Source organism: Megascapheus bottae, chromosome 32 (assembly GCF_031878675.1).
Source record: "Megascapheus bottae isolate mThoBot1 chromosome 32, mThoBot2.hap1, whole genome shotgun sequence".
In the NCBI taxonomy this organism is placed as follows: Eukaryota; Metazoa; Chordata; class Mammalia; order Rodentia; family Geomyidae; genus Megascapheus; species Megascapheus bottae.
Window position 1 is genome coordinate 369,847 of NC_143540.1, and position 65,154 is coordinate 435,000.

The 65,154-nt window shown below is 50.8% G+C and overlaps 5 protein-coding genes across 12 annotated transcripts in view; 3 read left to right on the forward strand and 2 right to left on the reverse strand.

Moving 5' to 3' along the window:
• Window positions 1-869, forward strand: part of Siah2 (siah E3 ubiquitin protein ligase 2) — a 7,928-nt gene extending 7,059 nt beyond the window's left edge. Inside the window, exon 2 of the mRNA XM_090323586.1 lies at window positions 1-869. This exon is cut by the window's left edge and continues 656 nt beyond it. The gene's annotated coding sequence lies outside the window, so the exon portion shown is untranslated.
• Window positions 870-3,578: 2,709 nt separating this feature from the next.
• Erich6 (glutamate rich 6) lies at window positions 3,579-17,754 on the forward strand. Of its 4 annotated transcripts, none has more exons than XM_090323582.1 (14): window positions 3,579-3,883; window positions 4,418-4,475; window positions 6,830-6,921; window positions 8,582-8,728; window positions 8,956-9,011; window positions 9,104-9,220; window positions 9,583-9,705; window positions 10,931-11,088; window positions 11,701-11,771; window positions 13,442-13,587; window positions 15,516-15,601; window positions 16,386-16,541; window positions 16,807-17,053; window positions 17,403-17,754. In XM_090323582.1, the coding sequence occupies exons 1-14, from the start codon at window positions 3,640-3,642 to the stop codon at window positions 17,664-17,666; spliced, it is 1,965 nt and encodes a 654-aa protein (XP_090179708.1). In that variant the 5' UTR covers window positions 3,579-3,639; the 3' UTR covers window positions 17,667-17,754. The 4 variants fall into 4 exon arrangements, with proteins under 4 accessions (XP_090179708.1, XP_090179710.1, XP_090179709.1 ...); XM_090323584.1 differs by having other exon boundaries at window positions 10,955-11,088; XM_090323583.1 differs by having other exon boundaries at window positions 9,607-9,705.
• Window positions 17,755-21,325: 3,571 nt separating this feature from the next.
• Selenot (selenoprotein T) lies at window positions 21,326-32,691 on the reverse strand. 2 transcript variants are annotated; one of them, XM_090323234.1, is made up of 6 exons: window positions 32,493-32,691; window positions 27,621-27,731; window positions 26,962-27,088; window positions 24,677-24,764; window positions 22,908-23,061; window positions 21,326-21,867 (listed from the first exon to the last, which is right to left on the reverse strand). In XM_090323234.1, the coding sequence occupies exons 1-5, from the start codon at window positions 32,627-32,629 to the stop codon at window positions 22,937-22,939; spliced, it is 588 nt and encodes a 195-aa protein (XP_090179360.1). In that variant the 5' UTR covers window positions 32,630-32,691; the 3' UTR covers window positions 21,326-21,867; window positions 22,908-22,936. The 2 variants fall into 2 exon arrangements, with proteins under 2 accessions (XP_090179360.1, XP_090179359.1); XM_090323233.1 differs by having other exon boundaries at window positions 21,326-21,871.
• A 3,115-nt stretch (window positions 32,692-35,806) lies between these two features.
• On the reverse strand, window positions 35,807-53,135 carry Eif2a (eukaryotic translation initiation factor 2A). 4 transcript variants are annotated; one of them, XM_090323634.1, is made up of 14 exons: window positions 53,031-53,135; window positions 50,075-50,144; window positions 49,531-49,605; window positions 47,701-47,819; window positions 44,988-45,087; window positions 44,569-44,651; window positions 43,794-43,867; window positions 43,566-43,710; window positions 43,086-43,202; window positions 40,401-40,972; window positions 39,400-39,513; window positions 37,661-37,789; window positions 37,150-37,215; window positions 35,807-36,086 (listed from the first exon to the last, which is right to left on the reverse strand). In XM_090323634.1, the coding sequence occupies exons 1-14, from the start codon at window positions 53,080-53,082 to the stop codon at window positions 36,021-36,023; spliced, it is 1,782 nt and encodes a 593-aa protein (XP_090179760.1). In that variant the 5' UTR covers window positions 53,083-53,135; the 3' UTR covers window positions 35,807-36,020. The 4 variants fall into 4 exon arrangements, with proteins under 4 accessions (XP_090179760.1, XP_090179762.1, XP_090179763.1 ...); XM_090323636.1 differs by lacking the exon at window positions 53,031-53,135 and adding an exon at window positions 52,707-52,833; XM_090323637.1 differs by lacking the exon at window positions 47,701-47,819 and having other exon boundaries at window positions 53,031-53,117.
• Window positions 53,136-53,312: 177 nt separating this feature from the next.
• Window positions 53,313-54,832, forward strand: Serp1 (stress associated endoplasmic reticulum protein 1). The gene is made up of 3 exons (XM_090323173.1): window positions 53,313-53,586; window positions 53,918-53,993; window positions 54,552-54,832. The coding sequence occupies exons 1-3, from the start codon at window positions 53,503-53,505 to the stop codon at window positions 54,590-54,592; spliced, it is 201 nt and encodes a 66-aa protein (XP_090179299.1). The 5' UTR covers window positions 53,313-53,502; the 3' UTR covers window positions 54,593-54,832.
• Window positions 54,833-65,154: the final 10,322 nt, after the last annotated feature.

Here is a 65,154-nt window from a genome sequence, read left to right on the forward strand (position 1 = left end):
CTGTGGGGCCGGCGTACCCCCCCCCCCGCGGTTCCTGAGAGGGGGTGGGATGGCCGCCCTGTGACCCCAGCGCCCCCCCCTGCCTCCCCCGGGAGGAGGCTCAGGGGCTGAGATCGGCCTGTCCTGGAGCCGAGCCGGGGCTCTCGACCAGGGTGGCCCCACGCAGAACCTTCTAGAGCACTCCCTTGAAAACGCAGTTTGGGCCAACGCCCGTCATCCTAGCTACCCAGGAGGCTGCCCTCTGAGGACCACGGTTTGAAGGCAGCCCCGCAGGAAGGTCTGTGAAAGTGAGCCCAAAATGCCAGACGTGGAGGTGGTGGCTCAGGGCTGAGTGCCAGCCTTGGGTGACACAATGATGACCAGAGAGAGGAGAAAAATGGAGACGTGGAGAGGCTGTGGATTCCTGCAGGGTCTTCAAGGGAGTCGTCGGTGGGGTGTGGGGATGACCGGCCTGGGCTCTGAGTGCAGGCTCACGGCGCCCTCGGGCGCCTGCTTCAGCCTCTGCCCTGCTTGACTGCTGCCCGCCCTCACCACCGAGGTGCACCGGCTCCCGGGACCTGGCTGCCCCTGGAGTTCGGGGTGGACTGTCCGGGCAGGTGAGTTGCACGGCCTGGACATTCGCTCACCGTTTGTCCTCCATCGACTGTAGCGTAGCTAGGTGACCTGTTACCCCTGCCCTGCCCCCAGCCTTCCTTGACGAGCGAGCGGGTGAGAGACTGGTCTGTAGTGAGACGAGCTTTATCACAGGTGTCCTCACGCACTTATGGTTCAAAGGTATGTGTTGGTGGTGGGATTTTTATTTTTTTATTTTTGCCACATTCACTTTAGTTTTTTAATAAATATTTTCCAGAAATAAACAGTGTGCCTTGTTTCTCTACTTAGAATTGAGATTGTTCTTAATTTTCTACCCAGTGCTTGTAACCTTTGACAGAGGTCACGGCACCTCTGAACCCCGGAGTGTGTTTGGGGTGTAGCTTTGTCCCCAGAACTGTGCTCTTTACCCTGCGAGAAGAGCAAACCCACTCCTCTACTGCAGAGCCAGCACCATTTCCGGTCTGGAGAGCAGGTGAGGGCTACAACAAAGAGGAGGGGAGGGAGCCAGGCTGCCCCTTGCTGGAGGTTCTCCTCCCAAAGCAACTGTAAACATAAGGGTAATGCACGTTCAAACCTATCGAGTGGGCCTTAAAAAATAAAGCAGAAGAAGACGCCAGGCGCCATGGCTCACGCCTGGAATCCTGCCTGCTCAGGAGGCTGAGATCTACAGATCAAAGCCAGCCAGGCAGGAGTGTGTCCATGACACACTCATCTTCAGTAAGCTGTCAAAAAGCCAGAAGCGGAGCTGTGGCTCAAGTGGCAGAGCACTAGCTAGCTTTGAGCAAAGAAGTTCAGTTCAGGAACCACACCCGGGTCTTAAATCTGAGCCCCAGGACCAGCACATTTGCATTACCATACACGCACGCACACACACACACACACACACACACACACACACACACAAAAGAAACCTGCCTGGGCTAGCTCACTGGATGGCGCTGACCCTTGGGACTTGTGAGACGCCATCAACGAGAGCCTCTGTGGGTCAGCTGATGCCTGATCCGAAGTGACTTGCCGTTGAACAGGGCCTACTGTGCCCAGCACACCCTCTCCATGGCAGGGAGAGGGACTCATCCCGCTGGCAGACGCAACACGCAGGACTGGCAGCTCTGGCTGTGTGAGGCCTGCGCTGGCGCCGTCGGCAGCTGCTCTCTGGTTCTGAGGACAGGCATGTAGACGGCTCTGTGTGCCCTGGGCCCAGCCGGGCTCCTGCGGTGAGCTGGGCTCCCCTCAGAGGCAGGGCAGCAAGCTGGTGGCAGCAGCACCCGGGCCATCGGGCCATCGTCCCGCTGTGCTGGGGGACCCCGGCCTGAGCCACTGCCAAGGCCTGGAGAGGTGGGCCAGGTCTCCAGCCAGTCTCGAGTGCCAAGCCTCCATCTCCTGAGCCACAGCTTAACGCGACTCTAGTGAACGGGGCCCTGCCTTGGCGTTTCCGGCCAGCAGGGCAGGAAAGCGCTTTGTCCCGCTGACCTGGTGACCGGGTGACCGCTGGGTGCCCGTCGACGACTGCCGTCTTAGAGCCACTGCAGATTGGAACGGGATTGTGGCCTCCATACCCAGAGCCCTGAGGTGACAGCTGTGCTGCAGTAATGGGCAGGGGGACAAAGCTACCCCACAACCTCACGTGCACGGTGGACGTGAGGGATTCGCTCCCTCCCTGCCCACCTCTTGGCCCTCCTCTGCCGTCCCTACAGGGTGTGTCCTGTGATCTGTCACCACACCGGCAGCCACCTGACAAGATGAGGAAGCCAAGTTGCAGCGCGTCAGCGTGTGCCAGGGTTCCAGCCGTGTGCTGGCGGCCCAGCAGGGCTGAGGGCTAGGGTGGGGCCGGTGGGCGGCAAGGCCAGCCTTGGCTTGGCGCCCAGTGGTGAGCACCAGCCAGGCTGAGAAAGCGGCCACCTCCCCCAGGCCCCACCAAACCAGACCTTCCTGGTGCCCAGCCCCTCACTGCTCTGTCCTGGCCACTTCTTGGGACTGCTAGGATACCACGGCTGCGAGAGAGGCTGGACCACAGCCTGGAGAGTGAGGGGCTGGACTAGGGTGCCTGGACTGGACTGGACTGGGGGCTGGGGACACTGGACTGGGGGACTGGGACTGGACTGGATGCTGGACTGGACTCTGGACTGCACTGGACTCTTGACTCTGCTGTGGACTCTGCTCTGGAGTGGACTCTGGACTGGACTCTGGACTCTGCTGTGGACTCTGCTGTGGACTCTGCTGTGGACTCTGGACTCTGCTGTGGACTCTGGACTGGACTCTGGACTCTGCTGTGGACTCTGGGCTGGACTCTGGACTCTGCTGTGGACTCTGGACTGGACTCTGGACTCTGCTGTGGACTCTGCTGTGGACTCTGGACTCTGCTGTGGACTCTGCTGTGGACTCTGCTGTGGACTCTGGACTCTGCTGTGGACTCTGCTGTGGACTCTGCTGTGGACTCTGGACTCTGCTGTGGACTCTGGGCTGCACTGGATCTCAGGCCCTGGCCTGGACCGCAGCTCTAGGCCAACAGCAGCGCTGCGCTCCCTGGACACTGGGCCCCCAGCCGCCGGGGTCCTGGGTGGGAGTCGAGGCAGAGCCGCCCCGCCCCCTCCCCCTCCCCCCTCCGCCCCAGCCGCCGGGGTCCTGGGTGGGAGTCGAGGCAGAGCCGCCCCGCCCCGCCCCCTCCTCCGCCCCTCCCCCTCCCCCCTCCCGTCGCCCGGGAGACCAGGACGCCGCCCGCCCTGGAAGCCCCGCCGGTTGCCGGGACGCGTGGCGAGGCCGGCCGGGCTCGGGAGGGCGGAGGGCGGCATGGACGGCCTGCGCTCGGACCCCAGCTCGGGGGCGTCGGAGGAGGAGCTGGAGGAGGAGGAGCTGGAGGAGGAGGAGGAGCTGGAGGAGGAGTGGGGCGAGGAGGAGGAGGAGGAGGAGCAGAAGCAGCGGGCGGCCCGCGCGCGCGCCCCGGCGGGGAGGCCGCGGCCGGCGGGCGGGGCGGCGGCGGCGGCGCTGGCGGCGGCGCTGGCGGCGGCGCTGGCGGGGAGGCCGCGGCCGGCGGGCGTGGCGGCGGCGATGGCGGGCAGGGCGGCCGGCCCGCTGGTCTACGAGGAGTACGAGCAGGTGCTGATGTCCGGCGTGGCCGTGGCGCGCCGGCCCGGCGACGAGGACGAGGACGACGACGAGGCAGAGGACGGGGAGGACGCGGCGCAGGGCCGGGCGCGCCTGGTCAGCGTGGTCAGCCCGAGCGTCAGCTCCCCGGGCTCGAGCGCCGCCTGGAGCTCCTCGTCCAGCGCCAGCGGGGCCTCGACGGGCTCGGGTACGGGGCGGGGCGGAGAGCAGGGGGCGGGGCCGTGGAGGGCGGGGGCGGGGGCCGTGGAGGGAGGGGCGGGGCAGAGAGCAGGGGGCGGGGCCTCGACGGGCTCGGGTACGGGGCGGGGCGGAGAGCAGGGGGCGGGGCCGAGGAGGGGCGGGGCAGAGAGCAGGGGGCGGGGCGGAGAGCAGGGGGAGGGGCCGAGGAGGGAGGGGGTGGGGCCTCGTCGGGCTCCAGAACAGCTCTGGGGCGGGGCTGAGGAGGGGTGGGGCAGCGAGCAGGGGACGGGGAGGAGGGGGCGGGGCCGTGGAGGGAGGGGGCGGGGCCTCGTCGGGCTCCAGAACACGCTGGGGCGGGGCTGAGGAAGGGCGGGGCAGAGAGCAGGGGCGGGGCCGAGGAGGGAGGGGGCGGGGCCTCGTCGGGCTCCAGTACAGCGCAGGGGAGGGAACAGGGGGCGGGGCGGAGGAGGGAGGGGCGGGGCAGGGGCGGGGTCGCCGGCCCTCTCACGCGCACGCGCACACCTCCTCACCCCCCCTCCAGGTCTCCCTAAGATATTCCAGACGTTCAGGAAGGACATGTCGGAGACGGACCTGGACAGGTAGGAGCCGTCGGTGACCCCCGTGACCCCGGCTGACCCCTGGGTCACCTGTGAGCAGATACAGTGAAAACACAAAACACAAAACCCCAGTTTGTCATCCGCCCTGCCGGGGAGAATCAGAAAGTGAGGACCATGTTACCAGGCCACCAGGTGACCAGACCGTGTCACCACCCCACCAGGTGACCAGACCATGTCACCACCCCACCAGACCATGTCACCACCCCACCAGATGACCAGACCATGTCACCACCCCACCAGGTGACCAGACCATGTCACCACCCCACCAGACCATGTCACCACCCCACCAGACCATGTCACCACCCCACCAGGTGACAAGACCATGTCACCACCCCACCAGGTGACCAGACCATGTCACCACCCCACCAGACCATGTCACCACCCACCAGGTGACCAGACTATGCCACCAAGCCACCCAGTGTGAGGCGGGACAGGACGCAGGCCCCGGAGAGCAGGGGCCTGAGCCCAAGCTCCAACCCAGCCCCTGAGTCCCGAGAGTCCCGCAGGGTGGAGGCCATGGAGAGGGCAGAGCCGGGGACACAGGTGGAAGCCCGGCATGGGCCGCCATCAGTATCATTAGCCTGAAAGTACTTCAACACGCAGACTCTTTGCAGGTCTCCGTGACCTTGGAGTATGGAGACAGCTCTCAAAGCTGCTTCATGGCTGTGTTCTGTCCCCCCAGGACAGGGCTCCTGTCCACCACACACCCATGTCCAGGGCAGTGTGTCTGCTTAAAGAGCATGCCTTTTTGCTAAGATTTCGGAAAGGAAAAGAACGGTGTGTTCAGCTGCCATCTTTTTCTCTCTTTCTTCTTAGGGCTTGGGTGCTGTCACTGAGCATTTTTGCTCAGTCTGTCACTTTGAGTCACAGCTTCACTTCTGGCTTCTGAGTGGTTAATTGGAGACAAGAGTCTCGTGGGGATTTTTCTGCCTGCACTGGCTTCAGACCTCCATGCTTAGACCTCGGCCTCCTGAGTAGCTAGGGTGAGGGGCGTGAGCCACCTGCATCAGCTCCCAACTTGAAGTAGAATTCCTACTATGAGTTTACGTCCATTGAGATCCCCTCGTTCTTGGATTCAATTCTTAACTTCTTATAAATCTTTTGAAAAAAATATGCTTTGGGTCTGGGAGTCTGGCCTAGTGGTAGAGTGCTTGCCTAGCATGCACAAAGACCCGGGGTCAAGTCCTTGGTACCGCATACATAGAAAAAGCCAGAAGTGGTGCTGAGGTGGTAGAGCTCTAGAAAAAGAACCCAAGGACAGTGCTCAGGCCCTGAGCTCAAGCCCAGGACTGGGAAAACAAAACAAAAGAATCCCAGAAACCATCCTGAGTGTTAGTTTGGGAGGGCAAAGGTCAGTCAACAGTGTGTTCCCTATTGTGAGCCGCTTCCCTGGGTGAGGAGCCGCACGGAGTGTCCCCAGGGATTGTTCTAGAATACTGCTGCACTCAGTCCAGTTGCCCGGCGCCCTGATAAACAGCACGCACTCCCAGAGGCTTGCTCAGGTCTCCACAGGGCTGTCCCTGGCCTACTACAGTCTCCTCAGACTGTAGTAAGACCTCCCAGGGCAGCACCCCAAGCCCCAGGCATCCCAGGAGTGTGGACTGAAGCCGGGGCAGGGGCCCGGCTCCCAGCTGCTCCCACGGCCCTGTGGTTGTAGAAGAGCACGGGCAATGCAGAGATGAAACAACTTGAAAAGCAGTAAAAGCAGTATTGTTTGTAACAATTACCTAGTAAAACTCCCTCATTCCTGCCTCATGTCTGGAATGCAAATGAATGCTTAAATTAACTGAAGATCTTTCTTCAGGTAGCTCAATACAGTACATTTAACTTAACACCAGCCTTTAAAAAAATAGTTTGGGTTATTTTTAAGCATGAGTAATTAGTGCTCATTTAAATTCAAAGTGTTTGCATGTACACCCCACTTCTGCCAGCAGCCACCCTCACCCCTACTGTGGTCGAGTAAGTCCTGGAGGGGAAAATGTGGTATCGTTTAGAGAAGAATTTTCAAAAACAAATGTCAGAGCTCCTGCCTGGTGAGCACTAGGCATTGGATTTAAATCCCAGTGTCACATACATACGTGACACACATGCGTGAGATTGTCCGCACATGCACACGTGCACACACACACACACACACACACACACACATACAGAAGAAGTTACATGCTCAACAAATCGGCTCTGCGGGCTGGGCCCCACCTAACAGATGGGCATAGGCAGAGAACAGGACCAGCCTTGCCGGTGTGCGCTTGCTGTGTGATTAGCACACCAACTGTATTTAGTAGATTTGCTAGGGGCCAAATAAGTATACGTCAAACGTTGTATCTCAATTCCAGGAATATCTCCCAGAGCTTATGTCCAGGCATTTCAACGTCAACACAGACAGAGGAAAGTTGGCTTCAAGAGCTTTACAGGAAACTCTTTCCAAGTAAGTAGTGTGGGGCTTTGCTGGGAGAGAGACCAGGATCCCGGGCCTGGAGTGGAGGAAGGGGAGCTGGCTTCCGAGTTCCTCAGAAGCACAAACGCCACTGTGATGGGGGGCAAGGCATGTGGTCTCACGGAGTCGTGTGTGTGTGTGTGCATGCACGGGCGTGCACACCCATGCCAGCTGTCCAGCTGTGGCCCTGACTGGCCTGTGTGTGTGGTAAGGGCTGTTTCTTGCCTGTCTGTGTGGCACCACCTCTCCTGGCTTGTGGATACGCAGCCTGAAAAGCGGCTGGGGCCACGTCCACCCAGCTTGTAGAGAGTAGAGCCACCAGAGCCTTGGCCGAGTGACCCTCATGTAGTGGCAAGGTCACCCATCAAGGCGAGGGCCCAGCCTAGAGTCTGAAGGTCGGAAAGGGACCATCCCCAGTTCCAGAAGGTTGATGTGGAGCCTGACATGTGGCATTACCACTCGGACATATTTGGTCCCCTGGTCTCTGTGGTCTGGGGTGGGGCTGAGTGCCATGGGGGAACACAGAGGGAGAGCAGGGCTGGAAGGCCCGGGCACCGGCGGAGGCAGGAGGGGCTCCACTGCACCGCAGAGCGGCTGCCTTCAGCCTCCAGGGCTGTGAATTTCTGCCTCCCGCTTTGTTGTAGCAGCCCACGCGGGCAGGGCTGGGGGCCACGTGGGAGCCGCTTCCCCTTTGTAATGTCCATGCGTCCTGCAGAGGCAGGCGGGTGGGCAGGCAGGCAGGCAGGGAGGGAGGGAGGGAGGCGGGCGCCATCCGGCCCAGGGGGCGCTGGCCAAGCAGTTCTTCCCCCACAACAAACTGCATCAGTGAAAGTCTTTGTGCGGCCATTTTTTTCTGTGTTTGTGGTACCAAGGAATTGAACTCAGGGCTTCGTGCATGCTAGGCAAGCACTCTACCACTAGACCACACTCCCAGCCCTTGTGTGGTCATTTTTCTTTCTTTTTTCCAGTCCTGGGCTTGAGCTCAGGGCCTGGGCACTGTCCTTGGACTTTCTCAAGGCTAGAGCTCCTCTACCTCTTGAGCCACAGCCCCACTTCTGGCTTTTCTATGTATGTGGTACTGAGGAATCGAACCCGGGTCTTCGTGCATGCTAGGCGAGCTCTCCAGTGTGGTCATTTTTTTATACTGTGTTAGCATTTCTGTGGGGCACAATGTCTTTTCTCAGAGACTCCGGTGGGTCATACTGGGTCATACTGCAGGCAGATCCCACGGGAAGCCTGGCAGTCCGTCCACTCGGCCTCCACGCGCAGCTGGACACCTGGCCTCTCCCCGTTTTGACCCTCACGCTCTGTGAGAAGTCGCTCTGTGGTCGTGGCCCCCGTGTGCCCCTGGCTCTGTTCACTGTCCCTGGGCAGAAGCGTCCCCTCTGTCAGAGGACGGACGTGAAGTGGACATGAGGGTGTGCAGGGGGGGCTGTCGCCAGAGCGTCCCAGGGCCCAGAGGCACTGAGCAGGGCCCAGGGCAGCGCACGGGCTGAGCACCTCCACCCTGTATTGTGATTGGGAGAAAGGCAAAACTTGAATGATGAAATAAACACAGTAAGGGCACTTATTTTTCCAAGAGACACGTTTTCTTGTATATGTAACTTATTTCTGATTATTGATGATAAACATACATGCTTATTTTTTGAAGACGAAGAAGAAAAAAAGGAGGAGGAGCGGGAGGAAGAGGTGGAGGAAGAGGAAGAAGAGGAAGTAGAAAAAATAGAAGGGGAGGAGGAAGAAGAGCAAGACTTCTCCAAGGAAATGGAATATGAAAGTCTTGTCCCCAGCGTGCCTGGTGAGTGGCCGCTGGGCCTTTCCTGTTGGCTGTCACACAGTGCCCGCCTCTCTTGGGAAGCTCTAAGAGTGTAAGAGGAAAGGGCGGTAGGGGTGAACCTGGGTGTGCGTGTGCACAGGTGTGCATTTCTGTGCACAGCAGCATGAGGACCGGGAGGAACGGGTAGGGGAGCTGGAATGGTTCCCACCCCGTTTCCAGCCTCCCTTTCCGCTCCTTCTCGCCCTCAGGAAAGTGGGTGATCCACCCCGAGGAGCTGAGGCTGAGCGTCCTGTGTGAGCTGGAGGTAAGCGCTCTGGACTCGGCCCCCGCCCCGCGGCCCCAGGCCCAGCGCCAGGTCCCAGCCGTCCAGGCCTTGCCCTCTCTTTTTGAACTCAGTTTAAGGAAGACTTTATCACACTGTTTGAGTCTCCACTAAGAACACTACCCGGCATCGGGCTGCCGTCCCTTCTGTCCTACAGACGTGAGAAGGCCGGGCTGCTCACGAACCTCCAGGTGATTTGTTCAAGTTGGTGGGGCTTTGGGGGGTTGTTTTGGCTTGGGGTTTTTGTTTGTTTTTTTGGTTGTTTCCTTTTTGGAGAGTGATCCAGGATGCTGGCACTCACTCGACCAGCAGTTTACCCCTGAGCCCCAGCCCAGCCCTTAAGCTGCACTTCCTGTTGCCTAAACATGGCACCAAAGGCTGCGTGATGACTTGAAAAGCTAAAGGCGGGGGGCTGGCTCACTGGCACGTCGTGTGGTGACCGACCACCCCTGTGGGATTCCAGGACCCAGCTGGCGGGGCACCGAGCCAGGGCACGCAAGCTTGCCTGGCGTCACACTGAGCTCTCACTGCTGGCCTCCCTTCCCCGGCACAGCTCCTCCTTGTCTCCTCCCCAAAGGGTGAAGAGGAGGCGCACTCGCTCACATGTGAATTTTGTGGAGCTGACCTCCAGACATTTTTTTCCTCTTCGGATATTTGCTCCAAACCAAAAGAACAAGTAAGTTCTAAAAACAGGCGCGCGTGATTTTAACACTATTTCTTCACACCTAGCGTCCTGCCTCTTTCCTGCCATTCTCAAAGAAACTATACCTGGGCTGTCAGGGAAACGCAGGTGACTGCTAAGAAGGAAAATCACTGGACAACAGCACGATGGCTGTGGTTTAAGAGATGCAGAGCGCCAGGTCCCAGTGTTCACGCCCGCAGTCCTGGGTCCTTGGGAAACTGAGATCTGAGGATCGCAGTGGTTCAAGGTCAGCACAGCAGACCGGAGGGATTCTTTCATTTATTTATTTTTTGCCAGTCCTGGGGCTTGAACTCTGGGCCTGGGCACTGTCCCTGAGCATTTCAGCTCGAGGCCAGCCCTCTACCACATTGAGCCACCGCTCCACTTCTGGTTTTCGGGGGGTTTAACTGGAGATAAGATAAGAGTCTCATTGTTCCCGGGCTGCCTTTGAGCCGTGATCCTCGGAGCTCAACCTTCTGAATAGCGAGGATTACAGGCATGAGCCACCTCGCCTGGTTCTGAGAGGCTCTTACCTCGATAACCAGCAGAAGCTGGACGTGGGGGTGTGCTCAAGTCCTGGAGCACTAGACTGGAGCAGAAAATGCTACTAAGCAAGAGTGCAAGGTCCTGAGTTCAAACCCCACTACTGGCACTAAATGAGTGGAGACGATAGTAAATGTTAGGGTTATCCCAGGCAACCATGTGAGACCCACACGCATCCCAGCCAGTGGAGGCTGGCTCCATGGCAGCAGCCGTCATGGAAAGTGCACAGGAAGGGCCGGGGCCTGGCATGCGCGAAGCCCTGGGCTTCATTCCTTGGTACCACATACACCGAAAAAAGCCAGAAGTGGTGCCCTGGCTCAAGTGGTAGAGCTCCAGCCTTGAGAAAGTCCAAGCTCAGGCCCTGAGTTCAAGCCCAGGACTGACAAAAGAGGAAGAAAATAACAATAGCAACCGGTGATCTGGAGAAACAAAGTAGATGGGTTTCCAGTGTGAGGGGAAGGGGCATCGAGGAGGTGATGGTTAACAGAACAGATTTCCCGTCCTGACAGCTATGCGACATCAAACACTGGGAATGCGGACTGTTGGTCTTACATTGCCTAGCCGTCTGGGATGCAAGCCTCACCACCATAACCCTGAGAATGGTTATGGACGCTGCCCCAACCCTACCAGCTGCCCTTGCCGGGCTGCGGGCTGCAATGACCCCTCTGATTTTCAGGACTTCTGCTGTCACCATTTCCAGAATCTGGTCAACTACGTCTACGAGGAGAGTCAAAAGATGAAGAGCTCTGGGATTGAGTTGATCAGTATCAAGCCTCACTCCTCCCACGGCAGCGAGGTGGACAGGATAAAGGCCAAGGAGAAGGCCTTGCGGAGGTCGGCGGGGTCACCATGAACAAACCAATGAATCCCGAGTAGATACAAATTGGCCAAAGCAAGCCCACCATTCCCAGAGGAAGTCAAGAAGTCCAGATTCCAGGGCTCCTGGGGGGACGGGGACCGATGGGGCTCAGTCTCCAGCCAGGGGGGTGGAGGGACAGTTCCGGAAACTCCCTGACTCAGTGGCACTTAGCTATAAATCATCAAGGCAATTCGGAATCCCTGTGTGCAGGAAATTTGCCCAGAGTGCGAGGTGGAGAACCACTAAGTAAATTGGTTGAAAGCAGCAATGGAGGCCGGCACTGAGGCTCGTGCCTGTCCTCCTAATTACTCAGGAAGCCGAGATCTGAGGATCAGGTAGGCAGGTCTGTGCGACTCTCACCTCCAGTGAACCACCAGAACCCAGAAATGGTGCCGTGACTTAAGTGGTAGGTAGAGCATTAGCCTGGAGCTGAAAAAGCCGAGTTCAAGCCCCTGATGAACAAAAAAAAAAAAAGAGAGAGAGAAAGAAATAAGAGCAGTGAATAGCAACTAGGCAGGGATTCATAATATACTGCTTGAAATTTCAACCTCTTTTCAGATTTGCATGTGGCATCTTTGATTTTACAGGAAACAGGAGCGACAGATGGCCAGACACTTTGCAATAATAACAAGCGAGCCCAGCAACTACTCTGAGGAAGGTGGGTGGCAGTGGGTGCTCTGCACAAACTGACCAGCCAAGGCGGTCAGAGCCGCTCTGGAAGGTGACGGGGGTGGTGGTGACCCAGAGCCGCTCTGGAAGGTGACGGGGGTGGTGGTGACCCAGAGCCGCTCTGGAAGGTGACGGGGGGGGGGGGGTGACCCAGAGCCGCTCTGGAAGGTGACGGGGGGTGGTGGTGACCCAGAGCCGCTCTGGAAGGTGACGGGGGGTGGTGGTGACCCAGAGCCGCTCTGGAAGGTGACGGGGGGTGGTGGTGACCCAGAGCCGCTCTGGAAGGTGACGGGGGGTGGTGGTGACCCAGAGCCGCGCTGGAAGGTGACAGGGGGTGGTGGTGACCCAGAGCCGCGCTGGAAGGTGACAGGGGGTGGTGGTGACCCAGAGCCGCTCTGGAAGGTGACGGGGGTGGTGGTGACCCAGAGCCGCTCTGGAAGGTGACGGGGGTGGTGGTGACCCAGAGCCGCTCTGGAAGGTGACGGGGGGGGGGGTGACCCAGAGCCGCTCTGGAAGGTGACGGGGGGTGGTGGTGACCCAGAGCCGCTCTGGAAGGTGACGGGGGGTGGTGGTGACCCAGAGCCGCTCTGGAAGGTGACGGGGGGTGGTGGTGACCCAGAGCCGCTCTGGAAGGTGACGGGGGGTGGTGGTGACCCAGAGCCGCTCTGGAAGGTGACGGGGGGTGGTGGTGACCCAGAGCCGCTCTGGAAGGTGACGGGGGTGGTGGTGACCCAGAGCCGCTCTGGAAGGTGACGGGGGGTGGTGGTGACCCAGAGCCGCTCTGGAAGGTGACGGGGGGTGGTGGTGACCCAGAGCCGCTCTGGAAGGTGACGGGGGGTGGTGGTGACCCAGAGCCGCTCTGGAAGGTGACGGGGGTGGGGGGGTGACCCAGAGCCACTCTGGAAGGTTACGGGGGGGGGGTGACCCAGAGCCACTCTGGAAGGGAACTTTGAAGACCTTCATCCCTAAGTGCCATGGAAATGACACCGAGTGGTTCAGAATGTCTCACCTTATCGTCATCTTTGCTCACCGAAATGCACTAGCCACCCCCCACCCGCACCCCGCAGCCATGGCTGCTGCAAGCTCAGGTCCCCGCTGCCCGTTTGAAGCGGCACAGCCCACCTTGCTCTGCAGGCCGGTGCGGGGGTGTGTGAAGGCAGCCGCTGAGCTGGCTCCCCCCAGCCGAGCTGGCTCGGCCGCCCTCAGCGGCCCTGGCTCTGCCACCAAGCTCTTGAAAAGATGCCTGGAGAGCATGTGCTTCGCTTAACTCTCACTGTGTAACTATCTCTAATAATGCATCAAGCTTCTTGGTAGTCAAGTGCTTCTCACTGAAACTCTGGCCTGGAAAATTCCACCCAATAAAAATGGTTTTTCAAGCCAGGCGCAGTGGCTCATGCCTGTCATCCTAGCAACTCAGGAGGCTGAGATCTGAGGACCAAGGTTCAAAGCCAGCCCAGGCTCAAAAGGACCTGAGACTCTTATCTCCAATTAACCTCTAGAAAAGGGAAGTGGGGCCTGGCTCAATGGTGGGGCGGTGGCCTTGAGCTGAAGAGCTCAGGGACAGTGCCCAGGCCCAGAGTCAAGACTGTGACCAACTGAAAAAAAAAGGGGGGGAAAGAAAAAAAAAACTCATATACACCAATGCAATTCTTTTCTCAGTGGATTCAAAGCACTTAAAAACAATTTCTTATCAACTTTCTATGGATTTACCTGAAAAAAAGCTGGCAGAAGATATGTATGACTTTTATGTAAAAAACTCCATGATGTCCATCGTTTGCTGTGATTCCAGGAGCGCGTGTGGAAAGGTAACTAGCTGGGATTCCAGGAGCTCGTGAGGAGAGGTAACTAGCTGGGATTCCAGGAGCTCGTGAGGAGAGGTAACTAGCTGGGATTCCAGGAGCACGTGTGGAGAGGTAACTAGCTGGGATTCCAGGAGCTCATGAGGAGAGGTAACTAGCTGGGATTCCAGGAGCTCATGAGGAGAGGTAACTAGCTGGGATTCCAGGAGCTCGTGAGGAGAGGTAACTAGCTGGGATTCCAGGAGCTCGTGAGGAGAGGTAACTAGCTGGGATTCCAGGAGCACGTGTGGAGAGGTAACTAGCTGGGATTCCAGGAGCACGTGTGGAGAGGTAACTAGCTGGGATTCCACGAGCGCGTGTGGAAAGGTAACTGGGAATTTTTTTTTTTTTGATTTGCCATTAAAAAAATCAGCTTGCCCACGTGACACATTTAACTGTTTGTCAAAGGAATAGTTCCAGAGCTGGGTCCAGGCCTGCATGCCATGCGTGCATGCCAGGTGTGCAGGACTGCAGCACTTACAAATCTGTCACCCCAGCTCCTCGGGCAGCTGAGGTCAGAGAAGGAAGAAAAGGGGAGGTGTGGCTCAAGTGGCAGAGCGCTAACCTCGAGTGGAAAAAAGCCAGGCAAGAGGGCAAAACACAAAAATATTTTTTTTAACCCCAACAAAACAGGAAGGGGGAAGGGAGGGAAGGAAGGAGGCAGAAAGGGAGGGAGGAAGGCAGGGAGGCACACAAGCAGACATACACACTTTCGGCATCTCCTTCCTGTCAGTCATGACAGGAAGCGCTCGAGCTTTTCCACTCAAGGCTAGCCCTCTACCACTTTCTGCCACGTTGCCGGGTCTGGTTTTCTGGTGGTTCACTGTTGATAAGAGTCTCGTGGACTTTCCTGCCTGGACTGGCTTTGAACCGTGATCCTCAGATTTCAGGCCGAGTAGCTGGGACGATAGGTGCCACTGCTACCTGGACTCTTAACTTCTGCCTTCTTTTCTTACTTGAATATCAGTGCACATCAAAGAACATTTGAAATTCTCAGAAAATTAAGGAAAATCACCAAAACTCTTCACCGCCCCCAGCATTTTTTTCCTTTATTTTCATTTATTTGCCAGTCCTTGGCATGACCTCAGGGCCTGAGCACTGTCCTTGGGCTTTCTCAAGGCTAGAGCTCTACCACTTGAGCCACAGCACCACTTCTGGCTTTCTTCTAGGTATGTGGTACTGAGGAACCGAACCTGGGTCTACGGGCATGCTAGGCAAGCACTCCACCACTAGGCCACAACCACTAGGCCTGTACCCCCAGCATTTTCTAGACGCATACGGCACACTGCCCTAGCAGCACTACAGATGGTGCCTGAAATTAAATGGAACACTCATCCCCCCACAGCCCCAACTGGAAGAAAGGGAATGCGCTGCCTCAGGTTGACTGAAGTCAGACTTACTCTTGATAGTATTCCCCCTTTAAAGGTGGCCGGTTCTAAGAGACAGCAGTCTGCACTCTGGGGAGTGGGGAGAGCGCTGACCCCGGGCCCTGCCTGTCTTGTGTCTCCTCTTGCTTTTGTGTATGAAGGACAAATCTCAGAGACCCAATGACAGATTTCTATCAGAGAAGCCTCACCAAGCTGTTTGCAGGGGTTAGGACTGCTATGCGCTGACCTCTGCTGTTGAACCAGGACTGAACTGTTCAGTTATATTTTCTTGAGCCAGGTGTAGTGATCTCAACATGCAGAAAGCCAAGTGTGCTGAAGGTGGTGACCAGCCAGCCTGGGCTATGTAACCAAGATCGTGTTCCAAAAAATAGAGGTGATGGATGGGGAGATAGGTGGAAGACAGACAGACAGACACAGACGACAGAGGCCAGCGTGTGCCTGCTGCAGTGTTGTGGGCTCTCTCCCACGACACTGAGCTGAGCCCTCTGCTCTCTCCTGGGGACGCAGGTGGTGAAGGACGAGCTCCTGGAGAAGTACTACAAGCAAGGGAACAAGTTCCTGACCTCATTTCCAGACGGAACCACACAGATATTGTATCCTTCCTGCTCTTCAAACAGAGCATGTAGTGAAGTACAGGAATTACCCAACTGCCCAGAGAAAGGCTGACAAGATTTAAACTACCGATTTGAAGGCCAGCGGGTCTGTCACCTGCTTCTCCAGTGCCTGCAGAACACCGTCGTGTTCATGGGGCATTATTTTTCGATGTTAAATTGACCAATACACACAGTCCTTTTTACATGTTGCTAGATTCTCTTTTCTAGTATTGGTGTGAGACACTCCACATCTCACAGATACATTCTGATCCACATATAAAGTATAAACCCTTTTTTTGCGGGATGGCTCACGCCTGTAATCCTAATCACTCAGGAGGCTGAGATCTGAGGATCTCAGTTCAAAGCCAGCCCAGGCACTAAAGTTTGTGAGACTCTTATCTCCAGTTAACTACTAGAAAAGCAGAGGTGGCGCCCAGGCCCAGGGGTGGGCGGTGGCCTTGCGCTGAGGAGCCGGGGGCATCGCCCAGGCCCAGGGGTCGAAGCTCAGGAGGAGCCGGGGGCATCGCCCAGGCCCAGGGGTCGAAGCTCAGGAGGAGCCAGGGCATCGCCCAGGCCCAGGGGTCGAAGCTCAGGAGGAGCCGGGGGCATCGCCCAGGCCCAGGGGTCGAAGCTCAGGAGGAGCCGGGGCATCGCCCAGGCCCAGGGGTCAACCCCACAACCGACAAAAAGGAACAGAGAAAAACTCCATGTTCAGAAGGGTAAAACCCGCGCTCACAGGTTTGTGCTTCAAGGTCCTCAAAAGCTGCACCTTAGCGGAGCTCAGCTACCCGTCGGGGAACCTGGCCGTGCTCCGCGTGCCCAACCAGACCAGGGGCTTCACCTGCATCGTGCAGGCCGACGAGCCCGTGGCCCCCGCCATCCAGGCCCTGCTGGACTCCGCGGGCAGAGCCTCCTGCTACCACCCCAACGGCAACGTCTGGTAGGCGGCGCTCCTTCCACTGCCAGCCCAGGACGGGCCAAAATAAATAAACAAAACACGAAGGGAGGGAGGCTGGGGGAGGGGGAGGAGGGAGGGGGGACTGCCCCAGCCGGTCCAGCAGCGACCCTGGGAAGGTGGGGCCAGGCCTGCCTCCCGCCCGCCTCCCCCGCTCTCGGCCGCCAGGGACCTGCTGGGTCTGAGCGTGGCCCGGGCGTCGCCCGCTGTCCCCCTCTCCCCCCCTCCTCCCCCCACCCCCTCCTCCCAGGGTCTACATCAACGTCCTGGGTGGCCAGTGCTCAGACCCGGCCGGCAACAGAGTCCGGGCCTGGAACTGGTCCAGGCCCGCGGCGGCGGCGGCGGCGGCGGGGGCCCCGGGCTTCGTGTCCTTCCGGCCCGTCTTCCTGGCCCTGAACCGCCACGTCGGGGTCCGCATCGTGGGGCAGGACAAGGTCTCCCTCACCTTCCTGGCCATGGGACGGCAGGCCAGGATCAGCGTGGGCGCCAGGGTGGAGGTGCGGGGACGCAAACAGGAGGGCGGGGGAGGGGGGGACCGGGGGAGGACCGGGGAGGAGGGCGGGGCCCAGAGGCGCGGCGTACCGAGGAGGCCGCCGAGGTCGACCACGCCCACACCCCGCCCCCGCCACGACTCCGCCCCCAGGAGGGCTGGGCCCCTGCTGGCCCCGCCCCCCACCGCCCCTGGCCCCGCCCCCGACCCCGCCCCAGCGGCCTGAGGACATTCCCAGGCTGGTGCACCTGAGCGAGGCCGACCTGCCGCTGCTGGCCCCGCCTCCCCACCACCCTCGGCCCCGCCCCCATCGCCGGCCCCGCCCCTGACGCCCCGTCCCGCCCCGCCCCCTCCAGCTCCAGCGGCCTGAGGACATTCCCAGGCTGGTGCACCTGAGCGAGGCCGACCTGCTGCTGCTGGCCCGGCTGATCAAGATCCGCCGCCTGCTGCACAGGCTGGAGGGCCTGGCCAGCTTCCCCTCCTGCCCGGCCCGCGAGCGGATCCCGCCGCCGACCTACCTCTCCACCCTCTGCCTCAAGCTGGTCGCCCTCTGCCGGGACTCGGGCCTGCAGCGGGACAGGACGGCAGCCATTGAGGACATAATAAAGGAGACGCTGTAGACGCCGCCCCCGCCGAGGCGTTCCCGGTTCCTGGGGCGCACCGGGAGGGGCGTCTATCTCGAAGGAGGGCAGCGATGGCCGCCCTGGGCTCGGCCTGTCATCCAGGAGGGTGGGGGAGGAGGAGGGTGGGATCTGAGGGTGGGATCTGAGGAGGGAGGGTGGAGGAGGAGGGTGGGATCTGAGGAGGGTGGGATCTGAGGAGGGTGGGTGGAGGAGGGTGGAGGAGGAGGGTAGGATCTGAGGAGGGAGGGTGGGATCTGAGGAGGGTGGGTGGAGGAGGGTGGGAGCTGAGGAGGGTGGGTGGAGGAGGGTAAGATCTGAGGGTGGGTGGAGGAAGGTGGGATCTGAGGAGGGTGGGTGGAGGAAGGTGGGATCTGAGGAGGGTGGGTGGAGGAAGGTGGGATCTGAGGAGGGTGGGGGGAGGTCGGGGAGGCCGAGGACAGTGAATTGAAGCCAGCCCCGACAGGAAAGCCCATGGACTCTCGCCTCCCATTAACACCCGACAGCAGCCGAGCACCCTCCTCGAGTGAGAAAGCTCAGGACAGCACCCAGGGCGAGTTCAAGCATGCATGCATACACACATGCACACACGCGCGCGCGCACACACACACACACACACACACACGTGTACCAGAAGACTAGCAAATACCAAGAAATGGATGGGCAACGTTACGAATCAAAAACACATTTTGTACATTTTAAATTAATTCAAGGGGTAGCCAGGAGTATGCCCTAGTGGTAGAGTGCTCGCCTAGCACGCATGAAGACCCAGGTTCAATTCCTCAGTACCACTTACAGAGAAAAAGGCCAGAAGTGGTGCTGAGGCTCAAGTGGTAGAGCTCTAGCCTTGAGAAAGTCCAAGGACAGTGCTCAGGCCCTGAGTTCAAGCCCCAGGGGAAAAAAAAAATAGCTGCAGCGGACAGAAAGACATTGCACATTCATGCCCAGTTGAACTCAATATGGTTAAAATGACCAAACACAAGATGCAGATACAGTGCAATCCCCATCAAATCTGCATGAAAACCCCAGCACACCCCACACAGCAATGCCAACCTCACATTGCAACAGCCACAGCTGCTACTGCAGAAACAGACAAAAACCAACAAAGAGAAGGGCCAGAAACCAGTGCAAGCAGACGGCTCCACTGCTGACGGAGATGCCCTGGCACCCAGGGACGCCTCGGCTCCACGCCATGTCTGCATCCGTACCTTGTTTTATCACTTTGTACTCCAGAAAGTCAACTCAAAATGAACCGAAGCCCTTCCTGTCTCAGGCCACCATGGGAGAAACACTTCCAGATATGTAGGCACCGGGAAACAAACACATGCTACAATCCTAATTTTATGTGAATTTGAAGCAATCCTGTTTGTAAGTTCTTGCTCCCCTGCCCCTGCCCGAGTCCAATTCATACAGCCATTGGCTTTGTCTTCAAGTGTCTTCTTGTAGTTCACAGAATTCCAAAATGCCCACTGTGATCTGCCTGCTAGTGAGGTACATAAAAATCTCATGAGGGTTGTGCTGGGATCCCACTAGCTTTTATGTCTGAAGGGGGGTAGCTGGCACTCAGTGTATTCATAAGCCAGATTTTTGTTCAGATCTAGAACTCATGCCATGTGTTCATCTGAGTTTTGTTTTTTGGTGGGGGGTCAGTTGTGGGGTTGAACTCAGGGCCCGGGCTCTGTCTCTGGAGCTCTTTTGAGCCACAGCACCACGTGGTTCTGGTTTTCTGCTAGTTAATTGGAGATTTTCCTGGACAGGCTTTGAACCATGAGCCTCCTGAGCAGCTAGGATTACAGGCACAAGCCACCAGCACTCAACATGTTCATCTGTTTAATGCACATTTATACAATGCCTACTTTGTACCAATGACTATAATACAAAGATAGAAATCATAGTCCCCACCAGAGATTGGCCTAGTGGTAGCGTGCTTGCCTAGTGTGCACGTAGACCCAGGTTCGATCCCTCGGTACCACATACACAGAAAAAACTGGAAATGGTGTTGTAGCTCAAGTGGTAGAGCTCTAGCCTTGAGAAAGTCCAAGGACAGTGCTCAGGCCCTGAGTTCAAGCCCCCGGACTGGCAAAAAAAAAAAAAAATCACAGTCCCTTGTCTTCAGGGACCATGACAAAACAATGAGGTAAGAGCTCAGTAAGAGACAGGAGCAAGAAGAATCCAAAGGGGAGCAGTACGCCGCAGCCCAGAGCTGGGTGGATGGGAAGGAGGAGCAGGACGGAGGAATGACGGCCACAGCACAAAGCCAGCTGGGACTAATGAGTCCAGGCTCAAGCCCTCGGGTCAGCACCAACCAGGGACAGGGCCACTCGAGTCACAGGCAGGTCCGGCATCTGTGGAGCAGACAGCCTAGCTCTGAATCCCCCACAGGGCTCAACTGTGGACAGAATGTCCAGAATGGCCGAAGAGCCCTCGGCCTGCCCCGAGGCTAGAACCAGTGATCTTCAAAGTGGAGGGAGGGAAGCCGCAACGCCAATTCTGGCTAAACACAAGACGAAACAGAGATGAATGTCAAGAAAGTGGCAGAGGGCTGGGAGTTTGGCCTAGTGGTTAAAGTGCTTGCCTAGCATGCACGAAGACCCAGGTTCGATTCCTAGGTACCACATACATAGAAAAAAAGCCGGAAGTGGTGCTGAGGCTCAAGCGGTAGAGCTCTAGCCTTGAGAAAGTCCAAGGACAGTGCTCAGGCCCTGAGCTCAAGCCCAGGATGGGCCAAAAAAAAAAAAAAAAAAAAGTGGCAGAATGTTACCAGTGCCTAAACCACTAGAACTATTCTCTAAAGGACAAGTGATTCAGCTGGACATCCGTGGTGGCTCACTCCTATCACCCTACCTAGCTACTCAGGAGGCTGAGATCTGAGGATCAAGGTTCAAAGCCAGCCTGGGCACGAAAGGACCTGAGATTCTTATTTCCATTAACCACTGGAAGACAGACCAAAAAAACCAAACCATCTCTAAAGAACCTCAGATGAAACAGTACGACTATATGCAACAGTTAGGCAACAGTTCTGGAAGCTTCCCGAACGTTCTGCACATCATCTAGAGTAGAGCTCACCTCCAGGCTCGAGCCTGATCTCAGTACATTCCAGTGTCTGCTGAACCAGGGCTGGGTCCCCAGCAGCTCCCACTCACAGCCATGCAGACCGGGGTGGCTCTCCCACCCCCTCCCAGATCTGCTCTTCCTTCCCAAGCTCTATCAACCTGAGGTTTTCAAAACTAGTCTTTCAGAACTCTGGAACTGCACAAGTTATTTAAAAGTTTTGATGTAGTCAGATAGATGCTATGAAGAGGTTCAGGTGAGCTTGGGAGCTAACCTGACCACCCTGCTGTGTGCGAGCCTCAAGCGCCCCCTCCCTGGTCAAAACCAGGCTGGCAGATGACTACTAATGCAATGCTGTAAGTACACTGAGCAACACACAAGGTGAACTTTTCCACTTAACTGACATCTACTTAAGATTTTTATTTAGTTAAATATAAAGGCCCAGTTAATCAATTTATTAATCAAGGCAAGACACATGAACCACACAACAGGGTTTAAAAAGCAGTTTGTTTTGTAGTAGTTCTCTGATAATCACACAGGCACACACACGCAGACATATGCAGGCAGATGCACACAGACACACCACAGACACAGACACACAGAGACAGACAGACAGACAGACAGACACAGACACAGACACAGACACACACACACACACACACGTAGAGCATTCTGGATACTGAATATCCCCCATAATCTTGCAGTGCACGTTCACAATCTGGAGTGTTTTGAAAACTATAAATAGGACGTGACCAAATTAGAGATGTATAGTGAACTCTTACAATGACTGACTTTAAATAATCATGAAAATCATACAAAAGCACAACAAATGTTAACACATCCTGAAGAAAATCAAATTGTAACTCAATTTCCTATCTTTTCAAATATGATCTAAGAAAAAACACCGTAGTAAATATGACTACATGTAAAGAAGTTATTAACTGGGTGAATCTGGAGGAACAGCTATACAGTATTATTGCACTCTACGAATGTGCACAATTCCAAAGTGTGCCAGCTCTGAGCGCCGCTCTCGTACTGAGGTTTCCCAGGAGGCCCAGCGAGGCTGCAGGGCATCCAGCCTGTACCAACAGCATGTGTCTTCGGTGCAGGCCTTCATGGTGCCAGCCACACTGCGCTTGCAGACCCCTTCCTGTCTGAAAGACACATGGACAAGAAGTGTGACTCACTCCAACAGCACTCTTACAAACACCCCTGCAAAGTCAACACACGGAGAATAATCTTCCAGGCAAAAGTTAACCTGTACTCAATCCTAAAAAGAGCTCAGGGGGGCTGGGAGTTTTGCCTAGTGGTTAAAGTGTTTGCCTAGCATGCACAAAGACCCAAGTTCAATTCCTTGGTACCACATATATAGCCGGAAGTGTTGCTGAGGCTCAAGTGGTAGAGCTCTGGCCTTGAGAAAGTCCAAGGACAGTGCTCAGGCCCTCAGCACAAGCCCAGGACTGGCAAAAAAAAAAAAAAAAGCTCAGGGGGCCCAGGAGTTTGGCCTAGTGGAGGAGTGCTTGCCTAGCATGCACAAAGACCCAGATTCAATTCCTTGGTACCACATACTTAGAAAAAGCCAGAAGTGGTGCTAAGGCTCAAGTAGTAGAGCTCTAGCCTTGAGAAAAATCCAAGGACAGTCCTTAAGCCCTGAGCTTAAGCCCAGGCCTGACAAGGAAAAAAAAAAAGAGCTCAGGGACAGTGCCCAGACCTTGAGTTCCAAGTCCCTGACCACCAAAAGGAGAGAAAAAGAGAGAAGGAGAGAGGGGAGAGAAGATGCAATATTAGGCAATATTAGGATTGACAAAATTCACTCTTCAAGACAAAGTGAATACATCTTTTTTTTTAAAAAAAAAAAAAACCAGTCCTGGATCTGAGCACTGTCCTTGGACTTTCTCAAGGCCAAAGCTCCACCACTTGAGCCTCAGCACCACTTTTGGCTTTCTCTCTATATATGTGGTACTGAGGAATCAAACCCAGTCTTGGTGCATGCTAGGCAAGCACTCTTCTGCTAGTGGCCTAGTGGTAAAGTGGTACTGTGGATCAAGTGGTAGAGCTCTAGCCTTCCTTGAACAAAAAGTATCCAAGGACAAGGCCCAGACCCTGAGTTCAAGCCCCAGGACTGGCAAATAAAACTTGTAACTGTGCCCACAGGACACATCATGTGCAGCAGCTTTTACAATTACTCACGAGAGCGTTTCCAGGGCTGCTCGGTGAGGCTAGGAGCGATGGTGTGGAAGTGAGTCCATACGCACATTGAGCTTCATTTCATTGTCAAGAATCTGAACAAGCTGCTGCATGGATGGGAGGTGGCCGGACTCCAGTTTAGACCACACTGGTACATCTATGAACATAAAAGGCGCCCCACCCCACATTAAAAAGGACTCCAGAACAGACACTCCAGAGCAATTACTGAAGGGCTTTGGCCACACTCGAGGCTCTTACTAAATGGGTTTGAGATACTCACACAGAAAGATGAAATCTGCATTTAAATCTGCTGGAAGAGGTCCAGCGGAGCTAGCAGCCTGTCTTACACACAAGACGCTGCCCACAACACAAAGCATCACTCTCTCTGGACCAGGCCCATCTCTCTTTAAGGCTCTGAGGTAACCAATCCTCTCATGGAACTCAAGGCAGTTGGGCACCAGTGGCTCAGGCCTGCAATCCTATCTGTTCAGAAGGCTAAGATCTGAGGGTCACAATTCACAGCCAGCTGGGGCAGGAAAGTCTGGCACACACTTAGCTCCACCTAACCATCAAAAGGCCAGGAGAGAACACCAGCCGTGAGTGAAAAATCCCAGGGACAGTGCCCCCGTTAAAGCTCCAGGACTGGCCCAAAAAAGGAGGAAATTCAAAATAGAAACTTAAGTTTGAATCCTGTATGATTTCACACATGCCACAAAATATTCTTTTGATTTTGTGTGTGTGTGTGTGTGTGTGTGTCTGTGTGTGTGCACGTGTGTGCAACAGTCCTAGTGCTTTAACTGTGGGCCTGGGCACTGTCCTTGAGCTCCTTTTGCTCAAGGCTACTTGAGCCAAAGTAGCCATTTCCAGCTTTTTCTGTGATTAACTGTAGATAAGAGTCTCAAGGATTTTCCTGTTTGAGTTGGCTTTTAACTGGAGACCCTCACATCTCAGAGATTACAGGTATGCGCCACCTGTGCCTGGCTTTGATTTGGTTTTGGGGACCTATTTGGTTTAGAGGATGAATGACGAGGCAGGAGGTTTTAACAGGTAAGGGTGGCAGGAAGTAGGATGAAGAGGAACAGGAGAGGGTTTCTGAGCACGGGACGAGAAAGGACTCATTAAATATGGAGAGTTGGGGAACCTGGATATGCAAATGATGAGAGTGATCACTAAGTGAATGAAAAAGGAAGAGGAGGGCCGGGAGAGTGGCCTAGTGGTAGAGGGCTTGCCCAGCATGCACAAAGACTGGGGTTCAATTCCTCAGTATCACATACATAGAAAAAAAAAAAGCCAGAAGTGGTTCTGTGGCTCAAGTGGTAGAGCTCTAGCCTTGAGAAAGCCCAAGGACAGTGCTCAGGCCCTGAGTTCAAAGCCAGGAATGAAAAAAAAGGGGGGGAGAGCAAATAAGAGTGTTGGGGAGTTGTGGGTGTGTCTGCGTTGGAGTAGGCCGTGTTTAATGATCTTGAGAGAGCACTCAGAGCTCCCAGCGCCCTTCCAGGAGTCCTCACTCAGGCTGTCTTAGTCATGTGAGGCCACACAGAATGAGCGGGAAGCCTAGAGAGAACAACTCTTCAAGGAAGTCTCAAGTCAAGTAGAGGTGGTAAAGACAGAACTTAAAATCTTCTACATTCTTTTGTCTTGTGAATTTTAAAATTTCCATTTAAAAAAATTTTACATGAACAGTAAGAACATTTTTCTTATGAAAAACAGAAATGCCTGACACTCATAAATCATTTGAAGTTTATCACAAAATGCAAGTGTTCAGAACATACCATTTAAAGTGATCTCAAATGCCCCTGTCGACATACACTGGTTCTCAATCATATTGCTCAAGAAGAAAACCATCATGCATGCATAGACCTAAAAGAAAGTGTAAGTACAACAAAGTCATTTTCAAGTATAACTACGTAACCTTTTAAGACATGTTACTCTTATTAGTATGTACGCTCTGAGACTGGGACTCAAACTTGCTATCTGCCACTTGACATTCACTGGCACATCTCTAAGGTTTCTCGCTCTTTTTCCTTTTGTCAGTTGTGGAGCTTGCAGCCAGGCCTGGGAGCTGTCCCTGTGCCTCTTTGTGCTCAAGACTGGGAACTACCACTTGAGCCACACCCTCCAATTCTGGTTTTTTTGGTGGTTTTTTTTTTGGCTTGAACTGGGTGTTGTCCCTGAGCTCTTCAGCTCAAGGCTACCACTCTACTCCTGGAGCCACAGCACCAGTTCCAGTTTTCTAGAGGTTAATTGGAGATAAGACTCTCACAGACTTTTTAGTGCCGGGCTGGCTTTGAACCATGATCCTCAGATCTCAGCCACCTGAGTAGCTAGGATTTCAGGCATGAGCCACCGTGCCTGGCCACTTCTGGCTTTTTGATGTTTAATTAGAGAAGAGTCTCACAGATTTTCTTTCCTGCCCAGACTGGCTTTGAACCATGATCTTCAGATCTCAGCCTCCTGAGAAGCTAGGATTACAGTGTGGGCCACAGGTGCCCAACACAGTAATAATCTTCTCTAAAGGTTTCACAGGCACAGACATCATTCACAGAGTAAGAAAAATGGAGCCTTAACTCAGAGCTCTATCCAGGCAGGACATTGCAGGGAGAATTTCTAAGCATTTTTATAATAGTCTAAGGAAGAAGAACATCAGCATAAGGGTTTGTCTTACCAACTACATAATACCTGGATTCAGTTATAATGCACGAACACCCAGGGGACGAGTGATGCAAGAATAAGCAACACTGTGCACTCACACAACTCCCGAAGGTCATAAAGAAATCACTCCAGATCACTCTGAGAAGTATGTTTAATGAGCACTAGCACAAGGCAAATCTACGCTCGCCCAAGAGACTAGAACCTCTGTCACAGGGAAAAGCCTCAATGTAGCAACGTCACTGGACTAAAAGCTGACAGGCAAAGGAGCTAATTCACAGCAAGCAGATTCAGAACATGTTACAGTCAATAAGCCTTTCTCACTTAAGGCCTGGGTTTAACTTCATGAAAAACATTCAAAAAGCTGCTATGAGGTCAGGTTCTCAGGGCTATCTTCCTAGCCACTCTGGAGGCTGAGATCTGGGAGCAGTAGCTTAGAGCCAGGCAGGACTGTAAAGCTCACGAAACTCCAACCATCCACAAAAGAGCCAGAAGTGGGGCTGTGGCTCAATTAGTGAAGCATTCACCTTGAGCAGAAGAGCTCAAGGACAGAGCCTGGGCCTGGAGTTCAAGCCCAAGAATGGGAGCTGGGAGATTGGGGAAAACCTTGGAGAAATAAAAATTAGATTCAAAATGGTAAACAATGTTGGGGAAAACCCATGACATTAAGTGAGAGAGATGAAAATAAGAATGATCTGGGGGCCGGGAGTTTGGCCAAGTGGTAGAGAGCTCACCTAACATGCACCAAGACCCGGGGTTTGATTCCTCGGCACCACGTACATAGAAAAAAGCCAGAAGTGGTGCTGAGGCTCAAGCGGTAGAGGCTCTAGCCTTGAGAAAACCCAAGGTCAGTGCTCAGCCCTGAGTTCAAGCCCCAGGACTGGCAAATAAAGAAAAAAAAAAAAAGAAAAAAGAATGACCTGGAGAGACCATACAAAGGAAGAGAGAGGCAAGGGATGTCCAAGTATATTTATCTTGATTGTCCAGAAATATGCCAAATGGAGCCCCATGAACAGAAAAGTAAAAAATAATAATAATAATAATAATTAGAAAGAAAAAGGAGCCACCTAATGGAAATACAATTTTAAAAATGTGAATGAAGCTACTAACAGCATAAAAGGCTTACATTAAGCTATTCTGCTGGGTATGATACGTAAATAATTTTGTGCCAGACCCTAAAGCAAGATTACTTACACCCCCACCCCCAATAAAAGGGATTAATGAGTGCATTCATTATTCTAGAATGTGAAGTAAAGGTAGTTAAGTCACTTGACCAGAGATATGAAGTGGTATAAGCTGAAATCATGACTATCTACAGGCAAATCAGTAACAAATAGCAAGGACAAACAAGCCAGCCCCACACAAAACAGCCTTCTCACTGGTCTCACCAAAACTGTAGGTCACATACCTTATTTTCTTGGCCCCACTGCCAGATGCTAGGAGCTTGCATGCCAAAGAAAGCAAAAGGATCTTTGCCAACGATTATTAAGCCTATTAATACTAGTTTGAAGATTGACAGGAAAGATGCTATATGTCTATAAAAAGAAAATAAAGAACTTCATTAGAATCCACAATTTCTCATAAACTTTAGTAATTCAAGTACACATGTGTAGACATTTTCTAGGTAACCAATCCGAAAGTTCTAGACTTGAGTATGACAGATTGTGTACGATGTGGGAACACAGCTCGATGGCAGAATGCAGCCTTAGCACGTGCGGGGGCTGGACAGAAGCCAAGGGGGTGAATTGCCTTTCCACAGCACAAGTTCTCAAGAAACTACAGTAACAAGGCTGCATCCCTAGCAACCCCATACTTCCTTGCACAAAAAGCCTTCTATGTCTCGGTCAGGAAGACTCACTATTGTTTACTGACCGGGTGCTGATGGGTAATTCTGACTGCAGGCTGGCATGGAACTCATGATTCTCCTGCCTCGGCCTTCTCTGTGCTGTGATTTCAGGTGAGTACTCCCCGCATACGGTTTATGAGTCTTTATGCATATTATCATAACCAGCCAAGACATTAGATGTTTTCACCAAAGAAAGTCACGCAAGCACTGCACTGACTTACCTATAGATGGGCTGAGGGAGGTAATTTTCTCCTTCAATGCGGATGTCGGGATACCGCTGGCTGATAACCCGCATGTACTCCTCAAACACCCGCCGATACCCTCAGGAGACACTGTAGGAAGAAAGCATTTCCAGTCAGTGCCTTTTTTTTTTGGGGGGGGGGGGGGTCTGTTGTGGGGCTCCAGCTCAGGGCCTGGGTGTTATCCCTCAGTTCCTGAGCATAAGGCTCCACCCCTGGACCACAGCCCCACTTCCTCCACTGAGTGCTTTAGACCACACAGAAAGAGCCTCCCAGGAGCTGTGATCAGTCTACCAGTCTACCCTCTGCCAGCCACTCAACAGACAAATGGCATCCGAGCACCAGGGGCTCCCCTATCACCCTAGCCACACAGGCAACTAAGATCTATCTGCCAACTGTGTTCAAAGCCGGCCTAGGCAGAAAAACCCAGGACAAAAGGTGTGGTTCAGAGTATTCGCTGTGAGCTCAAGAGTGTCAAGCAGAGGCCGGGAGTTTGGCCTAGTGGTGGAGTGCTTGCCTAGGATGCACAAAGACCCCGGTTCGATTCCTTGGCACCACATACATAGAAAAAGCCAGAAGTGGTGCTGAGGCTCAAGTGGTAGAGCTCTAGTCTTGAGAAAGTCCAAGGACAGCGCTTAGGGATGGAGTTCAAGCCCAGGACTGGATTAAAAAAAAAAAGTGTCAAGCAAAAGTAGGAGGTCATGAGCTGAAGTACTGGTGTGGGAGGGAGGGAGACAACACAATAACAAGTGATGGCAGGGACACAGAAAAAAGAAACAAGAAGCCCCTTGGCTGTTGGAGACGTAAAGTAGAGCAAACTCTGGAAATGTGGAAGGATGGACCTCAAAAATCTACACATAAGACTTTCCCCATGACCCCACCATACCACTACTGGGAACATCTCAAGAGAGTAAATAAATACACGAGAAAGCAATCCGCTGAGGTGCCAACAAGAGCTAACTTGGTAAAGAACAGATAGCGTTCCCACACTACGTACAGTATTCCTAACTATGGAAAATTATGCTGCTATGAAATAATGAGACAAAATCATGTCATTTACAGGACAATGGATAGAAGTGGAGGCTCAAAAACACAAGATATCCTATGGTCCACACCAAGGACTGCTAGCCACCCTCAGCCAATCTGCAGACTTTCAAGTCTATCCTAGAAAGTGGCATGGCATCTGCAGTCTACCCATGCATAAATTCACACATACCCTAAACGAGGCATGCTTCTTAACACGAGGTGCATGCTGTAGACATGGCTGCAGAACAATTTTGATTCTGAAACAACGACAAGGAAGTCTGTCCCTGTTCAACACAGATGAACTATTTTTCTGGTGGAACCCAGATACAAAAGGACTACCTTCCAGTTTTCTCCAACTTGAGCTGTACCTCTACCACCACCTTCCTAGTCTAAGTTGCATCACCTTACTTGGACAATTCCAAAAGCACTGGAAATCTCCTGCTTGTTCCTTGTGCCCTGGAATTGCCTTCCACAAGAAAGCCAGCAGGCCTTTCTAATCACCTGACAATTCTGGGCCTGTCAGGGTCTCCTGCTCTTTGTGGTTCACTAAGTAACCTTGGGCCTCTCACCTACTACAAGGCCCTTTAGTTCAAAATTCATCTCCTCAAGGAAACGTTCTGATCACCGGAGGCGACAGCTTCCCTTCATAGCACCTGACAGAGCTGTTTCATGTGCTGGTGGCCTGTGAAAACAACCCTGCTCTTGCCTGTGCAGTCCACAAGAGCACAGAAAAGGGTTCCTCTAGAGCCTGTGCTCTTGTATTGGTCGAGTATGGTGACACCACGTCTCTAAGAACTAACAAGACCTTTTCTCTGGAAAGTGCAGTTTCTCCAGTTCCCCATTTTGCTAACTTTGACCAGTATCAATATCCAGTTCAGGGGCCGGGAGTTTGGCCTAGTGGTTAAAGTGCTTGCCTAGCATGCATGAAGACCCAAGTTCAATTCCTTGGTACCACATACATAGAAAAAAGCCAGAAGTGGTGCTGAGGCTCAAGTGGTAGAGGTCTAGCCTTGAGAAAGTCCAAGGACAGTGCTCAGGCCCTGAGCTCAAGCCCAGGCAGGACTGGCAAAAAAAAAAATAAAAAAATAAAATAAAATAAAAATATCCAGTTCAGTTCTAGTCTATTTTCTTGCTACTGTACTATGAAAGCAAAGACTGAGTATAAATCCAAATTAAGCTCTGCTTTTGTCATAGTCGCTTCATTTACTTTTTTTTGGGGGGGGTAGGGTGGGGGAGGGCTTGAACTCATCCTGGGCACTGTCCCTGAGCTGTGCAGCTCTTGGCTACCGCCTTACCTTTGAGCCAAGCCCCACTTCCCCTTTTCTAGAGGTTAATTGGAGATAAGAGTCTCAGGTCCTTTTGTGCCTGGGCTAGCTTTGAACCTTGGTCGTCGTATCTCAGCCTCCTGAGTAGCTAGGATTACCATGTCTGGCTTTCATTTACTTCTTAAAACTAGAGTTAGAAGTTGGTGATCCTAATATAACAGCAGTGGATAATTAATAAGAACTAGAAAATTCTGACACACTTCGTTTTAAAATCTTCAAAGTCTATTTTGAACAGTAATTCCATTGTTAAATGTCCAATAAACTTGCAAGTGTTCATTTCAATCAAAAGGAAGGTTAAAAAAATCCTTTTCAAATTAATTTTAAAACTGTACTATATAGCATGGAGATTTCAAGTGGAATTTAAAATTCTTCCCATATTTATGCTCAGTAGTAGATACCATTCCAAAACAAGCTTATAATGGAAGAAATTTACAAGACCAGAACCCTCCATTTACTTCTTTTGATAGTACTAGAGATGGAACTCTAGGCCTCTCATTTCTCCTCTACCATTTGAGCTGTGCCCCAGACCCCAATCTTCTCATTAAAACAAACAACTTAATCCCTAGAGAGAAAGCAAAGAACAAGCTAAATTTATCTATGCCTGGTGGGGAATACTAGTAAAACTGCAATCTACATACTCATAGAAAAAAACTTAAAGGCTTTAATGACCATAGAAACCCTCCTTGAGACTCCCACTCCCCCCACTGGCTGGAGGGGTGAGGAGTGGTCCTGGGCTTGAGCCACAGCTCCACTTCTGCCTTTATGGGGTAGTTTTCCTGTCCAGGTTGGCACTGAACTCGATCCTCAGATCTCAGCCTGCTGAGTAGCTGGGATTACAGGTATGAGCCACCGACCACCGCATTGAAACTTTCCAAACAAATCTCTACTTAAACCCAAAACAGAGAAACTATCCAAAGTCCAACTAAAGTACTTGAGACTGTTTTAAAGGCCTCAGTACCATTACCTATGCCTACATAATTCACCATTTTTGTCTGGAATATTCTGAGTGGAAGGTACGCCCAGTAAATTACAAGAATTTCAGTGCAAGCAAATATAGAGTATTTTGGAAAAACAAAGACGCCAAAAAGATAAAGACACAGGTAAGATACAAAAATATATGTCCTTGAGGATTTTTGCTCTACCTCTTCGAGTTACAGTGCTACTTCCATCTTCTGGAAGTTAACTGGAGATAACAGTCTCAAGGCCTTTCTTGTATGAGTTGGCTTTGAACTGAGATCCTCAGATCTCAACCTAAGCAACTACCAGTGCCTGGTGTAAGTGTGTGTGTGTGTGTGTGTGTGTGTGTGTGTGTGTATGTGTGTGTGTAGAAAGAGGATCTTCACATAACCCAGTGCCTGGTGTAAGTGTGTATGTGTGTGTGTAAAGAGGATCTTCACATAACCCAGTGCCTGGTGTAAGTGTGTATGTGTGTGTGTAAAGAGGATCTTCACATAACCCAGTGCCTGGTGTAAGTGTGTATGTGTGTGTGTAAAGAGGATCTTCACATAACCCAGGGCCTGATGTGTGTGTGTAGAAAGCGGATCTTCACATAACCCAGTGCCTGGTGTAAGTGTATGTGCATGTAGAAAGAGGATCTTCACATAACCCAGGGCCGTGTGTGTGTGTGTGTGTGTGTGTGTAAAGCGGATCTTCACATAACCCAGGGCCGTGTGTGTGTGTGTGTGTGTGTGTGTGTGTAAAGCGGATCTTCACATAACCCAGGCTGCTCTGAACTCTGGGCCCCAGGATTTCTGCGTGACCTAACCTGGCTGATGATCACTTTTTGGGGGAGGAAGGGGCAGAGAGGGGGCAGTTTTGGGTTTGAACGCCGGTTCTAGGGACCGTCTCCGAGCCTCTCTGCACTCAAAGCTAGCCATGTACCACTCAAGCCACAGCCCCAACCCTGGGCTTCGTGCACGCCATTGAGCAATCCACCACTAACCACATTCCCAGTCCCTGATTACCACTTTCTAATGGGAAAAAACAAGGCGGGGCTGGGATTTAATTAGGAACAGAGCAATGCTTAACGTGGGAGATCCTGGGTTCCGCCTTGAAAGCTAAAGGAAAGAAAGAGGAAGGCAGGCCACGCGTGCTTCGTCTCCCGCGCGCACGGGGCACTCGAGGGCGCCGACAGCGCCCACGTCTCCGTCTGAACTTTCCCCGGGTCTTCCAGGATTCGACAGGGCTCCGGGGCGGAAGCGGGCGCCTGGGCCCGGGACGCCGGCGGTGGGTGCCGGCAGCGCCTCCGCGGCGGGCTGGCGGCCTGGGGGCGCGCGGGGAGGAGGCCGGCCGAGCCGGGGCCGGCGCCCGGGGGGAACGGGCGCCCGCGCCGCCCACCGGCCCACGACGCGGGGGAACCGGGCGGCGGCGCCAGGGCGAAGGACGGGGCCCTCGGCGCCGCCGCCCGTCGCCGCCCGCCGCCGCCGGGCCGGCCGGGCCGCGACGCGGGGCAGGGCGTGGGGAGCGGCGCCGAGGCGGCCGGCGGGGCCGCGCGCGTCCTCACCAGATCTGGAACTTCAGCAGCGGGCCCGTGGCGTACGGCATCTTCAGCCTCTTGCTGGGCACGCCGCCCAGGTTGGCCGAGGCCTCGCTCCGGGCCACCGCCGACGCCGCCACCAGCAGCAGCAGCAGGAACCGCATCTTCGCCTTCGCGGCCGCTAGGCTCCTTCCGTAGGCTGCACCGCCCGATTCCGGCCGCGAGCCGCTCGCCACCGCGCAGGCGCGGCCCCGCCCCGGCGGCCACCGCGCAGGCGCAGCCCCGTCCCTCGCCGCCGTCAGGCCCGGGCTGCGCCTGCGCGGAAGACAGGACTGCGCGGTACGCGTCCACGCGCACGCCAAGAGGCGCCCACCCCCTGTTGGCGCGTGCGCAGGCGCGGCGCGGACACCGGGCGGCGAGGCTGCGCGGTTCGGCCTCCGCCCGCCCCGGCCTCCGCCCCCCCCCCCCGGCCTCCGCCCGCCCGCCCCGGCGTACTGCTGTCCGCTGAACCACCACTGCACACAGGTCTGGGGAAGCCCGCGCGGAAGCTCCGCTTACGGAGTCCGGCGAAGGAAAGCCCGGGGGCCGGCGTGGTGGAGGACGGGACGTGGAGGCCCTCCTTTCCACCGGATGCTCGGAGGAGGAGGACGCGTCCTGAGGTCGTGGGCTTGCACCCCGGGCCTGGGCGCCGCCCCGGGCCCCCGGCTCCCCCCGGCTCCTCAGCTCCAGGCTCCCGGCCTCCCCCTGAACTCAGCTCCAGGTTCCCGGCCTACCCCCGCTCCTCAGCTCCAGGCTCCCGGCCTCCCCTGGCTCCTCAGCTCCAGGCTCCCGTCCTCCCCTGAACTCAGCTCCAGGCTCCCGGCCTCCCCTGGATCCTCAGCTCCAGGTTCCCGGCCTCCCCCTGAACTCAGCTGCAGGCTCCCGGCCTCCCCTGAACTCAGCTCCAGGCTCCTGTCCTCCCCTGAACTCAGCTCCAGGCTCCCGGCCTCCCCCTGAACTCAGCTGCAGGCTCCCGGCCTCCCCCTGAACTCAGCTGCAGGCTCCCGGCCTCCCCCTGAACTCAGCTCCAGGCTCCCGGCCTCCCCTGGCTCCTCAGCTCCAGGCTCCCGGCCTCCCCCTGAACTCAGCTGCAGGCTCCCGGCCTCCCCCTGAACTCAGCTGCAGGCTCCCGGCCTCCCCCTGAACTCAGCTGCAGGCTCCCGGCCTCCCCTGAACTCAGCTCCAGGCTCCCGGCCTCCCCCTGAACTCAGCTGCAGGCTCCCGGCCTCCCCCTGAACTCAGCTGCAGGCTCCCGTCCTCCCCTGAACTCAGCTCCAGGCTCCCGGCCTCCCCTGGCTCCTCAGCTCCAGGCTCCCGGCCTCCCCCTGAACTCAGCTGCAGGCTCCCGTCCTCCCCTGAACTCAGCTCCAGGCTCCTGGCCTCCCCTGGCTCCTCAGCTCCAGGCTCCCGGCCTCCCCCTGAACTCAGCTCCAGGTTCCCGGCCTACCCCCGCTCCTCAGCTCCAGGCTCCCGGCCTCCCCTGGCTCCTCAGCTCCAGGCTCCCGTCCTCCCCTGAACTCAGCTCCAGGCTCCCGGCCTCCCCTGGATCCTCAGCTCCAGGTTCCCGGCCTCCCCCTGAACTCAGCTGCAGGCTCCCGGCCTCCCCTGAACTCAGCTCCAGGCTCCCGGCCTCCCCCTGAACTCAGCTGCAGGCTCCCGGCCTCCCCCTGAACTCAGCTGCAGGCTCCCGTCCTCCCCTGAACTCAGCTCCAGGCTCCCGGCCTCCCCTGGCTCCTCAGCTCCAGGCTCCCGGCCTCCCCCTGAACTCAGCTGCAGGCTCCCGTCCTCCCCTGAACTCAGCTCCAGGCTCCTGGCCTCCCCTGGCTCCTCAGCTCCAGGCTCCCGGCCTCCCCCTGAACTCAGCTCCAGGTTCCCGGCCTACCCCCGCTCCTCAGCTCCAGGCTCCCGGCCTCCCCTGGCTCCTCAGCTCCAGGCTCCCGTCCTCCCCTGAACTCAGCTCCAGGCTCCCGGCCTCCCCCTGAACTCAGCTGCAGGCTCCCGTCCTCCCCTGAACTCAGCTCCAGGCTCCCGGCCTCCCCCTGAACTCAGCTGCAGGCTCCCGGCCTCCCCCTGAACTCAGCTGCAGGCTCCCGTCCTCCCCTGAACTCAGCTCCAGGCTCCCGGCCTCCCCTGGCTCCTCAGCTCCAGGCTCCCGGCCTCCCCCTGAACTCAGCTGCAGGCTCCCGGCCTCCCCCTGAACTCAGCTGCAGGCTCCCGTCCTCCCCTGAACTCAGCTCCAGGCTCCCGGCCTCCCCTGGATCCTCAGCTCCAGGCTCCCGGCCTCCCCCTGAACTCAGCTCCAGGCTCCCGGCCTCCCCCTGAACTTCTCCAGGCTCCCGGCCTCCCCCTGAACTCTGCTCCAGGCTCCCGGCCTCCCCCTGAACTCAGCTCCAGGCTCCCGGCCTCCCCTGGATCCTCAGCTGCAGGCTCCTGGCCTACCCCTTGGCTAGGCCCCACTTCCCTTTTCTAGAGGTTAACTGGAGGTTAGAGTCTCGTGCACTTTAGTGTCTGGGCTGGCTTTGAACCCAGACCCGCACATCTCAGCCTCCTACATAGCCAGGATGACAGGAGTGAGCACCACACCTGGCTATGAGTATACTTTTTTAAAAAGCATAAACACGGGCGTAAAAATGCCCATCAACCAAGTCAACAAGCCCTGTGTGTGCTGGTTCCAGGGCCCTCCACAGTGGAGGCCCAGGTCCAATGCTGGCCCCCCTGTGGTAACTGGTGTCCCGGGGCTTTTCCGAGGCTGGCTCTGAACCAGGAGTAGCTAGGGTTTCAGGCCTGAGCCACGTGTACTTGGGTTTCCCGGGACCTATCTCGCATGCATACTTCTCTTTTAAGCGGTGTACAAAAGGTTTAGTTAAGGTGAGTTTGAGTCAGTGCCTCTTGGTGTCACCCGACTGCCCGTTTAGAATGGTCCCGTGTCCTTTGTAAATGGAAACTGCACATACAGCCAACAAGACAAGAGACCACAAACAGCAGAAGATGAGAGGAGGGTTCATGTAAGGCAGTTTACAACAAGGAAGAGCCCCCCTGCCATCGTAGCTGCCGGTCCCCACCCTCGGAGGACCCTTCAGGGTTAGCCACCACTAAGGGGGAGCGGTGGAGGAGGGATTCATTCCTCAAGAACCTGGCTGCCAACGAAGGACCTGGATCCTGAGGGAAAGGCCCAGGGCCGCCGGCTGTGCTTCTCATTTAAAACAAACAAATACATGTAAAATCTCTTTATTCATTCATATAGCAAACTCTGTTCCAAAAAAAAAAAAAAAAAAAAAAAAAAAAAAGGACCTCTCAAGCTATCAAGTTTAAATGAAAAATTCATGTACACCTTTCTATTACATACTGACATGATATAGTATGTAAAGTCAATTTAATGAAATCATGAAATAGCCTCACATATGCAGAGTCTCGGGTGAATGGTTAAAATTATGGAGCACTATCTAGGCACATGGACAGTCCATGAGGATGCATTTATACTGAATCCTGCTTTGGCAATGGGCTTTCAATGAATCTTCAAACACCCAATTCCAAATCTTCCAGCTCCTGGAGAAGGGCTGTCTCTTTCTGAATTTTTTCCAACTAGAAAAGTTTAACAGAATGAAGTTATTAAATAGGAACTGAAAGAGTACAAGAACAAAGAACAGAGAAGTAGCAAGTATCAGACCCACTGGTAAACACAGGTTAGAAACACAGGCTAGGAACAAAGTCTGACTAGATGTCTAGGAAGAGTCAAAGGCACAGAAGACAGAAGCTGTGATCTTTTTTTATTTCAGTAACATTTCCAGTCTACCCAGGGCATGACAGGGCTGAGAGGAAGGGACAGAGGGACCCAGCCTAAGTGGGGGAGGAGCTCCCCCATGTCTAGCAGTGATCCACTAGCGCCTGAAGAAGAGTCCACATTCACCATGACAGCCTGCACAGGAGTGAGGCTGTGCAAAACATTCAAAAGGCCAGGCCCCAGTGGCTCACCCTGCCACCAGAAGGTTGAGATCTGAGTGAGGATTGCAGTTCCAAGCCAGCAAAGGGCAGGAACATCTATGAGACTCTTTCAAACTACTTAAAAAAGTCAGAAGCGGTGCTGAGGTTCAAGTGGAAGCTCTCTAGCCTAGAGCACAGAGAGGCTCACAGACAGTGCCCAGGCCCAGACTTCAAGCCCCACTAAAGTGGGGCACTAAAGTGACTCTCATCTTCCAGTTAACCAGCTCTCAAGGGGTAGGGCGGTAGCCTTGAGGAACAAACGCCCAGGCCCAGGCCATGACCAACACACCCCCCCACCAAAAAAAAAAAAAATTATCATATATAGTGTGCAAACCACATCTTTAAAATTTATGAATTCTACGGCCGGGAGTTTGGCCTAGTGGTTAAAGTGGTTGCCTAGCATGCACAAAGACCCGGGTTCGATTCCAGGGTACCACATACATACAAAAAAAGCCGGAAGTGGTGCTGAGGCTCAAGTGGTAGAGCTCTAGCCTTGAGAAGGTCCAAGGACAGCGCTCAGGCCCTGAGCTCAAGCCCAGGACTGGCAAAATAAATAAATATTAAAAAAAATTTATGAATTCTTCTTCCCTGTCAAATAATCCCATGTCTACAACAAACAGGAGAAGGAAGGTAATGAGAGCCCCAAGGAGAACTAGAAAATTACCTGATTTTTCTCTAACTGCTTTCCAGCGGCAGCTTGCTCCTTCAGTTGCTCTATGGCTTTCAGTTTCTGTAACCATCAAATAGCAGTAAAGAGGAAGGAAGGGAGCCACTTTCTAATGCAAACCTTATCAGCGACACAATCATATCAACATGAAACCCCAAAGTAAAGAATTATCGTACATTTCAATCAACCAAGAATGGTTTCCTAGCTGTGAGGGTAAACTAATTTTTAATATCCATTTCTTCATCTTTAAAGCTGGAATGTATTTGTCCCAACCTGCCCCCATAGTATAAAATACTAAGTATGAAAGTAGTTAGCATTTTCTATACAAATGTACTTTATTTTCTATTTCTCTAAAATGGGTCAAGCCCCTAAATCTCAGGACCTGGTAGTAGAAGGGAACACTGGCAAAGGTGCTGATCTCAGATACCTGGTTTTAGAGAACTGAGCTGAACTCCTTGCCCTTACGTCCTCACTGTGAACCAATCTTACTTCAATCTAATTCTCTCACCTTCTTCAGGTTCTTAATTTTTCTGTCTACTTCAGGATCACCAGAAGTTGGCTGGGAGACAATGTTTCGGGATGCAGTCTGTGGGGCAGGAGCAGGTGCCAAATCTGGACTCTTGTCATTTCTTGCTTCCTGCAAGGAAAAGTTTTATAGTGAAAACATTATGATTTTCAACACAGGGTTAGCTGAACATGATTTTTTTTTTTGGTCAGTCATGGGGCTTAAACTCTGGGTCTGGGTGCTGTTCCTGAGCTCTTCAGCTCAAGGCTATGACCCTATCCCTTGAGCCACAGCACCACTTCCAGTTTTCTAATGATTCACTGGAGATAAGAGTCTCATGGACTTTAGTGCCCAGGCTGGCTTTGAACCACAATCCTCAGATCTCAGCCTCCTGAGTAGCGAGGATGACAGGTGTGAGCCACCCTACCTGGTAAACATGACTTTTGTTGTTGGTGGTGGTGGTCCTGGGGCTTGAATTCAGGGCCTGAGTACTGTCTTTGGGCTTTCTTGAGGCAAGGACTCTACCCCTTGAGCCACAGCCCCATCTCTGGCCTTTTCTGTGTATGTGGTACTGAGGAATCGAACCCAGGGCTTTGTGCATGCTAGGCCAGCACTGTACCACTCGGTATCACTGCTGGCGCCCTGAACATGATATCTACATATTACAGGAGTCTGAATGAAAGGTCTCTGGAGTAAGAGGCATACTCCCCTAACACAAAGTGGCTGGGGAAGTCTCTGCATAACTCCACCAGCTATTCTTCCAGTTTGGGCTTTTGTGGATGGCTTGGACCTGTTAGAGGGCTTTTCAGATTCAAACTGAAAACTCAGACGACAGCTACAGAACAGCAGGTAGAATATAGCCAGAGCCCTGCGTCCACTGCACTAATTCCCTCTGTAAGGGCCATGCAGTCCCTCATCCTGCAAGGGACATGGCACTGCTCCCAGGGATCACACTTGATGATTGTCCTCTCGGTGGGACCCAGATTCCAACTCAGTTTCCTCAGTCACTGGCACCTGGCTTTGTCTTTCTTTGGTTGTGTCGGTCCTGAGTCTTTTCCTTCCTTTCTTTGAAGTGTGATTTCCACTGTCTTTACTTTCCCCCAGCTCTTCAGTGCTTAAGTACCCAGCTCCTTCTCTGGGTTTTGCGGTCTACTTTGGGGTGGGGGTGCCCCGCTTTTCTGGTCTTCATGAGATGGACTCCAGACTGACTACCTTGCCGTGAGTGGCACCATGCTTGCTGTGGTGGGGCTCTGCGCAGAGCTCGGGAAGCACAGGAGCATCAACCCTGATGGCCGAGGCCTCCACCATGTTCCAGTGAGGAACTTCTTCATGGCCTTGTCCTTAGGCACAACACAGACTACCATGTGTAAATGGCTGCTCCCCTTTTGGCTCCAGAGGGCCAGCCAGCCAAGATTATCTTTCTAAGAAGCCTCTACCACTTGAGCCACGGTGCCACTTCGGGTTTTTTCTGAGTAGGAGTAAGTCTCCTGGATTTTCCTGCGGTCCTCAGATCTCAGCCTCAAGTGGCGAGGATGACAGAGGCGAGCTGCCGGTACCTGGCTACCTGGCTTTTCTTGAGAGCAGTTCTTCCTTCCTTTCTGAACGTGGGGCGCCGCACTTGTTAGATAGGCCATCTACCATTTGAGCCTCTAGCCCCCAATGTCATTTTGCTAGAACAGTTTGCTAAAGTTCAAGGCTTAAGGCTGACCGTATTTTTATTTATTTAGTTTTGTTTGAAATACCTGTTTTGCAGCTTTCTTGGCCTCGTGCTTCCTCTGGTTTTTCAGGGCTGTCTTTGATAATGGTTTATCACTCCCTGGGTGTGGTTTCATGTTCTGAGGTGGTTCCTCTTCATGCTATGGAAAATATGAAACATAAACACTTTTGAAATGGAGGCTATGCATCTTTGACAAAGCACCTACTTCACTACATAACTGTACAGTTCTCTTTAACTGGAGCAGTCCTAGTTGACAGCTATTGTAGTAACATCAATAACACTGTGGCCTGCTCTTGAGCCCCTGAGTTATTAGTACTATCACAGAAAACAAAGGTATTCACCAATCCTCTGCCAAGAGCTCTGAAAGGTTACTTTTGTTTTGTTTTGTTGAGACAGGGTCTCACTATATGCCCAGGCTGGCCTTGATCTCAAGATCCTCCTGCCTCCATTGCTCAAGTGCTGGGATTACAGCTGTGTGCCACCACATCTGGCTGAAATGCTAACTTTTTGAGGTATATGAGCATCTGACCAATACTTTGGTCATAACTTTAAAGAAAGAGTGAGTCACTAATGGCAAACGTCTTGCTTGACCACCAATGTTTTACAAATGGAGACGTTTCATAGATCCGTTATGTCTTGGAAAAAAATTAGGCATTTTGGCAAACTACACTTAAGCCTTCATGGAAAGCACCTTCCATTGCTGAATAGCCCTCTGACCCACAGGGGCTCACAGCTGCCTCACGGTATCACCCAGTCTAATTAGGTGTTTGGACTTGAGTCCTCGATCCACAAAGCAAACGTGACTTACTCAGTTCCTCCACCCCCAGAAATTGGAAAGGTAGATGCTTTAAATTCACTTTTTTATCAGCTTAGCACCATGAGTACTCACCACCTACCATGTTCAGCGGAGGATAATGTAACAACTTCTTCCCTGCAGTTCATACTCTAAATACACACTAAATAACACAAGAACATAAGCTCCCCTGGGAAAAACACTTTCCTCCCGAAGTCATAGCATGTACTTACTAGTTTGGAGTTGGTGATTGGTTTATTTCTTAAAGCTGGGGGTCTATAAGCAGTTGCAACTTTAGGTTCTTCACTGGGCACTTCACTTGGAACTGCTTGGTATGTGATTGCTTTTGCTGGAAACACTCCATCCAAAAATGGCTGCCAAGAAACCTGCCATAGCTCTCCATTTGATGGCACATCATGCTTGTACAAGACAGAGCCAGTATAATGCCAAATCTTATACCCATTATTAACACGTAGCCTGGGAGCACACGTGGCTGTTAAAATATGCTCACCATCTGGACACCAAGCAAAATATGTGGAATCAGAAGCCACTGGTTTAGAAATCAGTTTGTAGTTTTTCACATCCCACACTTCCATCTGTCCCCGCAGATTTCCGAATCCGGCTAGTACCAGAATATGTCCGTGTGGACTGTAGTAGGCTGCATTGCGAGGCCCAGTGCCAAAGTCAAACACAGGGTCACACTTCAAGTTGAACACTGTGGCTTTGGCAGGCATGAACCCATACACAGCACAAAACTCAGTAGAACTAGAATTCCAAACGACATCATAAATCGGGCCATTTTTGGCTAAAAATAAAAGAATACAACATCCAAATTAATAATAATTATATGAATATACTACTTATCAGCAAAAGTTATAAACAAATCTGTCAAAAATCTGTTAAATGGTGAAAAGAAACCCCGAAACTTCACAGGCATATTAGAGTTATTCTCACATGATAATGTATGGAGATTGCTGCATGACAATCCATTTATTTAAGAATCACTACTGAAACTCAGTATGCCTTCAGCAGTGAAGATATAGGCCATGTGGAAGCCAGCACCAGCTAAGGTAACGGTCTATTACTGTTAATAAACAATACAAAAACTAAGTTGCCCGGGCTGGTTTTGCCCTCCTGAGTTCACACAATTGTGCCAGGCCTGCGTGTTAGGATAGGACTTCTATACCTAGTAGCAATTTTCTTTTCCTTTTTCTTTCTTTCTTTTTGGCCAGTCTCGGTGCTTGAATTGAGGGTCTGGGCACAGTCCCTGAGCTTCTTTGTGTTCAAGGCTATACTACAACTTGAGTCACAGCACCACTTTTTCTATTTAAGTGGTACTGAGGAATCAAACCCAGGGCTTCATGCATGCTAGGCAAGCACTCTACCACTAAGCCACATTCCTAGCCCAGCAATTTTCTTTTCATAGAAGAAATACATGCTCATGATAATAAATTAATACAAGACACATTCAAAGGCATGCTACAAACTAAGTCCTTCTGTACGCAGGCAACCCTGTTACAGTTAACTAATCTTTCTGGAACACTTCAGCTGAAAAAGGCACCTTCTTTGAATATGTGTATAAACGACCAAGATCTAACCTGTGTGTAGTAAAATACTACACACAGAGAGAGTTAAGCAGAAACGTATGAAGATCTGCCTGTATTCCCTGTGGGTATGCATTGTGAATGTGCACAAATGTATCTGTAGGAGTGGAACTGGGCAGAATTGGGGCAAAGGGCATGAGCATTTACTTGGTAATACATCAGCAAAACACCCTTTACGATGCCCTACCAAGTTAGGCGTGGTGGCTCACCCTGTAATCCTAGCTACTCAGGAGACTGAGATCTTATGATTGAGGTTCAAAGCCAGCCCGGGCACTAAAAAGACCGTGAGATTGTTATCTCCAATTAACCACCAGAAAACTGGAAGTGGTGCTGTGGCTCAAGTGGTAGGGTTGCAGCCTTGAGAGCTCAGGGACAGCGTCAGGCCCAGAGTTCAAGCCCCACGACTGACCAAAAAAAAAGATGCTGTACAACTCACATGCCTCTCTGCCATTCCAGTAATATGAGGCTTCCACTCCCATACTGGACATCTTCATATTTTTACCTGTTTTTTTAGTGTGGCCAGTCACTGGCCTTGAACTCAGGGCCTGAGCACTGTCCTTGGGCTTTCTCAAGGCTAGTTAGTGGTCTGCCAATTGAGCTACAGCACCACTTCCACAGCACTTTTTCTATATGTGTGGTAGTGTTAGAACGTGGGTCTTCATGTATGCTAAGTAAGCAGTCTACCAACTAGGCCAAACCCCTGGCATATATATATATATATATTTTTTTTTTTTTGGCGGGGGTGGAGTGGGGTGGGTGGGTCATGGGGCTGTAACTGGGCGTGGGTACTGTCCCTGAGCTCTTCAGCTCAAGGCTACCACCCTACCCCTAGGCCAGGGCATTGTCCCTGAGCTCTTCAGCTCAAGGCTACTACTGCCCTACCCTTGAGCCAAGCCCCATTTCCCTTTTCCAGAGGTTAATTGGAGATAAGTCAACCCAGCAGGCTTTGATCCTTGATCCTTAGATCTCAGCCTCCTGAGTAGCTAGGATTACAGGTGTGAGCAACCAGTGCCTGGCAAAGTGGCAACATTCTTGATTATGATTCACAATTATGAAGGCAACACAAAACTCAGGGAAGCAACTCACCACCACAAGAAGTCTCAGAAGAATGACTCTTTAGAAGTAACTAATGGGATTCTGTAGAATAGGGTATGCTTGGAGATAATTAAATTTCTAATTAAAGACCTTATATTAAAGGTGAAGAAGGTATTTGAACTCCATTTCTTATCTTCCTTCTCTTGCATTTTGCTTTTCTGCCACTGTTTTTTTTTTTTTTTTTTTTTTTTTGTAAAAGCGTGTAGCTGGAGTACTTACGTAACTGCACGACAGCACTTTCTCCATTGGTAGCGATGTAGTGCAATGTCTGCTCTCCGTAGTAAGAAGCTCCCGTCTTATCCACCTCGGTGCTAGCTATTACCAACACGGCAGTAGCTGCAACAGTAAAAAACTGAATTAGATTCAAAACAGCATAGGCACTGATACTGCTTCTGGGTGTGTACAAATGTGCACCTGCCTTGGTCCTGGGCACTGCCCCTAACCTCTTTTGCTCAAGGCCAGCACTCTACCACTTGAGCCATAGCTTCATTGCTGGCCTTTTCAAGGTAAACTGGAGAGAAAAACCTCATGAACTTCCCTGCCTGGACTGGCTTTGAACCACAATCCCCAGATCTCAAGCGCCTGAGTAGGTGAAAACATAGGTGTGAGCCACCAATGCCTGTTTTTTGTTTTCTTTTTAACTCTGAATTCACACTTGAATGAATGAACAAAACAAAGAATACAATATATTTACCATACCTTTTTTATTCCATAGCATTGTAACCTTATCGGCTTTAAAGAAACTTTTGTTGGCAAGTGCGGCATGAGGTCCAGTAAAGCTGGGGTACTGATACAATCTCACAAATGAAGGCGCTCCTTTACTTCCTGGAACGCACACTGCAACCTGCAGTACAAAGGCAAAGCAATGCTCCACTTCCTGGAAGCATATGAAGTAAGGGGGGTGTAGGAAAAGGCTGCAGCAATTACCTTGTAGGGCTGAGGTCCAGGTGACAAAACAAAATCATTAACTTTTTGCAAATGCAATTTGTTTACAATTGTGTCTAGAGAGAGAGAGAGAGAGAGAGAGAGAGAGAGAGAAAATGGTGTTCAATGAAGACACTAGTAAGAACATGACAAGTTAAATGCACTGCAAGAGGTCACCACAGCCACAGGCACTGCACATGGAGGCGAATGAGGTCAGGCAAAGTCTCGCCCTGGGAAGGGCAGACTGGCACTTGGTCACCTGCTGCTGTGCTGGGCCAGCCTCTGGCGGCTGGTAACAGATCAGGAGGTGCTCAGTGTACCCAAGGGCAGATAGGCACATCCTAACCAGGGGGAAGCCATGTTCCCAGGGACTCAGAACTGGAAGATGAACACCACGATCAACAGGTAAGCCAAGTGCAGTGGCTCACACCTGTCACCCTCGCTACTCAGGAGGCTGAGATCTGAGGGTCTCGGTTCAAAGCCAGCCCCGGCACTAAAGAATGTGAGACTCTTGTCTCCAACTATCCACTAGAAAATGGGAAGTGGGGCTGTGGCTCAGGAGTAGGGCAGTTGCCTTGAGCTGAAGAGCTCAGGGACAGCGCCCAGACCCAGAGTTCAAGCCCCATGACCACCCCCCAAAAATAAATAAATAGTTAATAGCAACTATTGATTGTGAATACATTCACAATATTTAGGACCATCTCACGATGTATATAAAGTAACAAAACAATGCACATTTAAAGTAAATAAATTACTCAATAAATAAATGTTTCCATACTAAAATTGTTGTTTTCAAAGAAGTGAACCTCATTGTTAACATTTCGTGCACAAATCATTTCATCATCTGACCACGATGGACACCTATCAAGAAAAAGAGTATTAAAAAAAGGAGAGAAAATGTAACATTATGTTAAGATGTTTAAATTCTATGATGCTGCTTACTACATAAGGAAAATGGTTTTAATTATGGTATCAGGTCTATTCTTAATTGTTTCATTAAACAGTGCTTAACAAATATATTGTTCCTTTCTTTTTCCAAAATGAAACAAATGAAAGATCATATTTTAACACTAGACTCCTATATGCAAAATCTTTAACCATCTAGATTTTGGTCTAGTTTCAAAATCAAAACCAGAGAAACAATTACACTACAATGATATAAAACTACTGTGTAAATACTCTGAGGCATATATTTACCAATTTTGCATCTTTTTCTGTATGAAAGATTTCAAACATGCCCCAGTTTTCACATCATAAAGTTGTAGGTTGGGTATACCAGCTGTGCCATCTTTAGAAGCTGCAAAACAACAACAACAACAAAACCACAACATTTTTGGGGGGTAGTAATTATCTCTTAACACTTATAAGAAGATTTCAGTTTTAGAAAAATGTGAACAAAATTAAGGAAGCCAAGTGAAAGCATTGCATTAAATCAACTTCTTTTCTAGCTCTAGTTATAGAACTCATTCTTACAACCATGACATCTCAGAAATGTCTATTTTGAAGATTATGTAAAACGTTTTCTATTTTAAGTGTAATATGGATTAATGACAAATGGATCAAATCATGAAAATGTGAGCCTGTAAGTCATAAAAAATAAGTTATATAAACCACACATGTTTGCCAATTTCCCTTTGTACAAGTAAATCTCATTAAAGTTCATGCCTCTTGAAACACAGATGTCCAGAGGTTTGTGCCTAGCAGTGAAATCTGATTCAACAAAATCAACATTAGAAAATGATTCTAATGGCCGGGAGTTTGGCCTAGTGGTTAAAGTGCTTGCCTAGCATGCATGAAGACCCGGGTTCGATTCCTCGGTACCACATACATAGAAAAAAGCCGGAAGTGGTGCTGAGACTCAAGTGGTAGAGCTCTAGCCTTGAGAAAGTCCAAGGACAGTGCTCAGGCCTTGAGCTCAAGCCCAGGACTGGCAAAAAAAAAAAAAAAAAGAAAGTGCTTCTAAAAATAAGTCGCTATATCAGTTTTCAATATTTGATTAGATAACTGGATAACCGGTAAAACACTGCATAAAATATTCCTATATTATCTCTGGATATCGTTAAAGGTTACAGAATGGCACTACTTCCAACTCTTTCTTTGCAGACAGGGTCTCCCTATGTTGTTCAACGGGCTAATCCTGCCTTCGCCCCGAGAACTGGGATTATGGTGATATAGTACCATACTCGGCTTGTTTCCTTTGTCATACCACACACACACACACCTCTTGCATACTATGGCCACTGTATCTTTTTACTTAAACGTCATTATTATTCTTTAGTGCTGGGCTTCGGGCTCTCACCTGGCTTCTTCAACTAATGCTTATGCCACCCCTCCTCCTTCAACTTCATGTTGGTTAACTGGAGTCTCACAGACTTTTCTGCCCAGGCTGGCTTCAAACTGACACTCTAAGATCTCTGAGTAGCTAGAACTACCGGCGTGGTTGGGTTTTAAACTCAGGGCCTTGCACTAGTTAGGCAGGTGGTTGCACCTCTGCCCTGTTTTACACTCCCCACCCCCAATCCCCCCCACTGCCCCCAATAGCGCCTGAAATGACCCCCAACCACGCTTCCCTTGGCCTCGGCCTTTCCAGTGGTCAGTATTACTGGCATGCGGCAATGACAACTGGAATGTCATTATTAGTATTCATCTTCACAGACTTTCTTTAACCAGTAGCTATTTACTTCCTAATTTTTTCTTGAGATACTTCTCAACCTCTATCTTACAACAGATCTTTTCAGAAACTTACTGAGTACAGTAGTCTACCCTTACCCATGGTTTCACCTCCTGAGCAATCAGTTAAATGCAGTTACCCATAGCCCAAAACAACTACATGGAAGATTCCAGAAATGATCCATTTATAAGTTTTGAATCGCTTGCCATCCTGAGTTGTGTGATGGTCTCTTGCCATTCCAGCCATCCTAGCCTGCCTCACTTGGACATGCACCTTGTTCTGTCCACAAACCCACAGTGCACCCACGTGGTACCACCAGGAGTCACTTTGCAGCCACCTGGCTATCACAGCCACTGCTATATTCCAGTGACCTGTATTCAGGTAACCATGGCTACAAACGCTAACGTGGATATGCCAAACAGAAGCCACAGTGTTTCTTGAGATGAAAAGCCTGTCATCCTAGCTACTTAGGAAATGGAGATCAGAGGATCGTGGCTTGAAGCCAGGCTGGGCAGGAAAGTCCATGAGGCTCTCATCTCCAGAGATGAGAAAAAGCTGTAAGTAGCGTTGTGGCAAGGGGTAGAGTGCTAGCCTTGAGCACAAAGAGGCTCAAGGACAGTGCTCAGGATGTGAGTTGAAGCCCCAGGACTGGCAAGAAAAAGAGAAAGAAAGAAACCAGGTGCAGTGGTTCACACCTGAAATCCCAGCTACTCAGGAGGCTGAGATCTGAGGATCACGGTTCAAAGCCAGCCCGGGCACTAAAGTCCATGAGATTCTTATCTCCAACTAACCACTAGAAAACTGGAAGTGGGGCTAAGGCTCAAGGGGTAGGGCAGTAGCCTTGAGCTGAAGAGCTCAGGGACAGTGCCCAGGCCCAGAGTTCGAGTCCCATGACCAAGGGGGAAAAAAAAATTAAGAGGAAAGAAAGAATAAAATCCCTACACTGAGGTAGCTAAGAATGCAGGTAAGAGTAAATCCTCTATCCATGAAATAATTTTGTTATCACAGCAGGACGAGTACAGCGTAAGTGGTTGGTGAAGACGAGAAAGGCATGCCAAGAGAACCTTCTTTTGAGGATGGGGAGATCTCGGGCCTTCCTTTCAATACACTGTTCCTGCAGAACGCAATCTGACTGCTGATCATAAATGTTCATAATCACAGCCTCTGGTCCTACAAGACTACAAACTTGGTTTTCTCATTGGTCTTGGTGCAATCTCTTCACAACAGGAAAGTACTTACTAGTATAAGGCTGCCATGTTGCCAGGACAGTGTTTTTTGGTGAGAATTCAAGGCAAACCACCTTTGGGAGGTCGAAGGAGTGCAGTAGTCCGTTGTTAGTGACATTAACAATATTGACTCTGGTTTCAAAAGAAATTACTTTAGCAATGAAATTCCATTCCACAATAGCCAGCACAAACAAAAATATTCATACCTCTTCTTAAAATACTTCTTTTTCATAAACAGCAGTTTTCATTAATTCTAGAAAATTTCCAGAAATACCTTAGCTAAAAACAATTTTCTGGAAAAATACATTTTACAAAAAACAAAACAAAACAAAAAACCTCTCTATAAGGATAGTGCTGGGAAACAATACAGAATTAGCAAAAAGATCAGAGAGTGAATGACTTGCAGGTAAACCACAGGCATTTCAGTGAACACAGAACTGGGCTGAGTAAAGTCAAAGGGAAACAGAGGCAGAGGTGCAGATAGTGCCAAACCAGTGAAACAGCGGCGCAAACTGTCACGGCTTAGGGAAATCAGCAAGAAGACTCAGGTCAATGACAGCTTCTGGCCAGGGGCCAGCAGCTCATGTCAGGAGGCTATGATCTAAGGGTTATGGCTCAAAGCCAGCCCAGGCAGGAAGGTCCATGACTCTTGTTTCCAATAAACCATCCCCCACCCCGCCCCACCCCCCAAAAAAGCTGGAAGCACAGTATGGCTAAGGTAGAGCACGAGTCTTAAGCAGAAAAAGTTAAAGGCAGTGACCAAGTCCTGAGGTCAAGTCCTAATACTGGCAAAAAGAAAAAATAAACTCCAAATAAGTCTCCAAAGTTAAAGACTACAGGAATTACTCTGGAAAGAATGCAGCAGTGATACACACTGGATGCTAGGTTGAAATAAACTACACAACCTGACAATGGGGATGGGAGGGAGAGAAAATCTGGGAGACAGCAAGCCTGACTTATGTAGCTCTAACCCCTCTGTATATTACCCTTAGAATAATAATTTGACTTTTTTATATTAAAAAAAAACAACATGAAGATACATTATCTTACAATAAAAATTCTCCTTCCTGGGGTCGGGAGTGTGGCCTAGTGGTAGAGCGCTTGCCTAGCATGCACAAAGCCCTGGGTTCGATTCCTCGATACCACATACACAGAAAAAGCTGGAAGTGGTGCTGTGGCTCACAAGTGGTAGAGTGCCATCCCTGAGAAAGCCCAAGGACAGTGCTCAGCCCTGAGTTCAAGCCCCAGGTCTGGAAAAAAAAATAAAACAATAATAATAATAAATAGCATTAAGCCAACCATGGGCATTTTTCTAATCTAATATGTAAGATAAAATGTCAGGAAATTATAAAAGACTAATTATCTTGAAAATTTTTAATCGGATTTATTTTCTGAAAGACCTATTTTGTAAAATAGTTTACACAGTAGATTACATTAAATACATTTTCATAAACTTTTACATACAATAGGATAAAGTAATACTAACAGCATTAACAATTTAATAATAAAGATAAAAAGTAGAGGACAGTGCTCAGCCCTGAGTCCAAGCCCCCAAACCAGCAAAATAAATAAATAAAAATAAATAAAATGTGTCTAAATCGAAGGTAGGGTAAATAAGCAGAAATCTTATCAATAAGTTTTAGAGTACTATTGAATATAACTTCTCAAATTTCTTAGTAAGAAAATAACTACATTTCTTATATATTAATTTTAAATTTTAAGACAGTAGGTAAGACACGGCATGTACATGGAAGCACCTTCAAAAGTGCTCAGAGCTAAAAGTATGCCAGTCGCATTTATACTAATGAAACACATAAAATATGCTATTTAAATGATCACTAACTTTTCTCCATTGCCCCAAGCAAACAAGGTCCCATCTTTACTAAACGTATAGACTTTGCAATTTTTTCCAGGTTCCCTAAAAATGAGAGAAAAAAAAGCTTAAATTAATAGACATCAATATTTGATTAGTCAATAATCTATTAATTTCATGGCTAAGAACTTTCACAAAGTTTATAAAATAATTCCAAAATGCTTTGATCTGCCAAAATAATTTCTCTCTTAAAAGGTAACGTCAGCCGGGCAGGGTGGCTCAGGCCTGTAATCCTAGCTACCCAGGATAATTTCTCTCTTAAAAGGTAACGTCAGCCGGGCAGGGTGGCTCAGGCCTGTAATCCTAGCTATCCAGGAGGATGAGATCTGAGGATATAAGCTACTATTTTCAAATCTGAAGACCATTTTCCTTCATAAGAAAAAAATATCTATTCTTCCTAATATCATGTAATATATAAAATCTTCAAAATTTGTTTGCTTTCTTTGTCTGAATCATACCAACAATTTAGAACTGTGCATTGCTGTACATTATTTTTCAACGAAGTAAGCCATACCTTGGAAACACTGTACTTTCTGTAAAATGTGGCGGTCCATTCACCATGTAAAGACCTTCAGAGCCTCGGACTAAAGAAACACAATTCAAACAGCCAGGTTATTGCTAATAAAGATTCAAATCAAAGGCATGGTTCATGCCTGTCATCCTAGCTACGCAGGAAGCTGAGATCTGACGATAGCAGTTCAAAGCCAGACCAGGCACAAAAGTCTGAAAGACTCTTATCTCCAATTAACCATTAGAAAACTGGAAATGAAGCTGTGGCTCAAGTGGTAGAGTGCTGGCCTTGAGCTGAAGAGCTCAGGGATAGCGCCCAGGCCCAGAGTTAAAACCCCACGACTGACAACATTAAGAGAGGTTCAAATCAGATTTAACTTTATTTTTCTTTTTGCTGTTACTGGGGCCTGAACTTGAGGCGTAGGCACTGTCTTAGTCTTTTCCACTCCAGGCCAGTGCCCTGCCACTTGAGCCACAGCTCCACTTCTGAAGATAGGAGCCTTACCATGGACTTCGGTGCCACAGCTGGCTTTGAACCACAACTCTCAGATCTCAGGTTCCTGAGCAGCCAAGACTACAGGTGTGAGCCAATGTCTAGCTCTTTCTGAATATTTTTAAATGCAAAAGCTTGTAAAATAGTAATGAAAACAGTAAATATTTTATTGAACTATGAAATACGAACACTAAAAGGTTATACTATTTTCAGCTGGGCACTGGAGGCTATCACCTATCACCCTAGCTACTCAGGAGGCTGAGATCTGAGGATCTGGGTTCAAAGCCAGCCTGGGCACTGAAGTCTGTGAGACTGTTATTTCCAATTAATCAGTAGAAAACAGAAATGTTGCTGTGGATCCAGGGGTAGGGTAGTAGCCTTGAGCTGAAGAGCTCAGAGACAGAGCCCAGGCCCAGTCCCACAAATGGTAGAATGCCAGGTTTAAATAAAAAGAAAGCTCAGGGACAGAGCCCATACTGAGTCCAAATCCTAAGACTAGCCAAAAAAAAAAAAAAAAAAAAAAGAGGATATGCTCTCTCACCTTGTTATATATAACCACAACCTGTAACTGCAGATAAATATGTATCTTCTATCAGTACTTGGAATCATTAAAACTGTCATCAGCAAAACAAGGACAGTTGTGGTATAGTAGAAAGGGCATGAACTCAGAGTACTTCGACACTAGTAACTAGATTCCACACTATCTGAGTCTCTGTCCCAATCTACAAAACCAAAATACTGAAACACAAGAGGTATATACTTTACAAAGGCAACAGATAATAGAATGAGACATATTTCTTTACTCAGCCCAGGAAGTTCAGGATTTAATAACAAAATGTTTGGAACATTTACACACACACACACACACACACACACACACACACACATATGTGTTTGTTTTGGGGTGGTCATGGGGCTTGAACTGGCCCTGGGTGCTGTCACTGAGCTCTTCAGCCCAAGGCTACTGCCCTACCCTGGAGCCACAGCCCCACTTCTCATTTTCTAGAGGTTAAGTGGAGTAGAGTTTCAGGTCCTTTTGTGCCTGGGCTGGCTTTGAACCTTGATCTTCAGATCTCAAGTCTCCTGAGTAGCTAGGATTACAGGTGTGAGCCACCATGCTGGCTAATAATTTTTTTTAATGGTCGAAGTGAATGCATTTGAAGCTGACCCAAATTAATTGACTTTTATTTTAAAATACTATTAGAAACAATTAAAAAAAAAAAAAAAAAAAAACAAGGGCCGGGAATTTGGTCTAATGGAGACTGCTTCCCTAACATGCATGAAGACCTGGGTTCAATTCCTCAGTACCAAATACGTAGAAAAGTCGGAAGTGGTGCTGTGGCTCAAGAGGTAGTGCTAGTCTTGAGGAAAGCCTTGAGGAAAACCCAAAGACAGTGCCCAGGCCCTGAGTCCACGCCCCAGAACTGGTAAAAACAACGAAAACTACCTCTTAGGTTCTGTGTTGAGCGCTGGAGAAACAAAAAGGGGGGAAAAAAGTCAGTGTTACGTCTGACCTAATTGAACTTCGTGTATAGTAATCAAATAAACAGCAAATAAAATTGTGTAACTGCATCTGTAGTACAAAGATTTATGGTGCACAGACTTCAAGATGGGAAGTTCTAACCTAAAACTAGAAAGGGAAACCGTCTGTCCTTGAGTGACTTGCATGTAAGGCCTAAAGGACGGACCTGCTCCAAGAGAACAGTGAATTCAAAAACCCCACAGGAAAATAAAGGAGTATCAGAAGAGTGGCTGGAAGAGAGCGCCAAGAAAGAAAGCGGGGCTCGGGTTGCGAATGTTAAGGCCTAAGGTAAGCAACACCGGGAACCTTGCAGTGCTTCCAGACTTGCATTTTGGAGAGGTCAGTTTGATCCAGTATGCGAACCAAACTGGGAGGGGCTGAGGATGGATGGCTGAGAAGGGGCCCAGCACGTGGGGCCCGCCGGTGGGCAGCCGGTGTGCAAATGCCCCGTAGGCTCTGTGGTTCTTCTTCGGGCGGAAGCGCAGGCTCCCGTGCTCCGGAGCCGCTCCTCCCGGGGCCAGAGCTCGGGGCCTCGCTGCTGCCCGGAGCTGTTTTGCTCGCGGCCGTGCTCCACCTCGCAGACCGCGGCCCGTCTTTCTGAGGTGCACTGGCGACCCTCACCTCCAGGGCGGCCACGGACTCTCGGCCCACGGAGGCGCTCTCGAGCCTGCGGGTCCGGGACCGGGACCGGGCGCCACCCACGCAAGCCCGCGCCCTGCGGCGTCCGCTCCGTGCCTCAGGTGGGAAGCGCCGGGCTCCCGTCGGCTGCGCCGGGCCGGCTCCCGGCCCTGGGCTTGAACTCGGGGCCTCGCACAGCGGCCCTCTGCCGCCCGGCCAACGTCCCCGCCGAGCACGGCGGGCGGAGGCGCCGCCCGCGCCCGAGCCCCGGCGGGCAGCGCCCCAGGGGAGGCCGGGCGGAAGCGGGGCCCCCGCCCGCGGACCCACCTGTCAGCAGCGGCGCGGACGGCGCCATGTCGTCCCGGAAGAAGAACCCCATGCGCCGGGCCAGGGGTCAGCGCGGGCCGAACCCAGCCCCTACACGTCTCCTCACGCGTGGAGGCTCTCGGAGAGTGCTTCCGGGTCGCCGGCGTCGGGGCCGGCCCGCTTCCGGTGCCGACTCGCGCATGCGCGTCCCCGGGCCGTGGGGGGGGGCGGGGGCGCGCACGCCCTGCGTCTCCGCGGGGCGGCGCCGCCCAGTGCTGACGTGGGCCGCGGAGCCGGAGCCGTTCGAGGCTGCGCGCGGCGCCGCGCGGTTGTTGCGTGTCCTCTCCTCCGTCCACGCTCGCCGCGGCGGCCCCGCTCTCCTCCCGCGCCCGCGCCCGCGCCCGGCCGGCCTCGCCGAGCGCCCGGCCCGGGAGCCTCGTCGCCCCGGCGGCCCGGGGAGGCCGCGAGCGCGCGGCAGGCGGTGCCCGCGAAGATGGTCGCCAAGCAGCGGATCCGGATGGCCAACGAGAAGCACAGCAAGAACATCACCCAGCGCGGCAACGTCGCCAAGACCTCGGTGCGGGGCCGGTCGGGGCCGGGGCGGGGGGCGCGGGGCCTGGGGGAGCTGGGCTGGGGCGGGGGGCGCGGGGCCGGGGCGGGGGGCGCGGGGCCTGGGGGAGCTGGGCTGGGGCGGGGGGCGCGGGGCCGGGGCGGGGGGCGCGGGGCCTGGGGGAGCTGGGCGGGGGCGGGGGCGCGGGGCCGGGGCGGGGGGCGCGGGGCCTGGGGGAGCTGGGCGGGGGGCGCGGGGCCGGGGCGGGGGGCGCGGGGCCGGGGCGGGGGCCGGGGCCGGGCCGAGCGGGACCCGGGCGCCCAGCGCGGCCGGCCGCCTGACCGCGCCCCTCCCGCAGAGGAACGCCCCCGAAGAGAAGGCGTCGGTGGGCCCCTGGCTGTTGGCGCTCTTCATTTTCGTCGTCTGCGGCTCGGGTGAGGAGCGCGGGCCCCGCGGCGGCGGGCGGGCGGGCGGGGGGCGCGGGCGCGGCGGCCCGCGGGGCTCTGAGGCCCCGCCCCAGGAAGGCGCCCGACCCCGGCTCCCGCGTCCCGGAGCTGGCGGCGGAGCTGGCGGCGGGACGCGGGGGCCGTGTGCTGAGGAAACCTGTGCAGGCCGCCGCGCGGGCGTGCGGGGCGGCCGCGGGTCCTGCCCAGCCCCGCCGGAGCCCGCTCGGAGCCCGGCGGCTGGCGCTTTCCGGACGATGGCCACTCGCCAGTCCGTTTATGTAACCCGAGATTCTTGACGTTCAGAAACCTTAATGACGGCCCTGCGGTTGAAAAACCTGTTTGCTCTGGAAGCTTTTGTTGGGGGGGGGGGACGTGCGCATCGGATTTAGGGAAGTCGGTCTAGCGAGTCTGCGCTCAGCCTCCCCAGCTAGCGAATACCGAGCTGAGCCTGCTGCCCTTGGAACCAAGACTGCCCCGGACTCTCCCGCGCCTCCCAGGCCTCTTCTATCCAGGTCTTGTTTTAATGTTTGTTCTTTTTCTCGACAGCGATTTTCCAGATTATTCAGAGTATCAGGATGGGCATGTGAAGTGACAGACTAAGATGTTTCCACTCTCCTGTGAATTTTAGCCTGAATCCATTCCTGATGTTTGCTGCCTCGGTTAAGAACCAATCAGTAAAGCATTCTGCCTCAGAATGGCTTTCCCATCCTCCTTCCTGTGTCATTCCGGGGCTCCTCACAAATCATTCCAGGTTTCCTCGTCCATACCACAGTGCCTTGCAAAAGCACCACGTGAATAAAGCAATAAAATTTGATTATTAAGCTCCAGTAGTGGGCCCTACTTACTTAGTCAGTAAAGAACCATTTCTTAGGTGGTTATTAAAATAGTATACCAGCATGGATGGTTAGATTCAGTCTGTGTAACAGGATCTGGATTTTAACTCATACATAAATGCAATTACCTTAATTAAAAATTTGGAACCTTTAGGTTTTTATACAGCTAGTCACTTTATTACTCTTAAATTGAAAGCACACTCCATTATAGGGTCATATGACTGTCCTGTTGTAAGGTGCATTTATGAGTGATGCAGTTACAGCCTAGTGTCCCCACCACTATTATCCCCAGAGACTTCGTCGTGGAGCAGAGGTGCCAGGGCCACCAGGTGCTCCTGTTGCACTGCTTGCACGTTGAATGGCAAGCATAATAATCTAAGATCCTGTTCAAAAGCAAGCAAGCAGCATACAGGCATTCTGTAACTTAACTAGGACTGTGGTTTCACACAGAGTGGAATCAGGGAAGGTTTCTGCCTATTGCTTTCACCAGAATTGCACTAATACTCAAAGGGATTCACCATGGTGGATGGGAGCACAGAGAATGCATGGGACTCCAGAAGTTGTGGCCCGGCAGGACTTGATGCAGTCCAGTGTGCTGCAAACATCTTAGCACTTTCAATACCACCACCACCACCACCCCCCAAAAAAGCACACCAATTAAAAAAGCTGCACTTGGTGTGTAAAAGTTGCACTGGCTCTTTGAAGTGCCTGTCAGGCACGGGATGAGACATCTACTGGTAAGGAGCAGGTCTTTGGGCTTCCTTTGAATGTGTGCAGAGGTTATGATTTATTAAATATTAGTGTTGATAAAGGTGAGGATGGCTGGCAGGTACTCTTGGCAGTGGTATGGCCTGGTCAGTGTCTGTGTCAGTGGACTGGAAAGCTGCTGACTGCTTTGCAGACTCCTCACGATCCCCCAATTATAAGCTGTCAGAAGAGGAAGAGAAAGGAATGGCTTCCTAGTCTACACACAGCATAACCTCACAGGAACTTCCTCAGGTACACAGGAGTGAGAAGAGCCGTGGTTAGATGTGGAGAAAAGACCAGCTCACCTGTGGCTGCAGTTGCAAGTAGTTCCTGCCCTTCCCGCCCAGTGGCTTGGCCCTGTCCTTGTTTCCCTCGAGTCTAATTCTGTCTTACTGTAATTTTAAAAATGGAAGTTGTTGCTCTCAATTCAGGTGCCTTATTTGCTTTGAATCACTTCATTCCGTGTCAGAATTTCCCTTGGTTTACTCTATGTGATTGGCTTCACAGTGGCTTTCTTTTTTAAATGTAAAATGTTCTGATTAATTGGCTAAATGCTGTAGCCAGCAATCATTTCATGTGTCACACTGCATTCTCTTTGTATTCCCTGTGTAATGTACCGGTTGGGTGCATTTTATATTCAGGTGGGATTGTGCATGCTGGGGCAAATGAAAGCTGTGTCTGATGATTTAAAAAAAATAATAAAGTTCCCTGAATACGCTTTTCTTGTAGAAGTGTTTTTACAGAGTTGTTATCTAACTACTTATTTTAAATCCAACTTCGTTTAAAAATATTCTTTTACTTTAGTTAAAAGAAATAGTGCCCAGGAGCACAGGTATAAGGGCTGTAACTAGAAATTGGAACAAAAAATATGGATGGGAAGCCCAATAAATACTTGTGCGGTTGGGTGTACACTCCATTATTGTCAAAGTAATGGAGCTCAAGAAAAAGCATGGTGTCTCCCTGGCCTTCCTGTGTCGATCAGCTGTGTTGGGTTATGAGGGGTCAGGATTCCACTCTTGGGGAGGTATTGGAATCTCAACTTCATCGTAAGTCATGTTTCCCTCTGTGTAGCTTTGTAGTTAATGGCCTCCCATCCTGCTGTAACCTCCAAGAGGCAAGGGTGGACTTAGCTGTAAACCCTAACTCTGGCGGCACTCTCCCCACCCCCAAGCCCCCAGATAACAAACTAAGCACAGCCACAATCGTGATAAGAATTTCAGAGGAAAAGTGAGATAGAGGATCTCAGCCATCATAGAATCGTTGGGAGCAAAACAAGTGCTCCACAGATATCATAGAATTGACTTCAAAACTTTGAAAGCACTGTTTTTATAAGCTTTTTAATTCTGCTTTTAGAGAAGAACCTTTAGGCTAGGCATGGTGGCTCACGCCTGTAATCCTAGCTACTCTAGAGGCTGATATCTGAAGATCAAGGTTCAAAGCCAGCCCGGACACTAAAGACCTTGATACTCTAATCTCCAGTTAAACTCTAGAAAAAAGGAAGTGATACTCAGGGGTGGGACAGTAGCCTTGAGCTGAAGAGTTTAGGGATAGCTCCCAGGCTCAGAGTTCAAGCCCCATAACCCACCAAAAAAGTTACTTCCAAATAAAAAATTATAAGATTATATCTATATATATGTAACTATCTCAATTAAAACGATCATCTGTAATTTTCCATTCACATTAAAAAAGTTTTGATGGCAATAGGTTGCCATCTAGTGTCCAAGTTCTGCAACTACTAGTCTTACAAATTCCATCTTTTTATTAAGATACATATCTGGAAATTCCTTTTGTCAATTACTTCGTATGGGGCCAGGAGTGTAGCCTAGTGGTAGACTGCTTACCTAGCATGTACGAAGACCTGGGTTCAATTCCTCCATACTATATATAGAAAAAGGCCAGAAGTGGTGCTGTGGCTCAAGTGGTGGAGCCCCAGCCTTGAGAAAGCCCAAGGACAGGGCCCAGGCCCTTCAGAGAAGACGCTAAGAGACAACTTGAGGTGGAGTTCAAACGCTAGTACCAGTTCAGGCACACATGTGCAGACAGACAGACAGACAGACAGACACACACACACCCGCAGAGTATGAAGACAGACCCATGCACTCATGCTGTGAAATAGCACATGCATTTCTGCCTTTATGGTTGTCAAAATCCCGGCTGGGCTGCGGCTCAGGTGTGTATCCTAGCTACTCAAGACAAAGGCTGGAGCACTGAAGTGCAGGCCAGGCCTGAAGAGTGCTGAGCCCACCTCACGCCACTGGCAGTACAGCCCTGCTGGGGTTTCTGGCCACACACGAGTTTCTGACTCGTGGGCTTAAGCTGAGTCTGCAGCCAGTGAGGCTGACACTGCTGGTCCTGTGCTTCTTTATTTTTTATCTTTATTATTTTGAGGGCTTAAAGATGGAATCAAGGTCCTATGTGTGCTGGCTCACACTCTTGCCTCTAAGCCACCACCTCTGCCTCGGCAACGCCTGGAAACCTGGCACACTAATCATACTTTTAATATACTTTGGGCAAAGACTTTCTGTTTTGCTCAGTAAATTAGTTGAACAAAGCATTTCGTTGTGATTTTTTTTTTGGCCAGTCCTGAGGCTTGAACTTAGGGCCTGAGCACTGTCCTTGGGCTCTACCATGTAGGCCATACCACCATTTTTGGCTTTTTTCTATGTATGTGGTACCAAAGAATCAACCTCAGGTCTTCGTGCATGCTAGGCAAGCACTCGACCATTAGGCCACACTCCCGCCAAACACGCTTTTTAAAAGGGGATGTGTTGGAGAACTAAGGAAATATAGTCGTGAACCTGTTCAAAATATGCATCTAAGGAATTATTGTAAACCCTGTTGTACTATTGATGTATGCTAATAAAAAGAGTGATTTAGCGTACAACACAATACATGCTGTAAAAAAAAGACAAAGCCAGGCACAGTGGCTCACACCTGTAACCCTAGCTACTCCAGAGGCTGAGAACTGAGGACCTTGGTTCAGAGCCAGCCCAGGCACTCAAGTCCTAAAGTCTGTGGTGAGACTTATCTCCAATTAACCACCAGAAAAAAGGAAATGGGGCTGTGGCTCCAAGGGTAGGACTGTAGCCTTAAGCTGAAGAGCTCAGGGGCAGTGCCCAGGCCCCATGACTGACAAAAACAACAACAACAAAACCTCAAACTACAGTGTATTTTCTGTTACTATGGCAAAAATACTTAACAAATGAAGGAAGGGAGGAAGGAAGGAGGGAAGGGAGAAGGGAATGAGAAGATGGGAAGGAAGAAGGGAGGGAAGGAGGGAGGGAGGGAGGGAGGGAGGGAGGGAAGGAAGGAAGGAAGGAAGGAAGGAAGGAAGGAAGGAAGGAAGGAAGGAAGGAAGGAGGAAAAGGAGGGAGGGAGGGGAGATGGGAAGGAAGGAATGTAGACCAGGAACACAGGGCTTACCTCAGCTCAGGGCACATGATAGGGAGGGACTGCCCAACTGTGGACGGGTTGGTCAACGCATGGTGTCAGAAGGCAGGAACGCAGATGGTGGCTGGGGCCAAGATCTACCCTTCAGGGAGCAAGCACAGTGGTTCCCATCAGTGCTGGTTAGGTGACGGCTGAACTCTCTAACTGGAGGGTAGGGACGGGAGGGAACACAGGGGAGGAGGGAAGCAGTGGCTGTGTACGCATGACCTGTATGTATAACTACCGAATACAAGTGGCTTATTTTATTTTTGCTAGTCCTGTGGCTTGAACTCAGGGCCTGGGTACTGTCCTTGGACTTTCTCAAGGCTAGTGGCCTCCCTCTTGAGCCACAGCACCACTTCCAGCTTTTTTTCTATGTATGTGGTACTGAGGAATCAAACCCAGGTTTTCATCCATGCTAGGCAAGCACCTTGCCACTAGGCCTAACTCCCAGGCCAAGCTTTTCTCTTTTAGATCCACCTTTCAAAGGCATGCCCTGTAATACTTCTAGTGACACCTCCCACGGTGTCTTCTCTGCAGGTAGCAATCTGTATAGGAACTCCTGACTCCTCAAGAGATTTGGGATGTGACCCCTCTGGAAAAGCCCACAGACATGCCTAGAGCACATTTGACTCACTGGGCCTCTCTCGAGTCCCACCACACCTGCCGTCCCAGCTGCAGTGGCTCAGTGGAACTAGGATGAACCTGACAAAAGTGGCCATACATGGATCCATCCGATGGCTTTGACAGGGACCACCATGTGGCAAGAGCAGGAAAGGAAGGAAGGGAAGGAGGGAGCTCCAGTTACTGAGTTGTCCTTCCTTTGTGTCCAGTCCCTGGTCAAAAGCAGCAGAGGGGGAAGTAGATGGGAAGAGAGAAGGCTGAGCATGGAAGCCTGGGCTCCCAGGGAGGGATGAGAATACAGGAGAACATTCGTTTTATTTCTAATTTATTAATTTGCCATTACACAAACAATACGTGAGTACATATTCAGAAACATCAAACATTACAGGTAAAGCTAATGAACACCATCAAACTACAGCTACCCGTGGGAGCTGCCCTCTGGATGGCTATGTCCACACGCTGAGCCGGGACTGTGTGTGAACAGGTGGCATGTTTAACCAACAGTAGCATTCGATGACACATACTGCCCTTCCAATTTTCCCCCAAATGTCAACACACGCAGCACTGCAGCCTGATGTTTTATAATGTGTATGACACGCGTTGTTTGGATGGGTAGTTTGGTTTTTTTCCAATTACATGATTACATGCGAACGTTTTGTACCAGCTACCCTGTGAACAGGTTTCTTCTTTTAGGGTCCATTTTAAAAACTAGAATTTTGGGGTCATGATATGTGTGTGAATTTTACATTCGACGGCTGTCTCAGTTGCCTTAAAAAAAAAAAAAAAGCTGTGCACACAGGAACAGCCACGCCTTACCATTCCCAATGTGCCTCGGGAGCTGCCTGTGGGATGGTCAGCTTCTTCCTGTGCACCTTTCCTATTTGCTGGGGTTAATGTCCCTTTGTAAAGCCTTTTGCTTAAGTGCATCTTCAAAGTTCTGTTTCTGCAGACAGTTGTCCAGCAAGTAGAAGACCCACTGCTAGTCTAGCTGGAATAAATTTTCGTGAGAAATCTAAACTTCTTTCCCAAGTGGACATACAATCGATACCATTGGTTAAGTAATTCATGCTTTCCCCTACTGTTCTAAAATGTTTCATTCGCCACGTAGTCGGCATATTTGTGTTTAGATTCTGTTATGTTAGGGATTTTTGGCTTAAGGTACCTGAGTTGTTCTTGACTTCCTGGTTTATGGAATATAGGTGATTTTTTGCCAATCCCCCTACCCCCAAATGAGCATGTTGCTTAGAAGACAGAAGATGATAAAATTCACAACACACAAATCTTACTCTAGTAAGTTAGGGTTAAATCAGCCGTGTTTTCTAAAAGTCTGAGTATTAAAAAAAAAGTGTAAATTTCCTTATCAGATTAGTTCTTAGGGGAGACTTGCAGGCCAGGGGAAAGTGGGAGGCTTTTCACGTTCCCTTCTTTGCACAAATGTTACTTGATATTAAAGCTCTTTCTTCAGTTATCTTGTGCAATGGCAAAAGATTTCACACAATGTGCCAATGCCGCTGCTGACTTCTAAGGATATGCCTACATGTTGGTTTAAACATACAACATTTATGATGAATGCAGGACAGATCTCCAGCTTTGTCCCATCTACCTTTCTGTCCTTGTTGTTAGTGGGGGCAGCACCTAAAGTAACTTGGCACTGGACTGTATTGCGGTGGTGTTTGTATGAAAGAGTTCAAATGTCTCCAAAACTTTTTTTTTGGGGGGGGGTGAGGTGGGGAAAGCTTTGCTTATGCAAGTCTGCTACCAGATTTAATTACTTTTTTAAGTAGGAAAACTACAACTAGACACTGACCCGATTGAATGTCACAGGTCCAAACTCTCTGTAGATGTACCGCTTGCCTGAGAAGGACCTGCAACAGCATTTTGGGTCTCTGTGGGCCAGTACCTCCAGTTGAGATCTGGAAACCCTCAGCGTATGCAAAAAAAAAAAAAAAAAAAAAAAGAAAAAGAAATTCAAAAGGTAACTTTTTTCCAAGGTAAAGTTCAAGTGTGCATTTGCCTTATTTTTCTAAGTTGGAACATTCTTTTCCTCCACCACAGGATACGCTAGGCAATGCCTGTAGACTTAGAAACTCTGCAGCCATGGCCTCAGGCTGCAGAGCAATGCCCCCAAACTGCCTGCCTGTATGTTGCACAACCCACCTAAGTGTCTCACTGGATGCTGGTGGCTCATGCCTGTGAACCTAGCTACTCAAAAGACTGAGATCTGAGGATCGCAGTTCAAAGCTAACTGGGCAGCAAAGTCCATGAGACTCTGATCTCCAATGAACCACCAGAAAACCAAAAGTGGTGGTGTGGCTCAGTGGTAGAAAACTATCCTTGGGACAAATTGCTCAGGGATAGTGTCCAGGCCCTGAGTTCAAGTCCCAGGACTGACCCAAAAAACAAAAACAAAAACAAAAAAAACTAGCATTTTACTTTGTTATCTAAACCTGAAAATGTGTTTTCATTTGGTTAATCCCATTTTTTAAAAAGCACGTGTGTGTAAACGTCAATTTGCTCTATAGAGTGCCTCAACTGTCATGTCACCTGGGTTTGTGTGTCACAGTGGTCCACCAGGGAAACAGTTACTAACACACAGGATTAGCAACCACCCCCCTCTAAAGGGAACACAAACATTGAGAGAGAAGAACTAGGTACAGCATTGAAAGCTGATAATAGATATACATGAGGCAACAATGTATTCTGGAATGTCAAAAACAGATAAAAATCATAAGATAAATGGTTAATATTAGTAGGAAACAGAGGGTAGCAAGCCTGAGGCAGAAGGCAGAGGGGAAAATGTTCAGGTTTGTTTGAGCAGGGACATACAAGTAAAAGTAAGAGACGGATGTGCATGTCAGTACCTACGGTGGGGTGACACTGAGAGGCACAAAGTGACCAAGACTCCTAGCTCCCTTTATTATACGCCTGACATTCCTTGGACAAGAAAACAAGACATTCATTTCATAGTTAGATGCTGAACATAAAAACAAATTCACTTTCAAGTATGCACTGAGGCTCTATAAGAAAGCAGTTGGGAAGGGGATACCATCAAGAAGGCAAGGCTCAAGCATAGCAAATCTGCCTTTCACCATTTCTTTCCCTTCAATGATTTGTCAGCTTCCCATCTCCAGCCCCCAATCTACCTGTCATCTGACAGTCTCTGAACTCAGCTCCATATTCTGCACTGACATTGTTTTTTTTTTTTTTTTTTTTTTTCCCTGCCAGTCCTGGTCTTGGGCTCAGGGCCTGAACACTGTCCTTGGGCTTTCTCAAGGATAGAGCTCTACCACTTGAGCCACAGCACCACTTACGGCTTTTTCTGTTTGTAGTACTGAGGAATTAAACCTGGGTCTTTGTGCACGCTAGGCTAGGCAAGCACTCACTCTCCTACTAGGCCACGCTCCGGGGCCCCACTCTTGCTTTTTTAAGATGCTAAACCACCAAGGTGGTGTGTGTATGTGTGCGGGGGGTGGGGGGGGAAGGAAGAGATGGGACAGGGCAGGCATGAGTCCTTTTCATAGCGTTCTGGGGCTACTTGTATACGCATTCAGACCCTGGAACCATCTGTGCTGCCAGTGCCCTTCCCCAAACTTCTGTAAGCTTCACCATGTACACACTACCTGTTAAGAGTTTAATCTTGACAAACGACCCCAAGCTGTACATCAAGTGTTGCATCCCTCAGCTGGCTTGTCTGCCATCAGTTAAGCTGTGGTTCTTGAAGGTTGGACCTTGTTCTTTAAACAAGACTATTCTGGAAGAGAACTCAACTGGGTCAAGAGGGCCTGCAACGGGGCTACATACATATGGCTTCATTTAATTTTAGTACATATGAAAGTACTTAACCCAGACTCCCTTCTTTGTTTTGTAGCAAGCTGTGATATTTTATTTTAACTATCTAAAATTTTCTTTGGGAAATACTCAGTTTAAACTGAACTTGCATTAATTACCCTTTCAGAAAAACTGTTTCCTTGGGTGACTAAATTAAACCAACGGAAAGTTTACATAGCACCTTGGTCTCTACACATTGCACAGAGATTAGATAGATGTCATTCTTGTAATACTATGCTCCTGCATGGGCATTTCACTTAGTTAAAACTCTAGCTAGTTTGAGACCCTAAATGCCCAAGGTAAACTTAAGCTACTCAATATTCTCTTCTTGTTTCCAAATGCAAGCCAAGTAGCTTTGCCACTTTCAAGGAGTTTGTCCTGGCTCTGGAGTGCAGGGGAAGGAGCAGATGAATGGAGACCAGGCACAATAATCTGCATCACGAACATTGCACCTTAAGTATCATGTCATTAAACTGAAGTATATTAATAATTAAGGCTCCTGATACATATCACCAAATTACAAAGTTCATAAGAAAAGCCTCTCTTAGAAGCATAATTTATTAAAAATCTTATAACTTGCATTTCTTAGGCTGCTAGTTGTTTGGCCTTTAGAAAGGCATTCTTGCTGGATAAAATAAATGCTTTACCTTCTCCTTCCTTTTCTCTTTGCAACCACTGTTACTCTAAGCCTTGACACAGCATCAGCCCCTTGATGACCATCTCTAGAATCCACTTAGCTCTTATTTTCACCAATACATTTTGTTGCTGTTTTTTTCTTCAGTGGCAAGGATTGAACCGAAGGCCTTGTGCAGGCTGGGGGCACAAAGGTCTAGGCCAAGGCTGCAACCACTCCCTGCCCTCAGTATGGGTTTATCAGGATTTAACACACAGTCTTCCTTAGCTCTGGAAGGTAGGCCTCCCAACAGCACAGCTGAACTCGCTCACCTGCTCACCCACCTAGGTGGCTCTGGGTCCCATCTTTCACCCTCCTCAGTCAGCCTGCATGGGCTTACTTGCCTTAAATATTTCTAATGGGCCAACAATAAGCTCTTCATCACCATGCCACACATAACCTGCAGCAGCACACCCAGAACATAAAAACACGTGGTAAAGCATGCACACCTCAATTCTAGGCCTAGACAAAGAATGAACTGCGCTTCTCCACAACTCCCGATGTGCCGTGGCTGGCAGCGCACGGCAGTGTTTACAGGCACCTTTCTGAATTCAAGTAAAAGTTTGGTAGACAAGGATTCCCTACTTCTATCGCTAACATAATATGGATATTGGTACAAATATTGCTCATCATTCTTGCAGTCTTTAAATTATTTTACTTGAAATTTTAAGAACTATCATTAAATCATTAACAACATAGGGTTTCATTTGAGGAATATCATGAACTGTGAAAATACAAATCTAGTCATTTTGAACATATATAGAGCCAATATGTCAACAAAACTGCAGTTTTACTTTCAGAAAATGTGCTAAAATATATTTTACATCAATTTCTGATATATAATGTGTTAGCATACACAAAATGATGCTTTCTCTTGAAACTGTACTTATGAAATGTACATTTTAATTTAAATACTCAGTATACACTGCACTTAATCTGCATGTTGCATTTATTAAATACATTAAAATCTGCAATGTAACAAAACGCTTTCTGCAAAACACCATTTTTTTAAATG

Coding starts and splice junctions, on each gene's coding strand:
- Erich6 (XM_090323582.1), top strand. CDS start 3,640: ATGGCGGGCAGGGCGGCCGGCCCGCTGGTCTACGAGGAGTACGAGCAG. Junction 9,706..10,930: donor GCTCCAAACCAAAAGAACAA/GTAAGTTCTAAA, acceptor TCTGATTTTCAG/GACTTCTGCTGTCACCATTT. Junction 11,089..11,700: donor AAGGAGAAGGCCTTGCGGAG/GTCGGCGGGGTC, acceptor TTGATTTTACAG/GAAACAGGAGCGACAGATGG.
- Eif2a (XM_090323634.1), bottom strand. CDS start 53,082: ATGGGGTTCTTCTTCCGGGACGACATGGCGCCGTCCGCGCCGCTGCTG. Junction 40,973..43,085: donor AAGTGCTGTCGTGCAGTTAC/GTAAGTACTCCA, acceptor TTTTATTTTTAG/CCAAAAATGGCCCGATTTAT. Junction 37,216..37,660: donor AAATTAAGAACCTGAAGAAG/GTGAGAGAATTA, acceptor TGATGGTTACAG/AAACTGAAAGCCATAGAGCA.
- Serp1 (XM_090323173.1), top strand. CDS start 53,503: ATGGTCGCCAAGCAGCGGATCCGGATGGCCAACGAGAAGCACAGCAAG. Junction 53,587..53,917: donor GCAACGTCGCCAAGACCTCG/GTGCGGGGCCGG, acceptor CCCCTCCCGCAG/AGGAACGCCCCCGAAGAGAA. Junction 53,994..54,551: donor TTTCGTCGTCTGCGGCTCGG/GTGAGGAGCGCG, acceptor TTTTCTCGACAG/CGATTTTCCAGATTATTCAG.